Raw genomic sequence first — 72,089 nt, forward strand, 5'->3', positions numbered from 1 at the left:
TTAGATGGATCATTTTGATGCACACAGGTGCATGTGCGTGTGTGTGTGTGTGTGTGTGTAGGAAAACACTCTAAGGAAAACTGCGTGTAAAATCCTAAACTGTCCGTACAGCCGTCAAGGAGAGCAGATGATGTGGTTGGAAAGGGGCTTCCTTCCAAGTTCCCCGTCCATAAAAATGAATGAAGCTCAGACACAGGATACAAAATGCATGAACTTCAAAAACTGTATGCTCAGTGAGAGAAGCCAGGCAGAAAAGAGCACATCGTGTGTGATTCTTTTTATATGAAATGTCCAGAACCAGCAAGCCCATAGAGACAGAAAGCATATTGGTCGTTGCCAGGGGTTGGGGGGAAGGGGAGGGGGGAGGTTATGTGTTGAACTGTGCCCCCCCCGCAACAAAATCATAGTTTGGAGTCCTAACTTGCAATACCTCAGACAGTGACTTGTGTTGGGAACGAGGTCACTGTAGATGGGATTAGTTCAGACAAGGCTGCAGTAGAGCCAGGTGGGATGTAATCCAAAATGACTCACCTCCTTATACTAAGGGGGAAAACTGGCCATGACTGTCTCCCCGTGTGACGATAAAGGTAGAGATTGCAGTGATGAATCTATAAGCCAAGGAACATCAAAATGGGCAGCCAGCACAAGAAGCTGAGAGAGAGACTGGAACAGATTCTCCCGTAGACCCTCCAGAAAGGAACCAGCCCTGCCCACACCTTGATCTTGGACTTCTGTTCTCCAGAACTGCAAGAAAACACATTTCTGTCGTTTAAGCTCCCCTCCCCACATCTGTGGTGCTTTGTCACAGCAGCCCCAGGACACTCGTCCAGGGAGTCGCCTGATGAGTTTCCTCTGGGGTTCATAAAAATATCCTGGAACCAGATAGAGGCCGTGGTTGCACAACATGGTGAAACCATCAGACGTGAGACAAACAGGGCTGTTCTTGCTTCGAGGTTGGCCCTTGGCAGCAGACAACGTGGCAGGGAAACCTCCACCGTCCTGCCCTACCTGAGGTTGGGGAAGACCCACATTGTTCAAGGGGTGTCATCGGCCCCATAAAAGTTGGGTGAAAGGAGAAAAAGCAAGGAGAACAAAAAGTGTCTGCTCCAACCTCCCCCAGGCTGACAAGGAGGAAGTGCTGGGTCACAGAGAGGAGGGTCACAGGAAGGATGCCCTGGGGCAGGGGATGGCGCTATGTGTGCTGGGAGACGCAGGGGCTTTGTGAGTAGGCAGATCCCCAATGCCTTTCTTTGGACGCCCGCTGGTGAACAGGGGGCAGTGCTTGGGAGCTCCCAGGGGCAGGAAGGGTGAGAAGTGGCTGGTGGGGACACCTCAGGTTAACTTGTTACACCTGGGGCTTGGGGTGTTTCCAGGAAGGTGGGTCGTGAGGATGGACACGGGCCTGGGGTGACATAAAGAGAGGAGACCGATAGCAGGTGGCCTGTGGCCCCGTGGGACCTGCTTGAGGGCAGAGCTGAGGTCCAATCACATGTGGACAAGTGTGCGTCTGGCTGTACCTGGGCATCTCTTAAGCAGAATGACGGATGCAGGGATTCGTTCTCAGGCATGGGTGTGGGAGAGGCAAGCACTGACCTGGGACAGCAGTTGTTGGAAATCCTTGTGGATGCAAAACGGGTGCAAAATAGCCACTACCTGCTCCACCACGCCTGAACCCTGCAAAACGCAGTTTGAAGTACAGGTATTTTATGTATTCAAGCAGGTGTTACCAACCTTTTTCTGTAAAGGATCTGATAGGACAGAAAAAAATAAAGAAATACTTCCTCCCCTGGGAGGTCCAGGAATTTAGTGGATGATGTAAACTGCATTTCAAATCAGTGGGAAAACATGGATTATTCAATAAATGGTTTGGGAATAATGGGATTATCCCGTGGCGGTTTTTAAAAAACTAAATACCAAGGAATCGCTTCCTCATTCCCTTTACAGAAATGCATTCCTAGGTGATCAAATATTTTAATGTAAAAAAACCCCACAAAAGTGTTAGAAGTATGACAGCAAGCCCAGAAACCATTAACTAACTTCACTGTGCAAAAATAATAAAAATGAATGGGGGGAACATATCACTTCAGAGATAAAAGATGAAGGATAGAGTGAAAAAGAGTATTTGCTACTTACTTCACAGTCATATCTTTAATATGCAAAGAGCTCCTACAAATCAATAAGGATAGGACCTATAACACATATAAACATAGGCAAAAGGCACATTCATTTCCCCCAGAAATGGAATGCAAATGGGTCCCCCACACACAGATTCTCAATCTCACTTGTGTTAAGAGAAATGCAATGTAAAAGCAGTTGATTTGCTATCAGTTTTCAACTTAGAGATTGGCACCAATCAGAAAGTTTGCATGGCAGTGAGGAGACAGATCTGACATCGCTGGGCGGTATCATGAATTTGCACAACCTCTATGGGGGATGACTGGGCAGTGTCCATAAAAATTAAATATGCACATGCTTTTTTTCCTCACAAAGCCAACTTCAGGCATTAATGCAACACACACACTTGCAGAGCCACAAAAATGTGCTTACAGAGATATTCATTGCAGCATCTTGACAGCAAAAACTTGGTCACAGCTTAAGTGGGTTAATCAAATCCATTATGACCCAGACTTATAACAAATCCTCCACTGGTATTGTCTCCCTCTGGCCCTTAAATAAAATCTTTATGTCGATTTCAAAGTCTGTTGGACTGTGATTTCTTCATATGGGAGTTCCAAAATGATTTTAAAAAGCAATTGTTGTGCCAAGTATTTAATGATCCAAGCCACATAATTTAAATTCAATTTTTCAAAAGACAGACCTTTGATAAAATCATGTTTATTTTAATGTGAACATGAAATTAAACTGAGTCTACAACAATGTACATTCACCATCCATAAGAAAAGCCTAGATGACATATTTCTTAAATGTATACTTATTTATGAACGAGTCATAATTTCATATCCTTAAAAAAATGCCCATCGTTTCACTCTTCTCTTCTTTAATGAGGCATTTATGCTTATAGTATGATTGCAATGCTTATAAAAATGCCAATGTTATTCAGAGTTACAAAAAGACTTTATGCATTTTTTCTTATTATGAAGCAAGTCAGTGTGCACAATCTGACCTCAAAGGCAACCCATGATGACTCATTGGGGAGAATATGGACGCTCCCTGCGACCTTTGTAACCAGGTGCTCTGAGCCAGTTAGCGAGGGAACCCAAGCATATTGACTAATCTGGCCCTCAGCTCTTGACAACTGGCTGACCCCATCCATTGATGGATGACATTTATTTGTGTTCCATCCTGTAGAATCCAAAATGTCAAGTTCACCACTGTGCACACAGGTCATAGGTATTTGTTGAATGAAGCAATGATGGATATGATAAATAGCCAATCCTTTTTTTTTTTAAGCCATTTCATATACTCAAAAGTTATCATAGTGTCAAAGACAGAACAAGTTGAATAGCCAGATGATGGTCTCCAGCTATACCTTGAGAAAGAAACTCCAAACGCTTTTAGATAATGCAGTGAGGAGAGGTCACAGAAAGGATACGGGCGTGGTGAGGGGTTGAGTCCTCAACCAGCAGGGGCTGGCTCAGATGCCTACCCCTCAATCTACGGGCAGAGTTTCTGAGCTTCAGAAGTGAGAAAGACCCAGAATTCATGACTGATACTTCGTAGCAGCCCTTTCCCAAGTTAGGTGATTTGTGAAGGCAGCCCACGCAGGTGTGCTAACGTCATACCTTTGAACCTGGAGAGGCTGATGTGAAACACACAACAGTTCTTTACACCATCATCCGTGACAAGATTAAGTCTTCCCAGGAAAACGCCACTGCTCTGGATTACCATCCTAAGAGCTTTAGACGAGGCAAGCCTGTGCCACTGGAAACTAATATTTCCATGGAGGGTAGTCTATGGGTGAGGTCCAGCCCATCTGCAACAGCAGGGCTTCTGCACTTCCCGAGATGAACACAAAAATCCAAGCAAAGCCCTTTTGTATAAAAGCAAGCATTCTGGACGCTGTGCGGTGCGTGCGCTGTCCTAAATGGGGGAGATGCTTCTAAAGGTGGAAAAGTCATCGTTTGTTACCAGAAGAGTAGCCATTCTGTTCATTGCAAGATGTTATAAGAGTGAACACTTAGGGTGACCGTCTATCTTACAGCCCCAGAAGAGGGAACAGGGGATCCATCCCACTAGTTTCACAACCTTTTTAAAAAGTCACCCCATGGCAAAACATTAAGTAAAAAGTACTTGGTTTCTAATTTCTTTTTATTAGTTTGGTGTGGAAACAAAAAACAAATCCTAATAAATGGAAGAACTTTTGAGGAAACTCGCTGAAGGCTTACCTCACTCTACAAAAAGGTCAACGTCAGCAGAGGTTCAGACGCATTCAATTTACAGGCAATTTGTAAACAGCCTGGAGTTTCTGTTTGGGGAACTTCAGTGGGGTTGAATGATGGGGACTTGGTCAGTCAGCCTTTCACAGCACACAGTAATTCCCCTCTGGAGGTAAAACTCATCACAAGTCAATCTCACCCACCCAGCACGGTGGTGGTGACGCACCTCAAGGTTAAAACTAGGAATCCCAAGTTGAGCAAAGGCACGGACAAGCCTGGGCTTGTTCCCGGCGGGGCCGCTCCGCTCCGTCCCTGCAGGCGAACTTCGGAGAGGCTCAGCAGGCCAGCTCGGGATTCTGCTATGAATCACTTGGTTGCCGACCTTCTATTTCTCCAGAAGGGTCTGTTGAACTGCAGAGAAGCAAGACACAAGAACAGATTTGAAACAGCATCCCCAGCGGCCCCGACAAGCATGCGGATACCTGCAGGTGGAAAATTCCAGAAGCGGGTGACTCTATTTCTACAAAAGATAGAAGTGTGCTCAAAACTCCCTGCTGACAGAAAGCAAAAACGAAATCTAACTGGTTAGAAAAAAACAATTCAATAAATTTCATACTACGAGGCAACGGTCACTATGAAAAAACGGACACTTCGGGAAAAACAGAAACTAAGAAGAGGCATTCTCTACGAGCGACTTCTCTGAGACGGTAAGAAATGTCTGTAAAGTACAAATTTCAGAATAAATAATTCTGTAAATGAGGGTCCACGGCGTTGGTTCATTTACAACAATGCAGGGCTGAGATTTTCGGATCAGTTCATTTCTGCTTTGGAGGTCTCCTTCGCAAAAAAGGAGAGCTCATGTTATACATCTTTCCCTTATTTGAAAGAGCAATGAGCTAGACACATTCTAAAAGTCCGTATTTTTAGAATTAAAATTATGTTAGCTTTTCACTAAAAACTAATCTCGGGACTTCCCCGGTGGTCCAGTGGTTAAGACTCTGCCTTACAATACAGAAGGCATAGGTTCAATCCCTGGTTGGGGAACTAAGATCCCACATGCCGTGGGGTGTGGCCAAAAACTTAAAAAACAAACAAACCCCAAAACTTAGGTCAATTCCACAGGCATCCTGTGCAATACATGTTGCCTTGCTTGGGCAAAGGAGTGGGTCTCCACATATATACACAAATAAAAGAAAGAAACACACACAGGTGTATAGACACATAATTTGTGTTTTCCTGCCATTTTCAGAAGTGGTTCTAATCACTGAACGTCCCACCTCTGGCCCTGAGAAGTTTCCATAATTTGCACCACCTCCTCTTGGTCCAATTCTCCACCAGGTTGGGAGGATTCTGTAAAAGTGACCACAGCACGTGAAAATGCTGCAAAAGGTGCATCTCAGAAGATGCACGCCGGCCAGCTGCTGACTCCGGCCATGCGGCAATGGGGCGACACATGGAAAATTCTCGTAGCCAACATTTAAAGAGAACTTGAAGCAGACTTAGGTCTCATCAGAAGCCTCAAGCCCCGGAAAGTCTATGTAGCATCTCCCCAGAGAACCCCCTTGAAAACTTCGAGACACAAAGGATCCCATCCAAGAATCTGAGCAGGACAGTGGTGAGAGCAGGTAAAACAGACCCGCGGGGGGCCGGGAGGGGGCCACTCGGGTCACTTCTTACCCGGTGGCTCGGCGTTGGTGCCCTGATGGTTCTCCATGTTGACTTCGGCTTGGTCAGCTGCAAGCAAGAACAGAACGCCCCAGGAGGGTGAATACCGAGACAACGCACCCTGATGGTCACTCTCAAGCTGAATTGGCGTCCCACCTCCTATCCCCATCTGCTGCCCCCAAGCAGAGGACCGCCCTGGTCATCAGGGCATGAAAGGCACCTCGTGGGGTCTGGTTTGTTCTCTCCCATGCTTTTCCAGTCTATCATTTTATTTCCCAACTTCTACTCCAAAAGTTTTCGAACACACATACATCAACGCAGAAAGGACCATGCCGCACCCCGCCGGCCCCCAGAAACGACCTCCCAGCATACGGTGTGAGGCAACAGAATTCAAAATGCACAAACATCGCAACCCACCCCTCGCTGGTTCTCAAAGCAAGACCTAGACAGAGCCTTCCAGAGATGCACAAACATAAACTGTGCTCAAAACAGTAGAACTCACTGACGTCAGGACGAATCCTAAGTAACTTAGCATTTGAGTACAAAGTCCCAAAATGCCCAATGATGGAATTCCGATCTCTGGGCTGGTAACGGTGGCATTCGGCGGTCCATGTAAATAACAATGAATGAATCGAAGAGCTAACATTTCTTCAACACTCACTCTCTGTCCGGCAACCTGTCAAGACTTTCACACGTGACCTTATTGACCTTCACACATGACCTTGCTGACCTTCACAGAAATCCTAACGCGCAGACTATCATCTGTCCTCATTATGGGAACGCCCGCTCCCCCACATGGAATGGTTAGTAACTTGCACAAGCTCACACGGCTAAACGCAGGAGACGCTGGGATCAAAGCCACAAAGTCAGATCCCAGTCTTCTAGCGACTTCAGGACCCCCATCGGCCGCCTTCCACGTGTTTCATGCCAACCTGAGTTCTACTTTTTAGTTTTTTTAAAAGAAAGCACGGTTTTCAAAGTAGCAAGGCCCCATGGAAAGGACGCGGTGGTGAATGCCTTACCATTCTCTCTGAAGCACAGCTTCTTCTTCTGGTAGGCGATGAAGCTGGAGATGGCTCCGGCCACGGCGACCGCGACGGCACCGACGATCCCAGGCACCACCCCCGGGGAGTCGGCTGTGGGAGGAAGCACAGGGCACCATGACAGGCAAACTCATAACCCTCGCGGACGCACCACGGGGCCGGGGGCTGGCGGCCCTGCCCGGAGGAAGAGGATGGGGCTGAGGCCTGAGAGGCGGGGCCCCAGGTAACCACGGAGGGACCGTCACTCCAGAGCCACGTCGGAATTCATTTTACTACGCGAGCTGTTTCTAATCCAAGAACTGGCTCCCAGTGGGATGTCAAACCCCACCTCTTCCCCACCCCTAGGACCAGCTCAGCTGTCCTCCCAGCTCAGTGAGGAAGCTCTCAGATGGGTGACAAATCCACAGTGGAAGGGGGCCGAGCGGGGACCATTCAGAGGCCGTGTGACCTCAAGCAGCCAGATGCCCGGCTCTTCATGTACCTTCTGAAAAATCAAAGTCACCGACCTCTTCGTTACTCTCATGTGCTCTACGGTGATGGGGTTTCCAGCCACCATCAAGAATTCTAAAACTACCTGCATCCGTCCCACATCTACAGCTGTTTCCTGACACGGCAGGTGCACAAGACATCCTCCCCCATGAATAAAAAGAAGGATGGTGTGATGGATGGTTCATCGTATGTGTCAGGTGGACTGGCCAGGGCCTGCCTAGGCAGCTGGGAACACTTTATTTCTGGATGTGTCCATGTGGCCGTCTCCAGAAAAAAATAACATTCGAACCCGTTAGCCTGGGTAAAGCAACTTGCCCTCACTAACATGGACAGGCATCGTTCAATCCATTGAGGGTCTGATTAGATCAAAAAGGGACAATTTGCTCTCTGCCTGAGCTGGAACATCTATCTTCTCCCGCCCTTGGACATTGGTGCTCCTGCTTCTTGGGATTTTGGACTGAGACTGGGACCTACGCCATTCGCTGTCCTGGTTCTCGGTGTTTTGCATTGGGACTGACTGGCCACTTCCCTGAGTGTCCGGCGTGCAGACAGCAGATCGAGGCCCTTCTCAGCCTCTGTAACTATGTGGGCCAACTCCTTATAATACGTGTCTTTCTACTCATCTCTATGCGTCCTAGTGGTCCCATTTCTCTGGAGGACCCTGGGTAATATGGATGGCGTTCCTTCTTAGGGCACTTTGGGAGGGCGACTGAACTTAAAATACAGATCCCGTCGGTACCAGGTAGACCTCATGCTAGTGCACTTCACGGATACTGTGTGGTTTTTTTCTTTTTTCCGGTACGTGGGCCTCCCACTGTTGTGGCCTCTCCCGTTGCGGAGCACAGGCTGCGGACACGCAGGCTCAGCGGCCATGGCTCACGGGCCCAGCCGCTCCACGGCATGTGGGATCTTCCCAGACCGGGGCACAAACCCGCGTCCCCTGCATCGGCAGGTGGACCCTCAACCACTGCGCCACCAGGGGAGCCCTGTTTTTTTTTTTTTTTTTAACAAATTGAAGGTCTGTGGCCACCCTATGCCAGGCAAGTCTATCGGTGCCATTTTTCCAACAGCATTTGCCCACCTCATGTCTTTGTATCATATTTTGGAAATTCTTCTAATATTTCAAGTTTTTCATTATGATTCTATTTGTGACGGTATCCGTGATCTCTGATGTTACTCCTATGACTCGCTGAAGGCTCAGAGGATGGTGAGCATTTATTAGCAATAGAAAGTTTTATAAATGTAGGCCTGTACATGGTGTTTTTTTCTTAGCCATAATGCCACTGCACACTGAACAGACTACAGTGTAGTGTACACATCACTTTTAGATGCGCTGGGGAACCATACAATTCGTGTGACTTGCTGTATTGCGATATCCGCTTGATTGCGGTGGCCTGGACCTGCATCCCCAGCATCTCCGGGGTCTGCCTGTGTGTCCACTGAGCCCGCTTGGAACGTGTGTCCAGAGAACCATTCTCCACTGCAGTATATTTCAGATGACGCTGCAAATACTAAAGGTGAGGCTAGGACCACTGACTCCTGCTTTCCTCAACAGTACACGTGAGGAACCCAGGACATCAGGAACCAGGGGAACGTACCCTGCTCCGTCTCGCCATGCTTCTGGTTTCCATCACCACCGCCTCCTGCAAGAGAGGAACAAGGCTTGGTGACAAACGGTGCTGGGAACACATTCGGTAACCGAAAAGTCGTACCAAGGACCAGCTCCTCTGACCTTGGGTTGTGAAGTTTCCTTAAGAGAAATGACCATGGGACTGATGAGGCCATTAGTATCAGGGTGTCCCTTTCCACAGCTGGGAGGGGCTGTCCTCGTTCTGCGGGCAGTGTCACCTGTCTGGCTCCCGTGTCCCTGAAATCCAGGCTTGGCACCTGACTCAACCCCCTGGCCCCATGGTGGGCTCTAGGGGAGACCCACCGAGTCCTCAAAGTCCCCCAGGGATTCGGGGAGAAACCCAGCAAGGGCCTCAGAGCCCACCTGAGACCCTTGCGTGGCTATAGGGTCATCCCAGGCACCCTCCTGTTGACTCTCAGGCCCCCCGGTCTCACTAGGGGTGGATGTCGGCCATGTGCTATCCATGGACCCACCACCTCTGGGTATGGTCTTCATTCGTGCTTTCTCCGGGGCTAAGGGATACCACTTCACCACCCCCTCTACTTTTTCCACATTTAATGCCAATGGATACTCGATGTTTTTGTTGTTGTTTGTCTCATTTTGTTTTTTCTTTTTGCCCATACTATGCAGCTTGTGAATCTTAGTTCCCCGACTAGGGACTGAACCTGCACCCTTGGCAGTGAAAGCAAACAGTCCTAACCACTGGACCGTCAGGCAATTCCTGATACTCAGTGTTAAGCTGATGCTTGTACAATGATTAGTGCACAAACCAGGAACCCACCCAGTGGACTGTACACTTGTGAGAGTGCCTTTAGCTTTGTTTAATGTCAGCCAGTCACTCCCAGTGTGTCTTTACAGTATAGTCACACAGGCACTGCATGTTACATGGCTATGGAGCAACACTGCCTGCTACAAAGGAGGGGCTGCATGTTACACAGCTACAGAGCCAACGTACAGCCTGTTACATTCAGTGGGTAAGAGCACGTTACACGGGTATCAAACTAGAATCCAGCCTGTTACACTCCTCAAAGTGGGGCGATCTTGTACAGCACCTAGAGATGTAAATTTAAACGGAAAACCAATTTAGAAGGTAGACAGCTAGCCACTGTAGACATGACTTTGGGGACCAGGGTAGAAGGGGTTTACTCTGAAAGGTACGTGAGCTCAAGAGGGGAAGTAGGGGCATTCCCGGTAGAAGGCAAATGAGATGACAAAAAAGCATGTCACCGTTAGGGCGTGACTGACATAAACAGACTTATAATCCTTTGGGGGCTGGTTCATCCATTGATGTCAATCAGTGGCACTCCATCAAGCAAGGATTCAAAGCAAAAATGTTTCCGGTGACATTTAAGGCAGGCCAGTGAGAAACGAACCCAGCCATCTCTTACATGGTCCTGTTACCAGTGGGACCATCAACGATCCCAGCCATTCTCGAAAGCCATTTAGCAGCCCATGAAGGGTTGTAAAAGTGGGAACTCCTTTCAGAAACCCTACTTCTTAGAAACCACCTTAAGGGAACCATAGGGAGGACATCCAATATCAAAGCATAAAGATACGTACGAGAAACGGGTGCAGAATCTAAAAAGCACAACAAACTAGTGAAAATAACAAAAAAGAAGCAGCCTCACAGATATAGAGAACAAACTAGTGGTTCCCAGTGGGGAGAGGGAAGGGGGAGGGGCAAGATAGGGGGAGGGGATTAAGAGGTACAAACTACTATATATAAAAGCAATAAGCTACAAGGATAGATTGCACAACACAGGGAATAGAGCCAATATCTTATAATAACTGTAAGTGGAGTACAACCTAGAAAAATACTGGATCACGACATCATACACCTGAAACTTATACACTACTGTACATCAACAATACCTCAAAAAAAAGTACTAAGGAGTATCAGGCAGTTAACTAATAAAAATGTCATTTTTCTATTTTAAAAAAAAGAAACTGGTATAACCTAAATGCTTAAAAAGAGAAGGGAGAATGAACAGATTTTACATGCAGGGGGAAGAGCACGGGTCAGGGTGGGTATGGGGGGAGCCATCAGAGCATGAAAGTCCCTCCCCAAGGATGTCAGAGCCATGGGTCTCCTCCTGGGAAATCTTCACATCATCTTATTATTATTATTCACCATTTATGCTCAATTCTCCAAGAAATAAACAAGAACCAGAGCTCGACGGCAGAGTTAGAAATAAAAGATTTCCCAAATTGGGGGCTGGAGCCAGGGTTTTCTACCTGGCGGGGAAGCTGGAGTTAACTGCCATGGAAGGAGCTTCCCTGCAGGTGGAGGTCCCGAGGCTCTGCGTTTGTAGCCCTACTAGGAGGCTGTGGGCCAAGAGTGACACCCAAATTCAAGGCTGACGCCCAAGCTTTCCCCACCTCCTGAGGGTGACCCAAAGGAATCCTGGTGGAGGAGATCTTTACCTTGTGTCTGGCTATGCGTTATATATTACATACACATATACTAGACCTAATACTTATTTTAGATTACATAAGCATAATAGATGAATATAGTAAAAATATATTTATATGTAACATACGTATACACTATCATTTACACATACATAAATACATAAAAATGACTATATATTTCATAAGTTATAACTATTCTAAGCATATATTAATTTTATACTTATTTATTTATTATATTTAAATACTGCTTTGGCCTCCACATTGACCTAAGAGTTTAAAGACAGAGGCGGAAAAAGGACCTACTGTAGAGCACAGGGAACTCTGCTCAATATTCTATAATAACCTGTACAGGAAAAGAATTTGAAAAAGAATAGACACATGTCTATGTAAAACTGAGTCACTTTGCTGTACACCCGAAACTAACACAACATTGTTAGTCAGCTATACTCCAATATAAAATAAAAAACTGAGGGACTTCGCTGGCGGTCCAGTGGTTAGCACTCTGCCCTTCCACTGCAGGAGGGCGCGGGTTCAATCCCCGGTCAGGGAACTAAGATCCCACATGCCGCACGGCGCAGCCAAAAGATTAAAAAAAAAAGAAAGAAAGAAAGACAAAACAAGAAGGGGAACCCTACCTCCACCTGAAGTCGCATCAGTAAGGTCCAAATCCGAAAAGTCATCTAGAAGGAAAAAGACAGCAACATCTGTCATGTCAGAACTGTCGGGAGTGTCTTGATGTCTTGGGGTGAAGGGAAACACATCAGAATCAAAAGCAGACCTGGGGGGTGGGGAACCCCATAAAGGTACTACTCTATGGAAGGAATCTTTCAAAGATACAATTACTGGACATGCCCAGTAGCGCAGTGGTTAAGAATCTGCCTGCCAATGCAGGCGACATGGGTTTGATCCCTGGTCTGGGAAGATGCCGCATACCGCAGAGCAACTAAGCCCGTGCACCACGACTACCGAGCCTGCGCACCTAAAGCCCGTGAGCCACAACTACTGAGCCCACATGCCACAACTACTGAAGCCCGCGTGCCTAGAGCCCATGCTCCGCAACAAGAGAAGCCACCGCAAAGAGAAGCACGTGCACTGCAACGAAGAGTAGCCCCCGCTCTCTGCAACTAGAGAAAGCCTGTGCCCAGCAACAAAGACCCAACGCAGCCAAAAGTAAATAAATGAATTAAATAATTTATTTATTAAAAAAAGAAAAAAGAAATAAAACCGTAAGAAAGCATATGAAGATGGCTTCAATTTGCTTTGCAACTAATACTTTTAAATAGCAGAGAAACATAACATTTTCTAAATTAGGGATTAGTTATGATAGTATATAACTGCCAAGAAAAGTCATATGATAAAAGTTATTAAATGACATAAGAAAATGCTTATGGAATACTAATAAGCAAAAAATAATGTGATGACACAGTGTGAATAAAAGATTGACAGTTTTACTTAACAGCTGTTTCATTTAAATTGATATAAAATACTAGGGAGAATAACCATCTTCACTGTGGTAGAGGACGGACAGTATTTCTATTTTTCTGCATTAATAATTAAACAAATATATAAACAAACGAAAAAGCCAACTCAAAATCTGAAGTTTCAACAGCCAGCCATTCAACTCAGAATGCTGATGTCAGTCAAATACTCAGAGAATACTATGATGTGTCAGAAAAAAGGCGGCAAAAACCTTTAAAAAAAAAAACAAGCCAAGAGCTTCTCTAAAGGGAAAGAACAAGCTGGTATTTTTCTCCATATTGATTCTCTATGTTTAAAATCTTACATTTAATTTTTTAAAGTTTCCATTAAAACCTTGGAAGTTAAATCAGCAAACTAAAAATCAAATCCGAACCAAAAATATCTTTTTGAAAACTGTTTTCCAGGACCGGAAAATTGGCATTACCTTGCACAGAGAGTTCACAGTAAGATCATGCTAAATCTGAAATTACCTCCTTTCAGCTGACATGGAAATCACTGTACTCTGAAAAACACACAAGGACCCACAGGGGTGAGAAGGTCTTACCAGAAGAGCCGGGCTGGTTGGGGTTTGGATTAGGTTTTGGCTTGGGTGGTTTGGGTGACACTGGGTCATCTGTAAAAGAGGAGAGTTGCAATTATGAGCACTTTGCAGTCAAGAAAACAAAACGTGCATTTGCACACAGATGGTTTACTAAACAGTTAGAAATGGAAGCATGTCCTTTTTCATGGCGGGGCAAGTCCTTTGTCATGATGGGGATACCCATACACACAGGCACCTGTGGATTTCTTTGCATCATCATCCACCTGCAATACTTAAATTCATGTATTTCCAATAGAAAATAAAGCAGATGGCTGGACCAGCTACAGAATTTGTGGAGCCCAGGGCAAAATGAGAATGCAGAGTCCCTTGCTTAAACTGTACTAAGAAATTCAATATGGCGGCCACAGAGCAGTCAACCAAGGAAGGAAGTCCTTCTGAGTGTGGAGCCCTGTGTGACCCTACGCGCCCATGAGGCCAGCCCTGGCAAGGATATTCAGTTTGTCTTATATCACCCCAAAGACTGTAAGAGCTTTAAAATAAAAGTAGGCATACGGATAAAAGCCAAAAATTCAGCCACAACAAACAATACATCTGTTCCTTAGGTTTTCGTGGTAAAAACTAATTTGACTTATTTAAAAGAGATAGCCTCTTTGCAATGATAAATAAGCAAGTCAGACACATAGGAGATTTAGGAGGTACTACTTACGGCTCCCTCCACCAAGGGCATCTTCTAAATTGAAGTTATCATCTAAAGGAGAAAAACAGATAGTTAATACTGAAGCTCTGGGTGAAACGAGGAACAGAAATGACTTCCTAAATAGATGGAGGAAACACTGCATCTCCACATCTCAAAACACTTTCCTGGATATCAGTCTGACCAACGTCTCAGCAGAAAAACCAAATTCCTGACCGTATTCATCTCATCCTTCTCTCCAAGGAGAGGAATAAAAGGCAAAACCAAACCAAAACAATGAAAGTAATTTATAAATCAATTACGCCCCATGGACCGAGTTGAAATTCCAACTTCCACCTGCAGACGATTCTTCCTCGGGGACCGTTCATCCTAGCGTCATCCCCTACCAAGTTGCCAACAACTTCCGCAAGGTAGATGCTACGAGGTAAGGGGGGAAGTCTGTGGCCAGATCTGGGCTTGTGCCCACCAAGAAAATGATTCACCTGACCCAGGTGTACTTGACAAAATGATGTGACCATTCCTGATGGCTTCCGAGGTTGCCTTCTTAGTTTTAAGGACTCTTTGCAAGTCCCAGCAACATCTAGGTGAGCTTGTGTATCCACCCAACACGATGTACTGACCCATCAAGAGTCACGACTGGGAAACAGCGTCGCTGCCCCAGGGAGCGCGTGACGGTACAAAGTCCATTGTTCAATAATGACTTGTCCAGCATCCTCCACGTGCCTGCACAGGTCAAGGACCTGGCTCTGAACAAGGCTATCTTTTTCCTCATAAGATGCCATTCTAGATGAGAAGCCCAACATTTGAAGAGAGTTATCACATTTTTTAAAAAATCAGTGATAAGAGCTCTGTAACTTTGGGCATCGATTTTACTGTGGGTGACTAACCACCAATGAATCTGACCCTTGGTCAATTCCATGATCGGTCTGATTGCTGACTTGTATTGGAAAGGGTTAGTGACAACTAGTATGCTCCTCCTAGAGGCTGAGATCGAAGTTTGCTCATGGGTTATATGAGGGTCCCGGATCCTAAAACTGTTCTTCCCAAGAAATGAGTATCCAAAACCAGGGACAGACACTCAGAATAAAAGCATCCAGAGATGCCTTCCAGGGGACCCAAAGGCATCTCGCCAAATTCAAGTATTAACCAGGCTGGATCCAGAGCCGGTGGATAGCTGACTACGTCTCACCCAGCTCCTGGGAAAACTGGGGCGCACGACAATGATGTCTCAGCTGTGTTTGCATGCTGGGCACCTTTGCTTCTTACCGGTGGCTTTTTTTGGTGGGGCCGGAGTGGGTTTCTTGTCATCGTCTGAAGAGAAAAGACATTTCTGTCAGTAAAACTTGCAGCTGGGAAACAGAATCAACTCCCGACACTGTTCTGTTTCCCTAAAAAGACTCAGAAAACGTTTGAAGCATCATTTTTTCCACCACGGCTGCCACCGAGACCAAGGACCCCTCCCACCTCATGATGCCAAGTGGGGGACTGTGAGTGAAAGAGGAACCCGGCAGAACACAGGACCCAAGGGAGAGCCCGGGACCTGTGTGGGAGAAGGAGGGACACGGGACCCTTTGCTCCAAGGCTGTGCACGTTCACTACCCGCAGCACACCTTTTGCTCCTTGGGACCCCCAGGCAGCCAAGGCAATGTGGGCTGAGGCCATTAGGACCACAGACACCTCCCCGGCATCTCTCCCCACCAGCCAATGAGGGTTCCATCGTCAAGAATAAGACTTACCCCCCGCTGGCTTTTGGGAACATTACTGCCCTCACGGTTTTGACTCACACCTCTGCATTGGACCCCAGGAGTTAAAAAGATACCTTGGGGCCTTGACATACATACAGTACTATGTATAAACTAGATAACTAACGAGGACCTACTGTAGAGCACAGGGAGCTCTACTCAGTGCTCTGTGGTGACCTAAGTGGGAAGGAAATCTGAACAAGAGGAGATAGATGTATACATATAGCTGATTCACTTTGCTGTACGGCGGAAACTAACACAACATTGTAAAGCAACTGTACTCCAATTAAAAAAAAAAAAAAAAGATGTCTTGGGTTGAATACTGGGCTCCCAAATTCACATCCACCGGGAACCTCAGAACGTGACCTTATTTGGAAACAGTGTCTTTGCAGATAACACTGGTTAAGATGTGGTCACAGTGGATTAGCACAGACCCTTATAGACGAGTGCCTTTATCAGAAGGAAATTGGAAAACATAGAGGCACTGATGCACAGCAAGGTGGCCGCGTGAAGGCAGAGGCAGAGATTGGGGTGATGCAGCTACCAGCCAAGGGATGGAATCAGTGAGCACACGGGGGACCAGCCCACAGGGGGCCAGCCCACGGGGGACCAGCCACCTCCCCAAGCACATGGCAGCCCTGCGTGGCATTCATTCACTACCAGAGTGTGGCAATTATTCCACCAAAAGAGATTTATTTACCCTGACAAGGGCACCTTGATTTTCTTCGTCCTATGTGAGTCTAGTTATCACAGTAAGACATATTTCAAGATTTACTAGAGTCCAATAACATATTCCCTGTAGTTTACAAAATGTTTTAATACTACTCACCGTCAAGGGCATGCGATAAATCAAAATCTTGGCCTAAAAGAAAAAGAGTCCAATTAGAAATAAGTCAAATAGAAGTAAATTGGGAAATTAAGAAGACAATTAAAAAAGGGCATGATTTTGGATTTTGAGATGTCTGGCAGCTTTGAAAATGCATCACATGTTGCGATTTCTCATTTGAAATATTCCCTCTCATGCGTAAATGTAAGAATATGTCAGCTTATGTTCTACATTATGGACAACCTTAGAGTTTAGCAGCAATTAAATTAGTGAGAAACCATGGTAATTCTGCATGTGCGTTATTCTAAAAAAGCAGGTGTTTTGAAATAGGTGAGTAACAATTTCCAACACATGATGGAGAAAAAACATGGGGAGAAAAACCCCTTGGATTAGCAACATCTCTATAATTACACAACCAAAATGTACTTCTTGTAGAAACACCAGACAACCCAGAAAAAGGTAAATTTTCTTTTATGTTTCCTGTGATCCCAGAGAAGGGGGGAAACTGCCTTTAATTCCACTGTTCTTCTATCGTGTTGCTACCGCTTTACTGAAGCAATTTCAATACTATTTCTGTTTCTATCCAATTAATGATGAATTGAAGGAAAGCAAAGTAAGGGAATCTGGGAACAGTCCACTTGGACCATCCGGTCAGCGGAAAGGAGAGTGAGAGCGGGTCGGGGGATCATCCTGCAGTGGCAGAAGCCAAGGGCACACGTGTCCCCTGTCAGGAAGCGCTGGGCGTGTAACAAGCCGCCTCCAGAAGGTTGCAAAGTGTTCAGTCCCCCTGACTGTCTCACAGACCAGACAGGTGTCAGCCTGTAACTCACTCTCTCTCTCTCTCTCTCTCTCTCGTGTGTGTGGGTGTGTGTGCAGCTGTGTGTGAGCGATTGGGTGTGTGTGTGTGTGTCCATTTACTGAGTTGTTTGGGATCCATGGGGTTTTGTGTGTAGGTATGTGGGTGGTTTGTATGTGTGTAGTTGTGTAGGTGTGTGCACTTTGTGTGCTTTGTGTGTGTGCACATGTGTGTGTCTAAGTGCAGATGGCATGTGTGTATTTGTGGTGTGTGTAGTGTATGTGTATATGTGGGGTTTTGTATGTGCATGTGTGTAGTTTGGGCGTGTGCCCATGTGTAAGTGCGTCTACGTGTAGTTTGGGAAGTGTATTTGTGTGTGTGTGATTTTCCACGTGTGTATTAAGAACAGGCAGGCAGGTAAAAAAGAATGAAATAATGCCATCTGCAGCACCATGGATGGACCTAGAGATGATCATACTAAGGGAAGAAAGACAGACAGGGAAAGACAAATACCCTATGATGTCACTTACACGTGGAATCTAAACTACGACACAAATGAATCTATATACAAAGCAGAAACAGAGTCACAGACATAGAAAACAATCTTATGGTTACCAAAGGGGAAAGGGAGCGGGGACAGATAAGTTAGGAGTTTGGGATTAACAGATACACGTGACTATATATACAATAGATAAACAACAAGGACCTACTGTAGAGCACACAGAACTCTATTCAATATCTTGTAATAACTTATATGGGAAAAGAACCTGATATATATATATATATATATATGTGTATATATATATATATATATATATATATATATATAAATAACTGAATCACTTTGCTGTACACCTGAAACTAATATTGTCAATCAACTCTACTTCGATAAAAAATACGATATGAACAATGAGCTGTGCCCCCAAATTAAAAACAAACAAACAAAACAACAGGCAGCAGAAGCAGCAGCATCTGGGAAGGCCCTGCGTTGGACGGACCCCAGCCCTCACGGGGGGGTGGGGCGCAGGTTTCTGCATCTCAGAGCCCGGGAGGGACGGGTGTGGTTTCAGCTCTTCCTGAAGCATGTGGCAGATGTTCACGAGGTAGCCAGGGCGGCTGGGGAGGGTGGGATTTGTTCAGCCCCCCTGGGCAAGTGCAGAGCCTACACATACATGCGCGTCTCTGGTCCTGTACGTCTGCCTAGAGACCCACAACCGTTATCGCACCCTCTACGCTCCCTCTGCCGAAGCGATGGCGCTGGGACCTTCCTGAGATGTTCAGCGTCCCTGCCATCGGGACGCCTCCAGCCCTGACGGTGGGGGGGCAAGTAGCCCCAAACAGAGCGATTCAAGGAGTGGACGTGCTGCGCTCCGGACGGGGATTTGGAAAGAACAAGCAGACAGGCTCTTTGGAACGTTGAAACCAACAGCAACCCACTTGAACGTAAGATGTTTCTACACGTGATGCGTGCGCGTGCACGCTCCTGTGTGGGTGTGTCTGTGTACGGATGTGCACGTGAGTATACTCGTGTGCGTGTGTCTATGAGCACGTGCGCCCACGGGCGTGCACACTGCATGTGGATGAACTGCACGCGTGCCCACGTGTACCTGTGCGCATGCATGTCCACGTGCACTGGCGCATGTGTGGTGCAGGTATGTGCTCATGGGCGCGCATGCATGTGCGCGCGCAAATATGCATCGAGCGTGAGTGTTGTGTATGTATGCGTGTGAGCATGCGTGCACGTGTGTGTGCACGTGTCTGTCTGTCTGCCTGGTAGCTCCGTGTCCAGGGCCTGGAGCCTCCCCAGCCCACCTGGGCCCCGTGCCCCCGCCCTGCTCCCCGCGCATCTGTGCTCCTGAGCACCGGGGACGTGGCCCCGTTTAGGGGAGAGGTCACGGCTCAACTCAGAGCCCTCTGCTGAGCCCCCAGGGTCCCGCACGAAAACCCAGGAACAGCAGACCCAGTGGGGCTGGGGGAGGGGCCGGGCATCCAAGCGGGACACCCAGGCATTTCTCTTCCTGCTGCCGTTGCCCAGCCCATCGGAGGCAGCCTGCACCGCCTCTGCGGCTTCCAGGCGGCCCCTCCAGGCTCCAGATGTGGAGGGGGACACCTCCAGACGTGAGGCAGCCCCGCCAGACACAGGGCCTGAGTCATCCCCACAGCACACACACACCCTGTCATGAGCCCTCCCCCACGCCGTGCACCCTCCTCCCCCAGCCGTGCACCCTCCCCCCAGCCGTGTATGCTCCCCACTCAGCCATGCACGCTCCCCCCAGCCATCTGTTCGGTTTCCTCCTCCCGAGACCCAGGACAAGCCCCAGGACGTCCCCAAGGCCACCCTGGGCGTGGGCTCCTCCTGGGGAGCCTGGGAAGCTGCACGTGCCTCACAAACCCACTGAACCGCGAATCTGAGGTTCCACAACCATGAACTGTGCAAGTGACAAGCGCACAGCACGAGGCCCGAATCCGGTTTCCCTTAAATTCCATCAGGGTGGAGCACTGACGTAGACATCACAATGAGGATAGAAATACTACTGATAATAATTTATAGAGATGATCAGTTACACAATTTATACACGGAGCTTATAAATTATACAAATGGAAATAGAAGTGAAATAAATACTGGAAACAAAACTAGAACAGAAACAAAATATAGATCGGGGCTTCCCTGGTGGTGCAGTGGTTAAGAATCCGCCTGCCAATGCAGGCGACATGGGTTCGAGGCCTGGTCCTGGAAGATCCCACATGCCACGGAGCAGCTAAGTCCGTGTGCCACAACTACTGAGCCTGCCCTCTAAAGCCCATGAGCCACAACTACTGAGCCCGTGAGCCACAACTACTGAAGCCTGCGAGCCTAGAGCCCATGCTCCGCAACAAGAAAAACCACCGCAATGAGAAGCCCGCGCACCACAACGAAGAGTAGCCCCCACTCGCTGCAACTAGAGAAAGCCTGCATGCAGCAACGAAGACCTAACGCAGCCAAAAATGATAAATAAATAAAAAATTAAGAAAAAACAAAGCTAGAACAGAAAGAAAATATAGTTGCAATATTACAGAAATTACAAACTATAGAATTTATCATTTATGTACAGAACTTATAAATTATATAAATGTAAAAAGTAAGTAGAAATAAGCTTTAGAAACAAAATTAGAAGAGAAATTAAATATAAATATAATTATAGAAGTTACAAATTATGTCATTTATACTTTAGACACAGAATTTATAAGCTATATAAATAAATAAATACAAATAGAAATAAATTATAGAAACAAAATTAGAAAAGAAATAAGATAAAGTTGCGTAATAATAAATTACAAATTATACAAATTATAATTTATACACAGAACCTATCATTATGTAAATGAATATATGTTTAAATATAATAGAGATAAATTCTAGAAATAAAATTAGAATAGAAAATAAATTTTTATAATTATAAATTAAATAAATTATAAATTATGTAATTTATAATTTATACACAGCACCTATCAATTATGTAAATGAACACCTGTATACATATAATAGAAATAAATTCTACAAGTAAAATTAGAATAGAAAATATAAATTTTATAATAATGAACTATAAATTATGTAATTTATAATTTATGCACAGAACCTATGAATTATATCAATGGATATATGTATACATGAAACAAACTCTAGAAAGAAAATAAGGGTAGAGATAAAATTTAAATTTTTAAAATAATAAATTCTAGAAATTATGAATTATACATAAATTTTATCATTTATACACAGAACCTACGGGCACAAATACGGGCACAAGTAAAATAGAAATAAATTCTAGAAATAAAGTTGGAATCAAATTAAAAATTAGGCACTTAAAAGATTCCTTGGGCTTTCAGATTTTCCTACTAATGAGGTAAGGATCACGTAAAACTAACAGTAGCCACGGATGAATTTTCTGGACGGCCTGCATGCTCCTGGAGCTGTCTAGATAATACCGTCGACCTGCAAGGCTCTCTTTTAGGGAGGAAGAAACGGAGACCCCAGAACTCGCCCCCAGTACCCTGCAATGTCAACGGCAACACCAGAGTCCCCCCGGCCCCGGCCCCGTGCAGGCTGGTCACTGCTGTTCAGGGCTGGTCCAGGGCCAGAGGTAATGGTGAATGCTGTTTGATCTTATTTTATTTTTAAATATTAGAGATGCCCCTATTTTTCTGTAGCTAGGAAGGAATTGCTCCAGACATAGTTTTGCCATTTCTCGAGCCACGTAATTGAACATTCTGCCTTACAGATTTTGTGACAAGGAGGGGAAAGGTTCTTCTCTTGTACCATAACCCTGGGGGTGCCACTCTGGGCTGTGTCAAGCTTTGGAAGAATCCAGAGCATCTGGGGACGCTGTGGGTTGGGCTTCGGGTGGACCCGTGAGTTTTAGAATTTGGGGAGCCCAGATTCCTGGGCCCTGATCCCAAAGACACTGACTCAGTGGGTGGGAGTCGGGCCTGTGAATCTGCATTTCTAACAATCTGCTGATCCTGCTGGGTGGGCTGGGATGGCAGGAGTGGCCCAGGACCCTCATCCCGGCTGTAGGGGGGTAGTTCTAGGACCCCGGTAAATTCAGTCTCCCTGAGCTAGGAAACCAAGTCATTGTCCCCCTGAAAGATAATCTCCAGGATCTGACTCAAAGCCCCAAATCCATTTCCTATTTTATCACCCTTCACCCTGGGTCACCACCCTGCCCCTCCGCACTGGCCGTAAATGACTCTTCAGAAGGCCCCAAACTTGATCAGTTCACGGAGGCTTTGCATCTCCAGAAACTGGCCCAAGGCCCCTAAGCTAGACCTGACAGTTCTATTTATTAATCACAGTCGAGGCACATCCTCCGTAGTGGTTTTGTTCTTACAGTCGCCGGAAATGCTGAATGAGCTAATATTCAATCATAGCTCCTGGGGAACTCCAGGGTTAAGTTCCTGCACCCTCAGGTCACACCGCCATGAGCTAATCGCAGATAACCTTGTTTCATGCATGTTTCTGTGGAATTTAATCTTATTTAACCTAGAGTGTTGATGCTCAAAGCACTCTTTCTCCTACCTAAAGGAAGCTCATCTCACACATGTATTTCAGGCACGCGGCCACCTTCTTGTGCTTACAAGCAAAATCGCAAGCATAAAGCACAAAAATGCAAAAATGTGGCACTACACAGGTACTTGTTTACAGTCTAAGACCGGAGAGGTGACTCTGTTTTTTTGCAGCTGGGCACAAATCCCCGAACTCAGTGTCAATTTGGGAGTTACAAATAAATTGTAGCAAGTAGGCAGATTTGCAAATACGGAGTCTGTGAATGCTGAGGATGGATGGTACAATCACTACTATGATTGGCCAAAAAGTTCACTCGGGTTTTTCTGTAAGATGTTATGGAAATACAATAGATGTCACTCTATGTCCCTGGAAAATTTACAATCCCCCCAGCATGCTGTGAATGATTTCAGGGGTCACACAGTTTGGGCACCTTGTCCGTCCTTGGGGCTTCCCTCGAATCCTCTACTTGGCCATAAATGCCAATCTCTTCTGTCCATACCAAGAAAACTCCTATTCAGTTCTCAAAGACCCGATAAGATGCTGCCCTCCTACAGGAAGCCCTCAGCATCCCTCCGAGACAGACTAACGCATTTCCGTGGGTGATTCCTATGCACGTTACAGTTTCAGAAGCTCGAGTACAGATCTTGGTTCTCAACTCTGGCTGCACATCCAAGGAGACCTCATAAGTCCCGAGGCCCAGGCTGTGCCCCAGGCCAATTAAAGAAAAAACGTTGGGGGCTGGTTCGCAAGCCACTAGTATAGATTTTTATTGCCTTACTACTCCTTAACACAGCTGGTCCCTTCTCTCTCATTTCTGCTGTCTTGTTCCAGGCTCTGCCAACACCCTCGGCTAAGGCCAGCAACGTCTTGCCCCGCACACTGGGTAGCTGGTTTAATATAATCGGTTTCCCTGGCAGTCCTAGGTATTTTATTTTATGCATTAAAAAGAAATGTTCTTCTGAGAGGGGGTCCCCAAGCTTTCTCAAAATACCTGAGCATCCAGGGAAGAAACTGGTTAAGGGCTTCTTGTATTCTTCCTGGAAGGATGTCGGGGGAGGCGGGGGGGGGGAAGGGGGGAGCCTTAAAAATGAAAGCAGAAATGGAGACAGGAGCACAGGTGGAGAAAGATTTAGAAAATGAAATCAGCAGGATTCGCTAACATCGGATATGGGAGAAGGAGCCGGCAGGAATGCAAGGTGACTTTTCATTTTGAGAATCTGGGCAAACGGTCCTATCACGAGAAGCAGGAGTAAAGGAGGAGATGCCGGCCGGGGAGAACATCATGAGTAGCCGGGGATATGGAGCCCTGTAGACTCCGTGGGTGCATCCGGACGGACCAGATCTATCAGCAGGTACGGAGGTTAGCCTAGGTGGAGAGAGATCTGGGGGCGGGACTGCAGGGGAACCAGCATCAGCCTTCCAAGAGGTGGACACGAAAGCTTTCTCTGTGGTAGCCGTATGCAGTCCACACCCAGCTGAGACTCATCTGCTGCTCTGTCCTTCCCATGCCCTGATTCCTTCCCCAACTCTGAGTCAGCTCCTTATCTTGTAGGAATGCAGAGATTATAACCCACTGGCTGGTGATGTGCTTACGGTGAGTCTAGGTGCTGGTGGTTTCAGAGCAGTGAGATAATGGCCCCCTCCCACTGGAAACCACTTGAGATAGGTACTGCAGCTATCTATCTATCTATCTATCTATCTATCCATCTATCTATCTATCATCTTTTATCCATCCATTCATCCATCCATCCTCTATCCTTTGACATCTCTCCATCTATCCTGTGTCTATCTATCATCTACCCATTATCTATCTTCCACCATCTGTCTATCCATCCATCAACTATAAACCTACGATCTATCTATCTATCATCCATGCACCAATCAATCATCAATCACACCTATCCAGCGCTACCTCACTCCAGCCAGGCCACTAGTCTTGAATTAACTCCTCAGCATGGAGTCGAGTCAGGGCGGGGGGAGGGGGAGGGGAGGCTGCCCTCGTCTGTCCAGCAGCACCGCATCTGGACCTCTGAGGGACAGCCTTTCACGTGCACCTCCCGCTCCCTCTGAGACCCAGCCACACCCTTTCCTCTTCCTGTCCCACGGTGTTACTCTGTGTCAAACACGTAAGAATTCTCCTTCCTGAGTCTCCTTCATCTGGTGGGGCACATTCTGGGCCAACGACGTGGCAAACAGCACCCCTTTAACTTCCATGGAGAACTGACCCCAGACCCTTTCCTAAAAGAAAACAGCCAAGGACAGCAGAAGCTGACCGGCCATATCTGAGGTCTTGCCAGGGGGACAAGGTCTATATGACGCCTTGTCTGTGTCTTGCCCCCAAGACAACGTCATCGATTTACTCTTTGTGCATCAGTAGCTCGGGTCCAGTGAACAAGCGGACGCATTGCCAGAGCGCGATCGCACTGGGCGGTGCGGGGAGGGGGAGGGGAGGGGAGGGGGAGGGTGGAACGCCCTGCGGATGCACAAACAGAAACAGCCGGAATTCGCTGGCTGCATTGTCTGCGGATGACGAATGCCTTCCACGTCCCGGAATACAACAGGTCTGGCTCTTTGCCGTCTCACGAAGGGAAGTGAACAGGCAGGAATGAAAATGAGTTCTCGCTCTCTCTCTCTCTTTTCTTTTTCTCAAAAGCACCCTTGGGAGTCATTACTTGGCTCTTTGAAAAGTTGCTGATGCCCTGCAGCTTTATGGCCCCTCTCGAAAACAGAGGGATTCTATCAAAAACGTCCAAGTGCGGAAGGCAAGAGAGATGGAAAAGGGGTTCAGATGTGCAACGGATTTCAAACGCCCCTGCCTGCCTTCTGCGGAAATAAAGACATTTTACGACACGGCCCAGTCCACCCAGACAGATGAACTGGCGCCAAAGCCACACCGATGCTTACTTAGCAAAGCGTGGGTAAAGTATGCTGGTGTTTTCTACTCGAATCTATTTGATCTTTTTCGTTTCAATGCTGCTGGACGTGCACTAAATTCCCAGCCTGTCCAAGGGTCCCTAACCGCCACTGGAAAAACACCGCTTAGAGGGCTTGTATCTAACTCTAGGGGGAGGAAAAAAAAAAAGGAAGTTTCTGGTTTTCTGTTTACGGGGTTTTTTTGGTTTGTTTGTTTGTTTTAAATTTTTTTTAATTAATTTATTTATTTATGGCTGTGTTGGGTCTTCGTTTCTGTGCGAGGGCTTTCTCTAGTTGTGGCAAGTGGGGGCCACTCTTCATCGCGGTGCGCGGGCCTCTCACTATCGCGGCCTCTCTTGTTGCGGAGCACAGGCTCCAGACACGCAGGCTCAGTAGTTGTGGCTCACGGGCCCAGCCGCTCCGCGGCATGTGGGATCTTCCCAGACCAGGGCGCAAACCCGCGTCCCCTGCATTGGCAGGCAGACTCTCAACCACTGCGCCACCAGGGAAACCCTGTTTACGGGGTTTTTAAAAAATAATATGAGTAGCGAGACGGTGGCCACACTGAGTCATTCAAGACAAAGCTGAAACTAACACAGCCGTGCACCAACTCCCCAAAGTGCCATAAGAATTAGGCGAAGAGGGGCTTCCCTGGTGGTGCAGTGGTTAAGAATCCGCCTGCCAATGCAGGGGACGCGGGTTCGAGCCCTGGTCTGGGAAATCCCACATGCCACGGAGTAACTAAGCCCGTGCACCACAACTACTGAGCCTGCGCTCTAGAGCCCGCGAGCCACAACTACTGAGCCCGCGTGCCACAACTACTGAAGTCCACGGGCCTAGAGTCCATGCTCGGCAACAAGAGAAGCCACCGCAATGAGAAGCCCGCGCACCGCAACGAAGAGTAGCCCCCGCTCGCCACAACTAGAGAGAACCCGCGTGCAGCAACAAAGACCCAACGCAACCATAAATAAATAAATGAATAAATAAATTAAGAAAAAAAGAATTAGGCGAAGAATACAAACAGCAGATTCCAAAAAGCAAGAAAAAAAAAGGAACTCCTGTGTCCCTATGTGGACAGATACAGATGCAGATGTAAAAGACACAGGCAGACCTCATTTTATTGCGTTTAGCTTTACTGTGTTTTTTACAAACTGAGGGTTTGGGGGCAACCCTGTTTCGACCAAATTTACTGGTACTTTTCCAACAACTTTTGTTCACTTCGTGTCTCTGTGTCTCATTTTGGTAATTCTCGCAATCGTTCAAACTTTTTCATTATGATATGTGTGTGACGGTGACCTTTGATCGGTGATCTTTGATGTTACTACTACAAGTCTCTGAAGCCTCACAGGATGGTGAGCATTTTTTAGAAATAAAGTATTTTTCAATTAAGCCACGTTCATTGTTTGTTTGTTTGTTTTTGTTTTTTTTGTGTGTGTGTGTGGTACGCAGGCCTCTCACTGTTGTGGTCTCTCCCGTTGCGGAGCACAGGCTCCGGATGCTCAGGCTCAGCGGCCATGGCTCGCGGGCCCAGCCGCTCTGCGGCATGTGGGATCTTCCCGGACCGGGGCATGAACCCACGTCCCCTGAATCAGCAGGCCGACTCCCAACCACTACGCCACCAGGGAAGCCCCATTGTTTTTTATTAAAGACATAATGTCACTGCACATCCGACAGACTAGATTCTAATGTAAACATGACTTTTATATACACTGGGAAACCAAAAAATTCCTGTGACTTGCTTTTACTGGGGTGGTCTGGAACCGAACCCACAATCTCTCTGAGGTGTGCCTGTCCTATTAATTAGGTAAATACCCATAGGAATTCTGGTTAGTTAACCTCTTTCACCCAAGAGATTAGGCACAAACAAAAAAAGGACGTCTAGTGTTGGGTGGTCAACCAGAACTCCCTGGGAGGATAAAGCCAAAATCAGAAGCAATATGGTAGCATCTCATAAGACCAACCATTTGTGTATCCTACACAACCTGGCCATTCTCCCAGAAGGACACAAATATAACAAAATAGTCACGGTTGTTGACTGTGGTTGAAGTGTGTGTGTGTGTTTGTATGTGTGTGTGTGATGTGGGTCTTTGTCCTGTAAGGTTGGAAGGGTGACTGTAAATTAAAAATAAAAGCCCTGGTGGAAACAAAGGAAGAGACTTCTCTTCCCTCGCCCTTTGCTTCCAGATCTTTCTCTGTCCTTTTCCAAGGTGGGTAAATATGTTTAACGGCTAAAGGAGCCTGTTCTGACAACCTGTAGAGAATGGGTGACATTTACTTAGCTACTTTTAAAAGTGCGTCTTTGCAGCCTTAGTGGGTCACCTGTGATGCATGTCACATCCTGGGATCATACTCACTCGATCATAAAATGGGTTTCTTTCCCTTCTACCTTGGCGGAGAGGCTTTCTGGGTTGACGTTGGGTTGAATTCTAATTCTCCAACACCTTCCCTGTTCCACCAAAGACGCTCTGGTAAATAGTACTGCCACGAAGGGGCTGCCGTGACTTATATCGTGAAACCCATGTTGATAACAATGCCTGTGGGTAGTTCATTTTCAAGTATGTGTCATCCTCTGAGGGTTAGAAAACACCCCTCTGTCTGCAGAAAACACATCCAAAACCACTGTATCCCTGCAAAAGGACTTTCGGAGATCTGTAAACACACACTCCATCGTTAACCCTAAGAACTGGCAAAGGAGATCAAAGAGCAATCTCCACTGATTTACCGGGTGTCAGAACAAACCACACGGGGACTCAGCGAGATGTCCTGTGCCAGATGTGTCTCCCCAGCTGCCACCAGGGCTGGGCGTCCTCAAACAGCTGGGTGTCTGAAGGATTCTGCGGAAAGCCAGGACGCTGAATGAGTTGGCACCTCACCCCAAGACAACCTCCGTCTTCTTTTTAACCCTGTCTGTAAGTCATACACAGCATGGGATTCTTTTCTCTCTAAAAGAAGCCACGGTGATTGGAAAATCTCAATAGGAACAAATACATGGGCTTCATGTGTGTGGTAGTCAGTCTCCTTTGGGAGGAAAACCTCAGCTGGAAAAAATTCCAGACTTCATCCGTGAAATCCCTGCATCCTACACGTTGGATGGATTTAACTACTCGACCACCTGCATTCTTTTTCTGAACAATTAGCATATCATCCAGATGAAGAAAAGTGCATCCCCCCCCATGAAGAACCCCCCCAAATCAAGTATTTTAATATCTCTAGATGCAAAAAAAAAGGGGGAGTTGAAACATCATAAACTGAGAATGAAGAAAGAGCCAAAGCCCTGAAGGAAATAACACGCAATTAACTTTTTATCAGAGCCAAACATGCAGGCAGGACAATGAAACTCACTTTCTCTGCCTGGCAAGCAGAAACAGGAATAGCTGGATGGGGAGCTGGAGAAGCCACACCTGCTTGGGTGGAGATGATGAGGGAATCCCCGGAAACCTGTCAGTTGCCCAGGAAATGTCGCTTTCCCTAGGCGTTTCTGGATTTTCAAACAGCACTGGCTACTGTGCAAAGGCTGGGATGGAGCGTGGGGTCCTGGATTCAGCACCTTCCTGGACCTATTTCCCACCCGGTCCGCACTTAGGTGGCCCAGGTACCAGGAGTTCTAAAGCCCGGGATGTGAGTGTCCTACCTGGAGGAAGACTACTGAATCCAAACCCCCAGCTACCAACAACCTGGAATCTGTGACACAAATTCCAGGGTTTCTCAACCTCAGCACGACTGACATTGGGGCTGGAGGACTCTCTGATGAGGGGCGTGCTGGGCCTTGTGGGCTGTGCAGCAGCATCCCTGGTCTCCACCCACCGGATGCCAGGAGCACTCCCTCCCCGCAGTGTGACAACCAAAAACGTCCCCAGACATTGTCCTGTGCCCCCCTGGGGGACCAAGTCATCCCAGATTGCAAACCACAGCCATAGGTAGATAAATGGATGGATGGATGGATGGATAGATAGATAGATGATTTATATTAAGTCTCCATGCTCGGTCAGGGTTTCTCAGCCTCAGCACGACTGACATTGGGGCTGGAAGACTCTCTGATGAGGGGCGTCCTGGGCACTGCGGGCTGTGGACCAGCATCCCTGGTCTCCACCCACCACATGCCAGGAGCACGCCCCCTACGGTTGAGACAACCACAAACATTTCCAGACATGGCCAAGTGTCCCTCGTGGCGGGAGGAAGCACTGCTCTATCGAAAGCCAAAGTTGCCTCTTTCCTTGTAGGGCCCCTGCGTCTCTCCACTCCACTCTGTCCCACGGGGATTTCCAGAAAAACCTGGGGGCACAAGAGCCCTGGGTCCCAAGGCCTCAGGAAGCAGGCCAGTGCTATCTGCACCCCGATGAAGATCTACCCCTGACTCAATGGACGTCTGTAGCCAGAATGGAAACGAAGCCAAACCCCGATTTCTATAGGGAAGTGTGTTCTGAACTTCAGCAACTCGAAAGCAAACTTTCCTGATAAAACCCCATTTGTACCTTAGGAACAGTCCGTTCCCTGCCTCGGACCCCAGAAGGATCAGGCAGGGGAGGGGAGGCACCCTCCAAGAGATCAGCATGTATGAAGGCCCTGTCCCCTCTCTGCTCTTTCGGGGTGAGGCTGGCTCTTCACCCCCCCACCCCGCTGCTCTGTGCCCCCCCATCCCCCTGCCATTAAATCCACAACATCCGCTGGCTGAAAGCATCAACCAACCCGGAGTAGCTGGGAACAACCTGCATAGAAATCAGGCAATTCTAGCGTAACGGTGCTCTGGGTTTTTTCTAAAAATTACACATTTTATATACAGGGTAGACTATAACCTGTATGTGAAACCTGTTAAAAAACAAACAAACAAAACACAACTGTCACCAGAGACAGCTTCCAACTCAGCCAGACCCTCACACTGGCCAAGACTGTGTTCTCCACCCCTGAGTTCTTGAACTGTGGGGCTACCATTCCTTGGCCCTGCGTCCTATCTGCCTGATGAGATGTTTCCCTTCCCCCAGCAGATGGCACCTTCTTGGGCGACCAGAACCCCTTGTCATCCATCTCCCTGGAGCGAGGCGCACAGTTAAGGGCTCAGAGGGCAATTAACTCATGAAACGTGAATGAAGGTGTAGCCAGGGGGATGCCCGAAAAGTTCTCATGAGCAGGTGTGACTCAACCACACAGCAGGAAAAAAAAAAAAAAAAAAAACTAATGAAGAACTCTGTGGTGAGGCAGCTAGTTGGGATATTAGGGCAGGAAACAGAGAAACAGGAAACCCATCCCAGGCCCTCCCCACCAAGCTGTAAACTATTCCAAGAGTTCCCCATGGATCAGGCTGAATTTTTTTCTAAAGCCTGCAACGAACACACAACTTCTAGAATACATGGCACACATTTTAAAAAATGCAGACATCGATTAGCAAATCCTCCCTAAAATAAAAATCAGGCGGGGGACCAGGGCTCAACCTTCAGCCTCTAGCGCTGAGCTGGAAATTTCCAGGTAAACACCGGGCCTTCTCTGTCCTGTGTCTGGTTCCTGAAATGTGTCCTCCACCGATCAGACCACTCCTGAAAGACACTGCCCTAGTGGCTGTCCACTTAAAAATAACCACATAAAGGACACAAAACAACCGTTAGTCGGAGAAACCTGTTTTGTATGCCACACCCAGCAGGATCCCCACTTTCCTTTTAAAAGAAGAGAGAGAGAGAGAGAGAGACAGGAAAACAGGATCTCAACTTCCATTTTAAAAGGATAAAGACAGGAAAACGCAGGCAAGAACGAGAAACGGGCCAGATTGGCTGGGGAGTGTGGGCGTCCCGGGAGTCCTGTCCTCCTGACACTTTTTTGGGTGCGGTTTTCCGAATTATCTACTCGGACACACGGACGATCGGCTGAGAACACGTGTCCCTTGGCGGCGGCGTTCTGTACCCGACCGCGCGCTCGCCAGAAGTCCCCGCGGCCCGGACACCCCAAGAGCGGCTGGGCGTTTCTAGAGCTCCGAGTTTTTCCTGCCTTCCTCCCCCTTTCCCGGGTTTCAGGGTCCCCGGCCGAGTCCAGATTTAGTCACGGGCCGCAGGGCGTGGCGCCCGGAGGCGGCCACCGAGCGCCTGAACAAAGACGCGGTCCCCGGGCCCTGCCAGCGCTCTGGCCGGGGCGCGGGGCGGCCGCAGGGGCGCACACCCGCGCCCGGGAACTGAAGGGAACCCCGGGGGGAGGGGGGGAGGGGGGACTCGGGGGCCACTGCCCCACCCAGGGGCCTCCCAACTTTTAAGAGTCTGTGAATGTGAAAACAAACGCTGACATTCGCCTGCGGAGTGAGTCCAAAGGCGCCCGGGAAGAAAGCGAGGAGGAAGGGGTAAGGCCGCCTGCTTGGGGCGTTGGCCACCCGTTGGCACAGCGGGTCCCTCTAGGCGGGAAGGAGGGCTCGGGGGTCCCCGGCGCGTCCCCTTCCACGGCCCCCCACACACAGTGCGCCCCCCAAAATACGTCCCTCGCCATGCGTCCCGCAAAGTGTGTAAGCCCCGCACAGCGCGCCCCCGAGGTGCATGGTCCCCCAGTACGCCCCCCAAACTTTGTGTCCTACGCACGATGTCCCCCGAAGTATGTCCACCCCATACGGAGCGTCCGTCCCCCAAGGTTCGACCCCCTCCCGCGGCCCTTCCCTGGGGCCCCGACGCTGGTCCCCAAGCCAGGCCCGCGCCCCCGTGAGCCCCACCGGCCGCCGCTCACTCACCCCGGGTGGGCACCTGGGTGCCAAGCAGGCCGAGCAGCAGCAGCGCGAGGGCCGCCCGGCGCGCCATGGTGCGCCCCACGACGCAAAGGGTCTGTCCGGGGAGTGGCGCGCGGACGGCGGCGGCGGGAGGGACACCCCCGGGGCGGGGCCGGGTCAGGGTGCAGCGGTCGCCCCGCCCCGGCCTCAGCCCTCCCCGCTGGCGGCCGCCCCACCCCCGGGCCCCCGGGGAGCCGCAGGGGCAGGCCACGCGCGCGGGAGGCGGGGCGAGGCCAGTCCCTCCTGCTCCCAAAGTGTAGGGCCGCGTCTCCACCCTCCCAGCCCTCTTTAACGGGGGGCCCCCCGGGCGGCCTCTCTAGACAACGGAGTGAAGCCCCCCCTCCGGGGTTTGCTAAGAGTGGACGCCCTGCCTCGGGTGCAACAGCCCGCGGTCCCCAAAGTCCAGTCTGGAGTAGCAGAGCGCAGAGCACGGGTAGGGGTTTGGGGGCGCAGGGCCGCCCTTACTTCCCAGCCTGACCATGGACCTCCTTTGCAGGAGCCTCCTGGGGAGGGGTGGGACAGGTCTCCCCTCCCCCATCCGAGGCAGCTGGCGCCCAGGTTGGGGGGGGGAGGGGCATCTCCGGCGACAGTCACAAGCCACAGCTGCAATGTGGGTGCCCTTCCCTGTCCCGGGCTTACAATATTTTTTAAATTAAGATATTAGCTTAAAATTCTATCCGTGTTCCTTCAGGACACTGGAACGAAGGTGTCAGACTCAGAAATAGCCCTGAGTCACATTCCGGGATTCTACCCTCCCGACCCTACTCATCCAGGGCCAGGTCCTACCCATCACACCCCTCCGGCTCCCGGGATGACTCAGGGCCCCTCCTCCCTGCCCTCCTGACACCTGTCCTTCCGCCGCCATACACAACGGACACGTGTACCCCCTGGGTCAGACACACATCTGGCCAGAGGTGCCTGGACCCACACCCCAGGGCCCCCAGACTACTTATCTTACACGGCCAGCAGTCTGAACAAACACACCTGGACCCAGGGAGAAGGTGGTTCTTTTTCTCGGCCAACTGAAACCCCAACACATGATTGTAGTCTACAGGCAGGAAGGTAATGTAATCATTTTCGGGGGGAAAACAAAAACCAAAAACCCTGTCTTTGAAGTGTCCCTTCTTGTAGCTAACCTGGTTGACCACTCAGCCAGAGAGCCCCATACCTCCATGCAAATTTCTCTATATATTTTTTCTACCCCTCGCTTTTCAGCCTTGACTCTGCCAATTACCACTTCCCTTTCCCAGACCACAGTCTTGGGGCAAATAGAGGATATATGGACCCTGGTCAGCTGTAAACAAGAGGACGTCCAGGGCACTTCTGAGGGAGGAAGGGGATGCTGGAGCTGCTGCAGCCATTTTGGCACCTTGAGGTAAGTCAGCCTCTGAATGAAGCATAGATAAAAGAAACCATGTGCTTCCTGCCAAGGTCAAATTCCAAAGACCCTTCCCTGGGAACTTTTCAGTTCACCCCAATTACCTTCAAAAGAAAGGTCCTACCTGGCAAATCTCCAACCTCTGACAATTGAGCTGTACCACGGCTGACACTTTTCTCTTTTTAGAAGCTTCTGGAGGCTGTGTGCATTTGGTCACCGAGGGGCTGAGTCCCCATCATCAGCCATAACTTTAGGCACCATTGCTCTCTGAATGCCAGGGCTGGAGGTTTTATATTTATGTCCCTACAGAGAGGCATTCTGAAGACTTCTGTAATTTATCAAGATGACTTTTGGCTACTTCTCTTTTTTTTTTAAGTGCTGCCTTCCTTAGTTCAAAATAAAAATTTCCATAACATCATGCAGATGCTTTGGCTTCAAAAAGCTCTAACTTCCAGAATGAAAATTAAATTACTTGAAAAAGCTTCCTCACTTGCATCTAAACACCATAGAACCCATGTGAAGTCCATAAGCTGGGCTGGGAGCTGGATGGAATGCATTTGGGAACAGGACTCTTGCTCCGAGTGGGGAACCCAGGGGAGTCATCAGTTAGATGCATTAAACTGTAACGTGCTTAATACATAATGAACTTGGAGCCTGCCTTCACTGATCACTTTAATTGTTGCTACCAAAAAACCCCCCAGAAAACAAAAAGCCTCACATGCTCCCCAAGCATCAGAGTGCCTAAACAGTAAGATGTTTGCCTGAGTTATTTTTCAGGAACTTGGGTTCAGCTGTGTTCAGTTTGAGCTCAAGCCGGGTAAGACTGGTCAAGACTACAGACCCTCAAACTGGGCATTTATGAGAGTCCACTTGATGACATTTTCACATCTCAGGGCCAAAAACTCAACCCCCAGAACAAGTTAATGCCAACATTTTCTGAACAATGGTCCCATGAAAAAGCCTGGACCTTAGTTGCACCTTCGCAGAGTGACGGTCAACTCACTTCTTTCTTTTTTTAAAAAATTTTTTTATTGAAGTATAGTTGATTTACAGTGTTGTGCCAGTCTCTGCTGAACAGCAAAGTGACTTAGTTATACACACACACACACACACACACACACACACACATACACACACACATTCTTTTTTTAATATTCTTTTCCATTATGGTTTATCATAGGACAGTGAATACAGTTCCCTGTGCTCTACAGTAGGACCCTGTTTATCCATCCTGTACCTACTAGTTTGCATCTGCTAACCCCAAACTCCCAATGCTTCCCTCCCCCACTCCCCACCCCATTGGCAACTACAAGTCTGTTCTCTATATCTGTGAGTCTGTTTCTGTTTTGTAGCTAAGTTCTTTTGTGTTTTAGAACACAAAATTTTAGATTCCACATATAAGTGACCTCATATGGTACGTGTCTTTCTCTGACTTACTTCATTTGGTATGTTAATCTCTAGGTCCATCTGTGTTGCTGTAAATGGCGTTATTTCATTCTTTTTCATGGCTGAGTAATATTCCATTGTATATATGTATCACATCTTCTTTATCCATCCATCTGTTGATGGACATTTAGGTTGCTTCCATGTCTTGGCTATTGTAAATAGTGCTGCTATGAACATTGGGGTGCATGTATCTTTTGGAATTAGAGTTTTATCTGGATATACACCCAGTAGTGGGATTGCTGGATCATATGGTAATTCTATTTTTAGTTTTTTAAGGAACCTCCGTCCTGTTCTCCACAGTGGCTGTATCAATTTACATTCCCACCAACAGTGTAGGAGGGTTCCCTCTTCTCCACACCCTCTCCAGCATTTATTATTTGTAGACTTTTTAATGATGGCCATTCTGACCAATGTGATCACCACATTTTTTTCTTACCTTCAGTCACCTTTCCACACACTCCCCACACCTCAGCTTTGCCCCATAAATACCCTAAGCCCTTCACCTTCAGGGAGGCCAATGTGAGATTTCTTCTCCTGTCTTCTCACCTGGCTGCCTCATGAATACACCCTTTCTCTCAGCTGCAAACCTCAGCATCACAGCGTTTGGCTTGCTTGGTGTCAGGCAAACAAACCTGCTTCAGGTACACGTGCATTATACTGGTTGAACCACAGGACGTGACCAAGGTTGGACCATTTTTGATGGGTGCAAAGGGCAATTCTGTGTTTCAGTGTTACCCTTGGTGACTCCCCGTCTTAAGCTGGGACCTCGTCTATCTCTTCAGTTTTTAACTGTTAATTCATCTGACTTTGGTCCATTCATAACCTGCTCTCCAAGCCAGATATTCATGCTTATGTATATATTTCCTCTAAAACACACGCTCACACACGGCTTAAACAACAGACATTTATTTCTCACAGTCCTGGAGGCTGGGAGTCTGAGATCACGGCATGGGCATATTAGTTCCTGGCAAAGCTCTCTTCCTGGCTTACAGATGCCACCTTCTTGCTGTGTCCTCACATCATGGAGAGACAGCTCTGGTATCTCTTCCTCTTCTTATAAGGACACTAATCCCATCACAGGGACCCCATCCTCATGACCTCATCTAACCGTAATCACCTCCTAAAAGCCCCTCCTCCTAACACCATCACCTCGGGAATCAGGGCTTCTACATATGAATTTTCGGGAACACACACACACATTCAGTCCATAACAACCTCCATCCATCAAGAATATTCTTTACAACAGCAAAATAGTAAAAACAAACACAACAAAAAACAACTATAGGCACTACAGGAGATCAGTGTGTACTGGGAAACTCGGCAGCCATTTGAAAGCATCGTAGAAGAATGTTTAATGATTTGCAAATACTCGTAGATCTTAAAGGCACAGCCTAAGCCAATGCATGTTCTATAGAAAGTCTCTATAAATAAAGTGAAAGTAAATAGCAGGATACACACTAAACCTTTAGTACGGATTAGTTCTTATATTATAAGGGATGTTTTGGTGTCTGTGTTTTCTAAATTTTCTGCACTGTATTATTTTTGAATAGGAGGTAAATGTGTTTTAACATTGTAAGAGTGGAAATTTGGAGAATGCCCTATAGTGTGACCTAGTTCAGGAAGGAGGTCCTGGAAATATGATGGTAATTTAATAGGATGGAGTCTGACCTCCCCTCTCACCCCTGGACGTGGATGCAGTGAGAACAGACAGATGGACCATGGGAAGCCTGAAGTCCAGAAAATATATGAGCAGAGTGCCCTCCTGGAGTTGGCAGAAAATATCAAGTACTGCCGATGAGAAAGAAGAGGCTCAAGTTGCATTCCCAGAAGCAGAACCTGAGATGGGCATTCTTGTGCCAATGGGTTATGGAGAGAGAGCTCCTGGGAGGAGAAAGTTAGGGAGGCTGGCCAGGAAAGGGGCAAGAGCTGAGCAAGGAGGTAGTGTCAGCTGGGGCTGAGGCTTACCCTGACCCTGCTGGGCACTCTGGGGCACGGAATGTATCTCCTAGAGGCCAGAGGGGCTTCTGTGCACCGCAGTCATCAGTCGTTGGCCAGGCACTGCCTTCAACCCTAGGAAGGGAGTATATGGGCATAACCTGTAGGGTAAGGTGTCTCGTCTTCAGGCCAGGACCGTTCTGTGAAGAAGGCGCAGTTAATAGCCAACACTCATAGCTGTTGGCAGTCAGGTGTCCAGGCTTGGGGAGCATCAGCAATGTCCACTACATCACCCCCCGCAATAAAATCAACGCTCCATACTGTGGAAGAAGGGCTAAAGGATATGGGACGGTCAACTGAAGTCTCACACGTACACAAAATGGATGGCAGGAAGAAAGGGAGACAGCAAGGAGGGAAGGATAGATGGATGGATGGATGGATGGATGGATGGATGGATGGATGTGTGAGTGGGTAACAGGTGGATGGATGGAAGGATGGATGGATGGATGGATGGATGAGTGGGGAGTAGGTGGATGGATGGATGGATGGATGAGTGGGGAGTAGGTGGATGGATGGATGGATGGGTGAGTGGGTAACAGGTGGATGGATGGAAAGGTGGAAGGATGGATGGATGGATGGATGGGTGGATGAGTGGGTAGTAGGTGGATGGATGGATGAGTGAGTGGGGAGTAGGTGGATGGATGGATCGATCGGTGAGCAGATGGATGGAAGGGTGGGAGGATGGAGGGAAGGAAGGTCAGATGGATGGAGGGATGGATGGATGAATGATATTAGCACCTGGCCACACCGAATCATGTTCACCAGACTTTCTCCTGATGTTTAAATTATTCTTGGGTAGTCAGCCAAAACTGACAAATTTGCAATCTGGTGTATATTCAGCCAGTCCGCTACCCTGAATCAGATGAGCTCTAGTGCCCTTTCAAGCTTAAGGCTTTAATCTTCAAGCCTGGGCAGCACCTGACCCGTTGGCCTTTGGCAGTCACCAGGGCCAAGCCCACAAGCATTTCCCTCCTCCAAGCCCCCACCTACACAGCTATCTGCCCCCTAGAACTCTATTTCTTATTGTCAGCATTTCTCATTGGTAGGAATCATTTTTTTCCCTCATCTATCTGTCATTGAGCTGATGTTAGAAAATTGAGACTAAAAAAATGTATATAGGAGTGTTTGAAATAGTCTTTAATTATATCTGAAATATTGGTGCTTCCTAATGTAAAGAGAGTGTATCAAGGAAAAGAAAAAAAAAAAAGCACAAGTAGAACACTAGTATAGCCAAAAGTCACAGGAAATATTTCACAGTCAAAATCGTAATTTTTTCCTGTTTAAATGCCACTGACTGGAAATGATCATGGGGAAGAAATACTTCATTTTTGGTGGTACACACAAAAAACAGATGCCAGCAAGCAAGTCCATGTGGCTTTAGTTTTACATCTGAGGCCATGTCAGGACTATAAAGTTGTTGGCTAAGACTCTTCCAGAAAGCTGGAAACCAAAAGAATGAGGTCAAACCCCATGTAGACGGGACTCATCCAACCCACTGAGTGCTAGAATGGAGAAACAAGATGGTGGAAGGAGGAATTTGCTCCCGCTCTGCTTAAGCAAAGACATCCATCTTCTCAGTGTTCTCAGGCCTTTGGACTTGGACTGACACCACCACCAGCTCTCCTGGGTGTCCAGCTTGCAGACAGCAGACCATGGGACTTCTCAACCTCCATAACCATGAGCCAATATCTTTCTTTTTTTTTTAAATGATTTTATTTATTTATTTATTTATTTATTTATTTATTATTTATTTACCTCCTTCGGGTCTTAGTTGTGGCACGTGAGATCTTCATTGAGGCATGTGGGATCTTTCTTTGTGATGCAAAGGCTCTTCATTGGGGCACGTGGACTTCTCTCTAGTTGTGACATGTGGGTTTTCTCTTCTCTAGTTGTGGCATGTGGGCTCCAAAGCGCATGGGCTCTGCAGTTGTGGTGCACGGGTTCCAGAGCGTGTGGGCTCTGTAGTTTGCAGCATGCGGGCTCTCTAGTTGAGGTGCTCGAGCTCAGTAGTTGTGGTGCACGGGCTTAGTTGCCCTGTGGCCTGTGGGATCTTAGTTCCTCAACCAGGGATAGAACCTGCATTCCCTGCATTGGAAGGCGAATTCTTTACCACGGGACCACCACTAATTTGTATAATAAATCTTCTCTTATACATACGTCCACATATCCTATTTTTTCTGTCTCTCTGGAGAACGCTGACAAATACAGAGGGTGATGGATAGAGAGGGTGATGAGGATGGAGGATGATTGGCAGGAGGTGGTCCAAGAAGACCTATTTGAAGACACAGGTGGCCTCTGAGGCCACATGAATGAAGTGGAGGCTGCAGCGTGGAACAGATTCTCCCCCCAGAACCTCCAGAAGGAATCAGCCTCACTGACCTGTTGATTCCAGATTTCTGGTCTCCTGAACTATGAGCAAATAAATTCCTGTTGTTTGTCAGACACCTAGTTTGAGGTAATTTGTTATGGCAGCCCCTGGAAACGCATGCAAAGATCACACCCGTGCTGACAGTCTTTCCCGTAAAACAATGATGAGCCCATGCTCTTAACGATATCCTCTCTGCACTCACCTGCCTTTCTTCACTTCATCGTTTTTTTGTGCGTGTGTGAGGGAGGGTTGAGAGACACAGGACAGTCAGAGGCAGAAATAATTAAGGGACACAAGTGTCGTTTTGAGTCATTCTGCTGCACTGTTTATCTGTCCTCTATTAAGTTTTTTAGGTGCAAGCAAAAGAATAGACTTCTGAATGATGTTGCAAAAAAAAAAAAAAAGGAATTTGGATATTTGCAGAATTGCTAAAAGAGCCGGTGGGTGCCCAGATATGAAATGTTTATATGTTTGTAATCTTGTATAATCCCCTTGCCTTGGGTGTGGGTGGGATCTGAGATGTGCTTCTAACCCAGAGAATATGGCAAAAAGGAGGGGATGTCCCTGCCATGATTACACACGATGTAGCTTTCTTAGCAAGAAAAGCTCTATTCTCATTCTCTCTCTCTCTCTCTCTCTCTCTCTCTCTTTCCTCTAGTCACTGGCTTTGGCAAACCAAGCTGCCATGAGGTAAATGACCAAGATAGAGGAACTCACATGATACAGAAGGATCAGTGACCTGAGAGCTGCTTCCAGCAAGATACTGAAGCATCAGCCCTGCATGCAGCTGCTGGGAGATGAATTCCACCAACAGCCTCAAACTCCACAAGAAGTGGACCTGACCCCAGCTGAGCATCTGATGAGAATACAGCCCAGCTTATCCCAGGATGGCTGCCTGCTCAGACTCTGAAGCAGGAACCCAGCTAAGCCAGGCTTGGACTCCTGGCCCAACAGAAACCATGAGATAACAAATGTGTGTTGATTTAAGATGCTAAATTTGCACTAGTTGGTTATGCACGATCAGAAAATGACTTCAGCTGGAGAACCAGCCTTGGGACCCTGCAGCCAAGAAAATGCCCCCAAACCAAACTCCAAAATTGGCCTGTGAGGATATTTCTCTGGGCACCACAGCCCCGGGAACTCAGCCTTGTTGTCCCATCTCTGCCTCTGGAGAGACTGACTACCAGCTGTGTCTCGAGCCCCCCATGAGAAGCCTGGGAACATATGCATCTGGTCACAGACCCCAGGATTCAGGTCCCCTCCTTCAGCTGCAAGGGAAGCTGGGAAATGTCTTCTGAGGTTGCTTCTGTGCTGGAGTTCACGGGGAGGGGAGTGGCCCAGACGTGGGAAGGTTGTCACCATTCTGTTCAGCCCACCATGAGCAATGGGCTTCACGAACCACTTCTTAATGGCCCTACATTCGCTAGGATGTGTCAAGGCATCACTGAGCCAAACTCCACTCAGCAAATTCCTTCCGTCACCCCTGTGAGTGCTCCATATAATCTGTTTTTCAATGTTTCATTTAAAATAGGAGGTTCTTTTCTTCAAAGGTAAAAAAGAATAGTACACGCTTGTAAACTCAGCCAGTCTTGTTTCATCTATTCCTCATCTCACCCTGGATTATTTACAAACAAATCCCAGACATCATAAAACTTCATCTGCAAATATTTGAGTAACTGTCTCTGAAAGTGAAATTTCGTATTTAAAAACTATTACACCCTAAAAATGACCAATAAATATTTGAGTATCTCTGAAAGTGAAATTTCATATTTAAAAATTACTACACCTTAAAAATGATCAATAATTCACAATTTCATCAAATATCAAGGCAGGGAATATCTTTACCCTTTGTCTTAAAATACTTGGATTACAGTTGGATTGCTTAAATTGGGATACAAAGAAATCCCATAAATTGTGAAAAACTAAACTAAACTAAAATAAAACAAAATAAATAAGAACAGTAGAATAGAATAGAATAAAATAAGTGTGACTAAGAATAAAATAAGAATAAATAAGGTAAAATAAATAGAATAAAGTAAGAATAAAGTAGAATAGAAGAGAATAAGATAAAACAAATAAAAATAGAGGTACTTCCCCGGTGGCACAGTGGTTGAGAATCCTCCTGCCACTGCAGGGGACACGGGTTTGAGCCCTGGTCCGGGAAGATCCCACATGCCGTGGAGCAACGAAGCCCCTGCACCACAACTACTGAGCCCGTGAGCCACAACTACTTAGCCCACGTGCTGCAACTACTGAAGCTCATGTGCCTAGAGCCCGTGCTCCACAGCAAGAGAAGCCACTGCAATGCAAAACCCGCACACCGCAACAAAGAGTAGCCCCCGCTCGCCGCAACTAGAAAAAGCCCGTGCGCAGCAACGAAGACCCAACACAGCCAAGAAAAAAAAAATAGAAGAGAACAAAATAAAATAAATAAAATGATAAGGTTCCTCATCTCCCGGGGCGTGTGAATCTGCTCTGTTAATGTTTTCAACACACAGCCCGTCAGGAACCGTTCATTAATAATCACACCTGGAGGGCACTCCAGCTGCCATGCTTATTTGCCTTGAAATTCCATTTCCCATCTCAACAGTCCCTCGGCTTAGACTATTTCAGGGTCTCCCACGTGTCTTTGAAGGGTCCCCAAGTTTCAACCCATTAATGGCCCTAAAAATCAGTGTGAGCAAAGGTGACTTTTACTCAATGAAAATGAAAAGGACACCTATATACTTTTTCATTTTCTAATGACGGATTAGACTTTTTAAAAAATGGGTCATCCAGCATCTGGAAGACATTTGGTATCACCAGCCACGTAAAAATCATATGTCCCTCGTCCTCTGGAGCTGGCTTGTCTGGCAGCCAATGTGCTCCGGTCAGGGTGACCCCAGGCCACGACACGCCCCGAGAGAAAACACTTGCAAAGTCAAGGAGGTGGGTCTGTGTATGGCGGGGGTGGGGGGCTTCCAGATTTGATTTCTCTATAGTGACAGTGAAGGCAGCCAAACACCACAAGCTCCTTTCTTTCTGTTTGCAGTTACAGGCAGACCTCATTTTATTGCACTTCTAAGATAGAGCAGTTGTTTTGTTTCGTTTTGTTTTTGTTTTTTGTAACAAACGAAAGCTTTGAGGCGACCCTGCATGTTTTTCCCAAGAGCATTTGCTCACTTCATGTTTCTGGGTCACACGTTGGTCATTCTCACAATATTTCAAACGTTTTCATTATGTATAAAATAGATAAACAGCCAGGACTTACTGTAGAGCACAGGGAACTCTACTCAATATCTTGTAACAACCTATAAAGCAAAACGATCTTAAAAAGTGTATACATACACATACATATATATATACACATATGTATATATAAAACTGAATTACTTTCCTGTATACCTGAAACTAACACGGCATTGTAAGTCAACTATACCTCAAAAGAAGTATTTTTTTTTTAAAAAGAAAAACACTGGTAATACTTTGCACTTTTCCTTATCCAGGATAATAAACGAGTTCCAATTTTTTAAAAATTCAGCTGAGTAGATTGTAAAGGTCTTTTTGGCTTGATTTAATGAGTCATGGATCGGGCAACCTCCCATCCAGCAGATAGAAAGGTACAGCTCTCCGAGGAGCTGTACACAATGAAAGACTTTTGCAGGTAGAAGAGAGCAGGACAAGGACGTTATACCAGAAAAACAGCGGATTCGGTGTGACAAGGACACTTTCCTTCAGGGGACAGCAGGGGCCTATCAGGCAGATTCCCTCTGTAGGGCTGACCAGGTGATTCTTTTTTTTTTTTTAATGTTTTTTTTATTGAGGCAAAAGTCACAAAATATAAAACATACTATTTTAGCCATATTTAACTGCACAGCTCAGTGGCCCAAAGTACATGCCCACTGTTGTCTAACCCTCACCATCCTCCACCTCCGGAATTTTTCAACTTCCTAAACCGAAACTCTGTCCCCATTAAACCCTGACTCCTCCCCCCGACCAAGGTGCCTTAGTCATGACAGTGACCAGACAGCTGGCGCAGCCTGAAATATGTACCCATTATCCCTTAGCTGGGTTGGCCCGTCCTTGACCTGCTACCCACAGACATGGGTGGAAGGCAATAGAATGAACCTTTCCAATGAAAAGAAAGGCTCACTCAGAGAAGTTGCAAGCCTTTCAGCTTCTCCCTTGTCAAACCAGGAGAGCAACTTGTGGGGCACGCAATTGCCTGCCTGGGAATTTGTGATCTAGCATAAGAGCTAGATATTTGGTCTTTGTCCACAATCTCGGCCCAGAGCACCTAAGATCCTTGGAATTTCCTAAGGGACGCGAGAGATCAAGGCGTCTTTGCTTACGTGAATGAGGTGACTTTTAGAAAGGACCTAAGGATGGGGCTGGTCGCCAGGGCAACCAACGTGTGATTAGAGCGTTAGAACCTTCGGTCCTACCCCTGACCTTCTGGGAGGGGCTGGGAAGAGGGGCTGGAAGTTGAATCCATCACCAATGGCCGATGACTTAATCAATCGTGTCTAGGTGACAAAGTCTCCATAAAACCCCAAAAGGATGGGGCTGGGAGAGTTTCCAGGTTGGTGAACCCGTGGAGATCTGGGGAGAAGTGCAGCCTGGAGAGGGTGTCGGGGTCCCCTGCCCCCTCCCCACATCTCACCCTCTGCATTGGTCCCATCTGGCTGTTCCTGAGTTAGCTCTTCTTACAATAAAACGGAGATCTAGTGAGTAAATGTTTCCTGAGTTCTGTGAGCCATTCTAGCAGATTAATCAAACCAAAGAGGGCTCCTGGGAACCTTGAAATTATAGCCGGTCGGTCAGAAGTCCTGGTGCCCGCCCGGACTTGCCACTGGAGTCTGAAGCTCGGGGCCGCCTTGTAGGACTGAGCCCTTCATCCGGTGGGGTCTGTCCACCCAGCTGACCATCGAGTTGCCTCATCCAGCTCCCCTGGGATCCTTTTCGTTTTTTTGAGCTCCATCTTCCCGGCCTGCAGGTGCTTTACCCACTGGACCAGTGACTCTCCCCAGAGGCTGGCGTTATTGGAACACTGCGTCCCCTGGGTGGCGAGCTGGACATGCCTGGGGATCTTGTGACCTTCTGTCACCAGGGCCCTGAGCTGCTGGCCACCTGGGGCTGCCATGGGTGTGTCTGGTGACCTCTGAGGACTGACTCCTCCTCCAGAGCTCCCTGAGGGCCAGTCCTGAACCCCCAGGGCGTCCTCTCGGGAAAGCAAATCTCAGGGTCTGCTTCTGGGGAACCGGACCCAAGATACTCCCTTTCTTCCTTGCTTGGAGAAACCTGATTTTATGGGTGATGGCGGGGAGGTGCTCACAGCCCTGCTCCACCCCAGAGGGACTAGTGTGCATTCCAAGCAAGGCACAGCCACCCCATGTCCTTTATCTCACAGGGGGCAGGGTGGCGTTGATGAATAAGCGTGTACCCCATGCTGAGAGCACAGCGTCTTCAATCTCAAATCCCCTTATCCTTCGAAATGCCCACCTACATAATTCTTGAGACACAAAAGTCCATTCTCAAACTGTAAATTAATATACAGTGGAATACGGCTCAGCCAGAGAAAGGAATGAAAGTTTGCCATTTGCAGCAACATGGATGGACTTGGAGGGCATTATATTAGTGAAATAAGTCAGACAGAGAAAGACAAATATTATATGACATCATTTACATGTGGAATCTAAAAAATGCAACAAACTAGTGAACATAACTAAACAGAAGCAGACTCACAGATACAGAGAACTAGCTAGTGGCTCCTAGTGGGGAGAGGGAAGGGGGAGGGGCAAGATAGGGGGAGAGGAGTAAGAGGTACAGACTATTACGTATAAAATAAATACGCTGCAAGGATATTTAGTACAACACAGAAAACATAGCCAATATTTTATAATAACTATAAATGGAGTATAACTTTTAAAAATGGTGAATCACCATGTCATACCCCTGAAACTTATATATAATATTGTATATCAATTATACCTCAATAAAATTTTTTTTAAGGATGGAGGGATAAGTTAGGAGTTTGGGATTGATATATACACACTACTATATATAAAATAGATAATCAACAAGGACCTACTGTATAGCACAGGGAACTCTACTCAATACTGTGTAATAACCTAAATGGGAAAAGAATCTAAAAAGGAATGAATATATGTACAACTGACTCACTTTGCTGTACACCTGAAACTAACACAATATTGCAAACCAAGTCTACTCCAATATAAAATGAGTTAAATTAAAAATTAAAAAAAAATTTTAAATCATAAATTAAGTAAATGTGTCTCAGGGAAAACCCTAGGTCCGTTTTTTCCCTCCGACCATGGTGTTAAAATAAGATATTTATTCGTCTAGAAGGAGCACCCTTTTCTTGGGGTCAGGACAAATGAAGGTACTTCTGCGGGGCTTTGTTTGTTTGCTTCACTACCAAGTGGAATACAAACAAACTATACAAAAGCAGAAGAGGCCCGCTGCACCCAGGTGCCTGCCCACAGCCCCTCCCTGGCTGCTGCTGGGTCTCCGCGTGGCTCAGCTCAGGCTTCCCGCTGACTCTTCTTGCTTCTGTTTTGTTTTCACCTTCTCCATGGAGATGTTGTGCAGCTCTAAATCCGGCTTTGTTTAACCACAAAGAATGAAGGGCTGAAGATTAGTAAGATTTCCTGTTCTGGTGCAGGTTTTGTTTTCAGGAACTGAAAATGTTAGATTGGGTAGCAGATTGATGTTTTAAAAGCTTCTGGCCATTGCCATGGATTCTTTTTTTTTTTTTTTGAGTTTTTTTCTTTAAGCAACTTTATAGTAAGCATTGATATTTCAAATCTTATTCCTTCTTAGGAATCTTCCAAAGAACAAAAAAAAATTTATTCTTTTATGATCAGAATAAAATTCACTCTATCGTGCAGTTTCTATATGTATCTATTTGAATCCTTTACAAATTGAAGATACATTATGGTGATCTCTATAAACTGAAGATATTTTATGGTATCTTAGGGACTTTAGTTTTTCCTATATTTTGAGTATTTTGTTATTTTATCAGCCACAGATATTTTTAAAAACACAGCACAGACCCAGAGGCAAAAAATAGCATGTGTGTCTCACCGGAGACTGCCCCAGTGGTGGGCAATTCTGTCTCTCTTCATCACCCCCATCTTTACCCCTCTGCCCAGCGCATAAGAATAAATCATCCTATTCCTAAGTGCACATTCCCCAAATAGATGAGACGTGCTTCAGACCTGAAGACCTGAACCTTCACGCGCTCATCTCAAACCTGAAGAAAGTTGGACACAGTCTAGGACCGTCTGCACTGGAGCGTCGACAACCACGTCACTGACGAGTGGAGTGCGTCTTCTCCTTTGCACAGAAGAGATGGTGCCCGTGATGCTTTCTTTCAAGATGCAGGAGGAGAATATTGCTTTATTCTTCCCCTTCCTGGCCCTCCATAGGACTCCAGGTACAAGGAGACCAGAATACCTTTGTCTCGTGGAGACTGGCACGGCCACCATCACACATATGGTACCCAGTGGGCATCTCCATCCAAGCCAGATCCCATATGACACTCCAAGTCTTGTAATTCACACGAGGGCAATAGATGTAGGCAACCTCTTCCTTCCTCCAAGGAGGAAATCTTTTTTTTTTTTTGTCACACCACAAGGCATGTGGGATCTTAGTTCTCCGACCAGTGATCGAACCTGTGCCCCCTTCAGTGGAAGCTCAGAGTCCTAACCACTGGACCGCCAGGGAAGTCCCACGGAGGAACTCTTTCCTTCCCTCTCACACCTCAGCAAATGCCCCCTGCCATCTCTCTCTCCTCCCCACTAAATCACCCTAAATCTCTCTCTCACACACACACACAGGCTTGGTGGGGGCACGGTGAGGCTTGGTGCTTATCCCCCAGAAAAATTTATGAATGAGTTGACAAAGGTGACCCTTGGTTATCTTGCATAGCCTTCCATGAACTCGTCACCGTTGGGTTCCTTGTCACCTTCACACTCTTGTCTGCCCATCATCCAGACCCCCTGGCCTTCAGGACACATCGTTGCAATTCTGATCTGGTCCTCCTTAAATCCATCCTTTGCTCCCAGAGCAAAGGTTCTGAAATGAAAATTCACCCCTTTCTTGCTGACTGCATCCCATAAGGTGACGCTCACTGACGTCATTCACGAGGATTTGTCTCATATGCCCTCCCTGGGTGGCCCCAGCCATCCCTTTCTCCTGTGTCTCCACCTCTGGGCTGGTTCTCTGAGACAGGTTAGGTCGGTAGCTATCTGTGCAACGTTTGATTGGATGAATGAGTCGCCAAAGCCAGCCCTCCAAAGAGGAAACAGAAATGAGCTGCCTGAGACTCTTTGGAATCTTCCCGGGTGGGCTGGACCCAGGCCCTGAGCCTCACTCTCTCCTCAATGCTTGCTTGTTCCAGGGTCTTCTTCCCTCTGGGGCTATGCACCGCGACCAATGTCGATAGGCGGAAGGGATTATTCATCATAAACGTTTACAGTAGACGCCCTTGATTGCCTTCCCATCACTCCACACTCTGATTCTGTGCAGACGTCCATGCCTCTTCCCCTGACACAGGAGGTAAGACCCCTGCTTCTCACTTTGGCTGAGAAATGGGAATCACCCACAGAGCTCTCCACCCTCAGGATGTCAGCTAAAATTCAGGCACGATTAAAATGACAACAACAGGCTTCCCTGGTGGGGCAGTGGTCAAGAGTCTGCCTGCCAGTGCAGGGGTTCCAGCCCTGGTCTGGGAAGATCCCACATGCCGCGCAGCAACTAAGCCCATGTGCCACAACTACTGAGCCTGCGCTCTAGAGACCACATGCCACAACTACTGAAGCCCGCGCACCTAGAGCCCGTGCTCCACAACAAGAGAAGCCACCAAAATGAGTAGCCCGCGCACGGCAACAAAGAGTGGCCCCTGCAACAAAGAGTGGCCCCTGCTCGCTGCAACTAGAGAAAGCCTGCGCGCAGCAACAGAGACCCAATGCAGCCAAAAATAAATAAATTAAATAAATAAATTTTAAAAATATGACAACCACAATCACTCTCCTCTTGGGGAGATCACAGCTGTTAATGGTGCCCTTGCTAAACAGGTGATAACCAGCCTCCGTCTGTGGGCAAAACGGAGCTTGAACATCTACCTTTGAAGCCACAGTGATTGACCGTGGTCTGGAGGAAAATGGACCATCCTCAGAATACGGAACATTTTCATCTCCATCACACATTCACCACACTAAAGATAAACCTTTGGGGAGAATCACAGATGCCCACATTCACAACACGGAAGATTTCTGGTCACACAGAAGTGAACTCAGTCACGCATTCATGACCTCCTCGTCATCACTGCATTTGTACAGAAGGTGGAAATGCAACTCTGAATAGAAAGACAACTGAAAGTGTTGAGGTAGGGTTAATGCAGTTCCTGTTTTCTGGTTAGAACTGTATTTCCAAATCCCAAGGAATCGACATTTCTTAACAATTGTGGGTCTCTTATGTAAAGCAGAGCTTGGGATGCTCTGATGTCTAATTTCCACTTGAGAACATCTCCATATTTGTTCTAGGGTAAGGTAGCTCTTCAAAAAGCAATTCAGGTTTTAATGTATTTTAAACAGCACTAAAATTCAGGCTGGCATGTCCCCTGTTGGGTCCAGTGGGGATGGTTCTAGGTCAGCTCAAATTTTGGGTTAGGGAAGAGTATTGTTCTGAAAGGCAAAACAGCCCACTAGCTCCTCTTAGAAATTGATATACGAATAAAGCAGAGGTATGGGAATTGCAGAAGAAGCACACTCTATTTCCATTTCTCTTCCACTTTAGATGAATATGGAAAAGAATTGCAAATTTTCACACGTGCCCACACAAGTGTACACTAGATACCACCAAGGCTATACAGTTTTGCCTCAACATAAGATCCATCTGCTGTTAGAAATCAACGTAGCATTTTAAAACCTATTCTACAGTCAAGATCTTCAAATGTGTGTCATCTTAAAATCGGGCAGCAAATCCTACTAGATTGACTCCCAAGTCTAAAATCCTATTACATAGGGGACTTTAAAAAATCCTGAATGATCTTTCCCAGCTGTCAAACATGCTTCAATTCACCTGGGCAACTGATAAATCATGGTTTCATTTGCTGTCAGGTAAACCCTGTCATGCATTTAGAGATCCATTAAATTAAGGGATCTATAGACATGATAACCATGATAATTTTGCTGTGGTGATGAGTATAAAGGATGATACTTTAAGTTATTTGAAAGTCCACTGCAGTGATATGAAAATACCTGTGATTATGATTGGTGACAAATCCACAGGCAACTCGAATACTGTTGCGGTCTGTTGCCTGTGTCCATAATGGGCACCATGGGGGAAAAGAATACACACACTGACTGAAAAAGCTGGGTCTCCTGGTCCATGTTCTGTCTTTCTTAGCGCACAGTGGGGTGATACCCCAGACACAGGCTAGAGGCAAAGACATCCCATTGCCCACTTGGGATGGAAAAAGAGCTGGAAGACTCCAGAACTAGGACAAGAAAATGCAATTTACTGGGGCAGGGAAATGGCATCCCAGCCCCCCAACTCTCCCAGGGCCTCATTTCATTGGTTGGTCACTCAGCTGCCCCGCCAGCCACTCGCAAACTCAGCTGGTGTGGCCCTGAGTGCCACATGCCTGGCTTCTAGGAGAAACCAAACACTCTGACCCCACTTTCAAACCCTCGGAGACTCTGTCTCTGGCCACCCCGTGGGCAGTATAGACAACCCTCCCTACCTCGCCTTGGTTTGGCAGTGAAAGGGCAAGGAGTCATGTGCCCAGTGAGGAGGAAGACATGTTCAAATGTGTTTGCAGACAGGATGTAAACGACCAGGAATTTGAATGACTTTTGCAAAAATGTCCTGCAGTGGGCTGTGCCCCGCGGGGTTCCCACTCAGGCGGCGGCACCTTGTCAGCAAGCTCTGAACAAGGATCCCTGTGTCAGGAAGTGGCTGATGCCAGCAGGGGTGGCTCACTAGCAGGAAGCAGAGGATGGAATGGGTGAGGGAAGGCATCTGTGCATTTGTGGGGTGGGGACTCCCACAGACAGCCCCGGAAGAGAAACCCAAGCAGCCCATTCTAGAGTTTCAAGTGTGTTCCAAAGAGATAGGAGGTCGTGGGCAGGAAGGGGTTCCCAGAGAGGCTCAGGCTGCCCCCCTCCCCGGACTCTGAGGAGCCACATGTCACAGAGAAGGAGAACCCCGGAGACTTCCACTTGACCAAGGAGGTGAGGGAGACCCAGGAGAGTTCAAGGATCTGGGGAAGATCACCCCACAGAAGAGACAGCTGAGCTCACCGCCCAGGGCTGCTCTACATCTGCGCTGGGTTTTCTCTGGACACCGGGAGGCTGGGAGGAGGACCCCACCCTGACAAAATGAGCCTCAGGGCTCACAGCGGAGAGTGGCTGCAGCCTGATGGCTGCTAGACGGCAGGTAGTCTTTCCTTCCTGAGTTCCCTCAGGGCTCACCCTCTCACCTGGCTGCCATCACTGATGACTGTGACATCCTTTGTTTACTGATAGGGTCGGCAATATTCCATGTCCCGCACCCATGGTGATGGTCCAGCTTAGAAAACCACCAGACGCACAGGGTCTGCCCAGATCAGCCAGACGTCCACCTTCCTGCTGCTTAGAATCCAATAGAGAAGGAGGCTGGGAACCAAATCTTCAACAGAGTATGAAGCACCTCTGTGCAAACAGCAGTGATGAGGGGTCTGGGGCTCTGCATGCTTCCAAAGGGGACCCCAGGGGGTCTGGCAGGGGCCCAGATGGGGATCAGAGGGGTTCGCGAGAGGGGAAGCAATCGCTGCGCTGACCGTTGACGAAGAAGCAGGAGTTGTGACTCCAAGGGGAGCCGGAAGGGAGTTTTGGGTGGCGGCATCCCACGTGGCGGCAGAGGATGCTGGTGAGGCTACGTGGGGAGAAGAAAAGAGGAAGTGTGGGCTAGGGTGGGGCAAAGTGAGCAGAGTGAGATCGGGGCGGGGGCGGGGGGGGGCAGCCCAATCCTGAAAACGTCCCTTTGACTCTTCCCCGGGGCCACCCTTGCTTCCCACGCTCATGGGGTCCCCCCATCCCAGCCTGCTCCCCGAGAGCCCCCTCCTGCCCCACAGCTGCCCTTGGCTTGGGCTCTTAAGCTGCTTCTACTGGTGTTGCATCGCTAACATCCTTCCCTCAAGCATCAAAGTGCAGCGTTTACTTTCCCATCTTGAAAGCAGTCTGCTCATTACAGACAACCAGGAAAACCAAAAGAATCCAGGTAATGGAGGAAAAAAAAACACACACACTCACATTTGCCCTTGAAGGACACCACTGATATTGGTTGCACCCATCTTCTTGAGGTTGAACTTCTCCATTCATGTAAATTGCTTAGATACAATCCTATTGTCATACAGGGATCTGCATATGAAGGGTTCCCTTTGTATGTAGGTGGCTCCCTGTCTCAGCTGGAGGCTCCCAGTGTCTCTCCGTCGCCCCCCTGCATGGACCCCTTCATTCTGCTAAGCCGGTGCCCTCAGGAGTCACCACCTTCCTGGACCACCTGCTCCAGCAACTTGGTTGTCAAGGACCCAGCCCCACAGCGACCCAGCGCTCCCTCCTTACCAGGCTCCTGGATCCCAAGAATTGTACAGACCCCACGTGGTGGGCTGGAGAGTGGTCCCCAAAGACGCCCATATCCTAATCCTTGGAGGCTGTGAAGGTGTTAGCGTCCCTGAAAAAGGGTGATTCTGCAGATGGGATTAAGTGAAGGATATTGAGATGGGGAGACGGTCCTGGATTTTCCACACAATCCCAATGGAATCACAAAGGTCCTCATAAGAGAGAGATTTAACCACAGAAACAAATGTGCTGATGAAAGCAGAGGTCCGAGCGATGGTCTCTGAAGATGGAGAAAGGGGCCACCGGCCAAGGATGCAGGTGGCCTCTGGAAACTGGACAAGAAAAGGAATGGATTCATTGGAAGCGATTCCAGAGAGTCTGTGACCTTGCCAACACCTCCGTCGTAACCCAGCGATGCCCATCCCAGACTTCGGACTTCCAGAAACGTCAGATGATATGTTTGTGTTATTTTAAGTGTTGGTAATTGTGACAACGGTGGCAGGAAATGAAGGCACCCCACTGCCCCCTTTCATCCTCCTGCATCTGCCCTCTCGTGCCAAGGTGTCATCCACTCCCAAACGCGTGAGCCCCACGGACCAGGCACCTAGAGTCAGGGGCTGAATCATAAGAGTTGTTCGGACCCTGTTCTTAGCCAATAGTGATTTGTTGATTTCCTAATTTTTATTGGAATATAGTTGATGTACAATATTGTGTTAGTTTCAGGTGTACAGCAAAGGGATTTGGCAATACATACACATATATATCCATTCTTTTTCAAATTCTTTTCCATTATAGGTTATTACAGAATACTGAGTTCCCTGTGCTCTATAGTAGGTCCTTGTTGCTTATCTATTTTATATACAGTAGCGTGTATCTGTTAATCCCAGTCTCCTAATTTATCACTTCCCCCCAACGTTTCCCATTTGGTAACCATAAGTTTGATTTAAAAGTCTATGAGTCTGTTTCTGTTTTGTGAATAAGTTCATGGATACTATTTTTAGATTCCTCGTATACTCGATAGCATGTGATATTTGTCTTTCTCTGTCTGACTTGCTTCCCTTAGTATGATCATCTCTAGGTCCATCCATGTTGCTGCAAACGGCATTATTTTGTTCTTTTTTATGGCTGAGTAGTATTCCATTGCATATATGTACCACATCTTCTTTATCCATTCATCTGTTGACGGACACTTAGGTTGCTTCCATGTCTTGGCTATTGTAAATAGTGCTGCAATGAACATTGGGGTGCATGTGTCTTTTCAAATTATGGTTTTCTCTGGATATATGCCCAGGAGTGGGATTGGTAGATATTTAATCCTTACTTTCCTGCATGACCATTCAGCCCAAATGCCAGTTGGCTTAGGACACTGAATAAAGAGTTTCATTCCCAAGTTTCACACCTCCCAGCCCTGGGTATTTGATGGAGAGGCTGCCCCCAAGACCCCAAATGCATCAGAATCTCAGGGCAGGGGAGTGGCTCCTGGCTTTGGTGTTCTTTAAGGTCCCTGGATCACACAGGCAGGGCTGGGAGTGACCATGGCCAAGGTGATGTAAGTCTGCAAAATCACTCTCAGGTTTGCAAGATTAATGGAAGCAGCAGAGCCTGCGGGTGCCTTGCAAACACCCCTGTTGCTTCCCAGTTGTGTGTGTCATTTGCTTCTTAGGGAAGCAGAAGATTCCCCGGGTGCAGCACCTGGGGTGGGGTTTCCTTGGGAACCAGCTGTCACTTCTGGTGAGCATCACTCTGGCCTCAGGAAACTCAAAGCAGCTGCAGAAGCAGCTGGGAGGAAGCGTGATTCATGTGAAATCGGCTGTTCCCTGCGGTTTTATGTCACAACGAAGGGGTCCACATCCGAGTTCTCGTAGCCTTGCTCATTCCAAAAAGAAGTGGGTGTCCTTTACAAAGTACAAAAAATGCTTAAACAGGTAAACAGAGCAAAAACATATTTCGTGTCCAAAAATGGACACTTCGTGAGCTGTACGTTCAAATCCAGACCTGGGTTATACAATTTCCATTACTCTCAAGTTCTGTGTGTGTGTGTGTGTGTGTGTGTGTGTGTGTGTTTGTTTGTTAAACCCTATTCCAAGGATATGAAACATCTGGCAGTAGAACTTTGTGAATTAACACGGGCTAACACACTTGTGCTTTCTGTTGGCACAGGATGGGGGGAAGGAAAGAAGAATTTATAAAAGGCTCTTGTTTTAATTCTGTCACGATGGAAGGGAGTATGCATGAAGGCTAAACAATTTTATACATGTTTCAGAAAGTTGTCTCCACCCAGGAAAAAACAAAAACAAAAACAGGAACTAGGCAAGCATTTAAAGTTTGAACTCACTCAAGAATATATCTGACTCATATTTTAGGCGCTGGCCAAAGAAGAAAAAGCTTAATAATGTATAAGCTATTCCATGCATCTGCGGATGGACACTTGGGCTGTTTCCACATTTATGCCCATTATAAATAGCGCTGCTATGAGCACCATGCATACAAGTGCACACGTGTTCGTGCGGACATTTGTTTTCACAGCTCTTGTGTGTCTACACCCAGGAGAAAAACACCTGGGTCTCATGGTAAGTCTACAGCTAATCTGTTGAGGAACCCCTAGGCTGTTGCATATCTGCATCCTTTCCGTTTCAGTTTAAATGGACTTAAATCCAACTCCTACACTCTGCCCCACTGGGAAATGTAATCCTGCCAATTACTCTGGTTCCCTCCCCTCCCCTCCCGAGCGTCTCACAAGAATTTGGGTCATGCTCCATTTTCAGACAACTTGAAAACTGGTCCATCACAGATGCACTCAGAGCTTCACTCCCCCTTCACCCTCTCCACCTGCGACCAGCATCCCTTGATATCCTGAGGATGCAGGAATCTGTACCAAGACTGGGAACCGAGGAACCCAGAGGCCAGTCTCCCCGGACATGAGAGGCACCAGAACTCCCGCAGCTTTTCCTGGTGCCCAGACATCCAGACATCGGCACTGGGAGCTGGTCACCTGGTCAGGGGTCCTCAGTCAGTCACAGAGGCATCCCTGCCATCCAGCAGCCCCTGCAGTGGACGATTAGGGAAGTGAGAAATAAACATTTATTTTACACGTCTTTTTTTTTTGGCTGCACTGCAGCAGCTTGCGGAATCTTACTTCCCCAACCTGGGATCAAACCTGGGCCCCAGGACTTCCCTGGTGGTGCAGTGGTTAAGAATCCGCCTGCCAATGCAGGGGATATGGGTTCAAGCCCCGGTCCGGGAAGATCCCACATGCCGCGGAGCAACTAAGCCCGTGTGCCACAACTACTGAGCCCGTGTGCCACAACTACTGAAGCCCACGCACCTAGAGCCCGTGCTGCACAACAAGGGAAGCCACTGCAATGAAAAGCCCGCGCACCGTAACAGAGACTAGTTCCCGCTCGCCACAACTAGAGAAAGCCTGCCTGCAGCAACGAAGACCGAACGCAGCCATAAAACACAAAAAAACAAACAAAAAAAACACCTGGGCGCCCAGCAGTGAAAGCCCATAATCCTAACCGCTGGACTGCCAGGGAATTCCTAGAAATAAACATTTAACATTTAATGTGTTAAGCCACTGAAATTCCAGGGCTTATGTGTTCCATAGTGATTTCACTGTATACAGTAGATGGCTTAAAACACTCCAGTGACGCTACTCTTCTCATTCTGGGGGAGAAGAGTACATCACCCATGATCGAGCACCTCCTCTCCTGCGCATATTTCCAGAGACAAATGAAAACTCGAATTCGAAAAGATACATGCACCCCAATAGTCACAGCAGCACTATTCACAATAGCCAAGGAATGGATAAAGAAGATGTGGTCCATATATACAATGGAATATTACTCAGCCATCAAAAAGAATGAAATAATGCCATTTGCAGCAACATGGATGGACCTAGAGATTATTATGCTTAATGAAATGTCAAACACAAGTACTGCATGATATCACTTATGTGTGGAATCTAAAAAAATAAACGAAATGAACGTCTATGCAAAACAGAAGCGGACTCACAGAGATAGAGAACAAACTAATAGTTCCCAGTGGGGAGAGGGAAGCGGGGAGGGGCATAATGGCGTAGGGGATTAAGAGGCACAAACTATTACGTATTAAATAAGCTACAAGGATATATTGTACAAGACGAGGAATGTAGCCAACATTTTATAATAAAGGGAAGTGGAGTATAACCTGTACAAACATTGAACCACTATGTTGTACACCTGAAACTTATATAATATTGTAAATCAATCATGGCTCAGGAAATGGACAATCGTCCTCAGCTTCTCTCTCCCTCCCCCTTTCCCCAACCCCTCCACTTCCTCCCTAGAACCCAGCACCCCATCACCAAAAAGTTTCCATTATTAAAGAAACTTAGATGGGGTGAGCAACCTCAAAAATCCCTAACAAAATGGGCACTCTCTGTGCCCTGCTCTGCGCTCTTCCCAGACCCGACGGACGGCAGGTGACACCGTGCACAGCACCCCAGGGGCGGCCGGGCAGGTGGACCCAGGGCGGCACCAGGCTTCCGACAGACACACGGGCAACGGCAGCTGCGCCTGGAAAAGACCAGGCGGGCAGCGCGCGCCCTGCAGGGCCGGTAGGTGGCGCCATCAGATCGCGGTAAAGGGAATCCGAGCTGCGCCTGTGCCTGCGTCCCGGGAAGCAACCCCCGAATCACAGCTGGAGTCTGCGGGGCAGCCTGACCCCGCAGGCTGTGCCAGGTCCTCACACACGTGTGATGACCCCGCACAATCATCCCGCCAGGACCCTCCCCATCCTCGAAGGAAACCCAGCCAGGGTGTCACACACAGCCCAGCCCCACCCAAACCCTGGGAGGCGCGAGATGCACGAGGTCAGAGGGCGATTAAAGAATAAATACCGTAAACACACTCCCAGACATAGAACACTTAACGCAGGGTTACCAGAGGGGAAAGGTGAGAGGGAGGGATAAATTAGGAGCTTGGGATGAACAGATACGTATTACTGTACCTAAAATAAACAACAAGGTCCTCCTGTAGAGCACAGGGAACTCTATTCAATATCCTGGGATCACCTATAATGGAAAAGAATCTGAAAAAGAATAGATATTTATAGAAGTATAACTGAAGCACTTCGTTGTACACTTGAAACTAACGCAACATTGTAAACCAACCATACTCCAATTTAAAAAGAGGGTAAATATCAGACAACGTAGAGCATAGGAGACACTTTGCCATCATGAGTTTTCTGATGCTCCAAATGGGCACCCAAGTCTGGCTTTATACTTGGAAATTTGGAATTTGTGTTAAAGGCAGGGGGAGATTTAAAAATCGCACTTCTGTTTAACCCCTACCTTACACCTTTTTAGAAACAAAACATAATTATCTATTGACACTGAATGACCTCTACCATTGTCCCCGCAAGGAAGAGTGGAGTTCCAACCCCATAGAGTTGGTCTGGCTCCCCCAGCTCTCTCCTTTGAAAGGGGCACAATCCTTCCTACCTCAAAGGGATGGGCTTTATGTAAAATATTTCCAGACACAGGAAACACCATGAAAGGGGAATCGATGAACCCATATTGTCTGTTTGTTCCCCTCTAGTCCCCCAGTCCCATATTTTTCCCTACTAGGGCATTCCTATAGGTTATTACAAGATACTGAATATAGTTCCCTGTGCTCTACGGTAGGTCCTTGTTAGTCATCTTACATTCAGCCTGATGGTTAAGGATGTAGAGCACATGGGCATTCCTGCCTTAAAGGATATGACTTTTTTCAAAGAACACAGAACTGCTTGTTAAATATCCCATTGACAGAACCAGGAGGTCCCCTGGACACCTGAGTTTCCCCCGTCTCTTTGGGAGGGTGGGTGGTGTTGAGCTTGTCACAAAAGTGGGCATTTTCCTACAAGCCATCAATGCTCTATCTTGGCAGGATTTCCCCTGATTTTCACAGACCATCCATCTTTATCAAGCACCCACTCCGTGGGAAGCAAGGACCCCCCACACTCCCCATAAAAGGGCATAAATACGTATTGAAGTCAGCTCTTGTGATCTCCTAATGGAGGAGCGTTTCAAATGTTAATTGAAGCCACAGACCTGCCTGCAAATTATAAAAGATTCCACACTCGGTCGACAGTACCCTGATGCATGAAATACAGATGGTTATCCCATCCACTTGATAAACATTTTTTAAAAGCAGACGACAAACCCAACCATTCAAAAGTAAAACCCTTTCCTACGGTTCCTATAGTTGGTCACCGACCCAGAGCTGCTGCAATAAAGTTTTTTTTAAAGTGCTGAAGTCTGAACTTGCCATGAGCGATGCCTTTGTTACTCTATTACTTGATGACTACCTTTCCAATGCACTGAGTTTAATGCACCCGTCTTTTGGAACAAAGCAGTTATCCCAAGAACGTGAGGAATGTTTCCTTGTAAAGCGACCCCATTCTAAGAGGCAGATGGGCTACACCTGCTTCCCTTTACAGGGATGTCTTTCTCCTATAGCAGCTTCTGTTCACAGACGCAAATGCGGTACATCTCAATTTTTAGTTTCAGTGTATTAAGCGCATCTACGTAAAGCCTTAGCTATTATCCACTGGGCTGACCCGTATGAACTTTGAAAGGACTTGGACAAATTATAAAAAGGCATATCCCACAGATAAGAAAGCTGAGAGAGTAAAGGAAAGCAGAAAGCACACACTAAAAAGATGAAATGTCATCCCAGCCTTAGGGTGACATCTTGCTACTATGGAAACATCCCGTTTTAGTTCATTGGCTCTGTTGGTTTTTTACCATTTGCTTTGTTTTTTGGCCTCAATTAGCAAGTCTGTTTTCGCCTAAGCCAACATGTAGGCGAAAACCTATAATCATAAAAACCTATCAAGAAGGAAAAGAACGCTAATTTCAATACCGCCACTCTCATCCCAACACACATGCACCAGCCACAGAGCCAGAGAGAAAACTGACAGTTTACAAATCGAGTTTTATGAGTGGGAATTCTGGAATCCAGGAACGGGACACCCGACCAGGCTTCATGGGTGCTGAATACTGGTGACTCGATGTGGAAATCCAGGAGACGGGGTCCCCAGATCCGTAATCCTCCATGGGAGATGGACATGGGGGGCCGTTTGGGCAAGCTTCCTATGATAAAAACACACATGTGGGTGCTCCAAGTGATGCCGAGGGAGAAGCAATTATTATTGGATTAATTCAGGCAACAGAGTCAAGCCACAGAAAGACACTGTCCAAAAACTCTCAGGAGAGGTGTTCAGTCTTCTATATAAAAGGCTGGGCCGCCCCCAGCTTGCTCTATGGTTACCCCACAGACCTGTAGTCTGTTCAGGAAAATACACACATCTCTTCCACAAGCCCACCTAGACAGAGTGGCTCGCCAAGGGTCCACAGCTTCTCTGGTTGGACGACGGCCAGTGCTTGCTCAGACAGACATCAAGCCAGACAATCAGACAGGAGGGGACTGGATTCCTGATCCTCCTAGTCATGCAGGAGCCCTGGGTCATTGGGGGACCTTCCCTGCTCTTGTCTGCCTGCCCCAAATCCATGGGGTGCCCTTGCCCCTGAGTTCCCAAATGCTACCGCCAGCTGAAATGAAGACCAATCCAGGGGACTCATCTGTGGCTTACAGATGTCCACTCATGGCTTTGCTTATCAGGAATATCTGGAGGGAAAGATTGGGAGTTTGGGGTTAGCAGATGCAAACCCGTAGATGTAGGATGGATCAACAACAAGGCCCTACTGTAGAGCACAGGGAACTACATTCAATATCCTGGGATAAACCATCATGGAAAAGAATACGGAAAAGAATGTATGTGTATGTATAACTGAATCCCTTTGCTGTACAGCAGAAGTTAACACACGATTGCAAATCAACTCTACGTCAATAACATTTAAAAAAAATTTTGTTCCTAACCTTCCATCCAAACTCTACCATCGTAGTTTCTGCATCTTTCAAGTCTCTGCCCACAGGGTGGCTACCCTCTAGCACCTTTGACAGACAGTATCCATTAACAGCCAGCACATGTGTGTGTGCGTGCATGGGCACGGAGACAGACAGACAGACAGACACACACACCCAGAGCTTCCTGACACAGCACTGATGCTTCCTGCAGGTGGCGCCTTCTGCTGTTACAATCCACCGGCTTTTAACAATTCCCATTGCACCCACCCAAATCCATCTCAGACCCCTCTCACTGATCGTAACCTGCAGTCTGAAAAACAGTGCACCACAGCCAGAATGAAGGCGTGTTGATTCATCCACGATTTCTTTCTAAAGTTCAAGTTCCCCTGTAGGGACAGTCTGGCCTGGATTCTCAGGTTGCTTTATACACTCAGGAACAAGGAAAGGTTTTAGACAAACGTACACACGTTGGGAAAAAAAGGAAGCCCTGATGGCTAAGAGTGGACCACCAGAGTGCATCATTGTCCAGAGGCCTGCGGTTCAACCACTGTACCTAGGAAGAGGTCTTAGCAGCTCCTGAATTTTGATCTCGGAACCAACCATGTATCTGATTCCAAAACAATTCACTCCAGGAAGATCACAGGCACTGAAAGTTGTGTTCCTGCAGGACTTGGAAGAGGAAAACCCATGGCAGGAGTAAATAGAAATAAAAAGTAACAAGGACAATTCTGCCCATGGAGGGAGGACGGACAGGAGCCTCCGTGTGAGCGCAGCTCTCAGATAAAGCCAGGAGTGCGGGGAACAGGGGCTGAGAACGAAAGTTAAGTAACCCAGGGCTTCCCTGGTGGCGCAGTGGCTGAGAGTCCGCCTGCTGATGCAGGGGACGCGGGTTCGTGCCCCGGTCCGGGAAGATTCCACATGCCGCGGACCGGCTGGGCCCGTGAGCCATGGCTGCTGAGCCTGCATGTCCGGAGCCTGTGCTCCACAACGGGAGAGGCCACAACAGTGAGAGGCCCGCGTACCGCAAAAAAACATTTAAGTAACCCAGACGAAGGTGCAAAGGGCAGGCTGGCTCTGAGAGTGCACAGAGCCTGGACACATTATGAGTTTTACGGTGCTGGGCGAGGGCATGCTTCTCGGCAGAGTGACTCTTCTCTCACCATCCACAGGACTAGCTTCCATGTCAAGGCTCCTCCGGGAATCCGATGAAGTTACACACACACGCTAGATGTTAACAGACGGGGACCAACCAGAACGCACCAAAGCTCCCAAGAGCAATGTAGAAAATGGTCCCTGAACTGAGTTCATTTTCTCACGGTCAACATCCAAGTCCATTTGGTGAGCAAAGAATCGTGCCATATGTCCTCGGATACCTCCGATGCCTTCACACCAGGGCGGCTCTGGCTCTGGGCGTCGGAGAGGTTCTGCAGACCAAGTTAAGTTTAATGAAGAACATCAGAGATGGGCTCCCCTCCATAGCGGACCCCCAAGAAACAGGAACTGCGTGTGTGAGTGAGCTGGGAGCACTGGAAGCGGAGATATTCAGTTACCCTTCTTGTTTTGGCCAGGGAACAGCTCGAGGCTGGGAAGACAGGTGCCTTTCAGAATGAGAAGCTGCAGCCCTGGAAAAAGGTGCACAGTATTACTGCTCCTCAGTTACTTCCTGGGGGATACCAACAGTTTGCTGTGTGTGTGTGCAGATACCAGGCATCCCCCCCCTCCAGGTGACCTTGAGAAGCCCCTGACTGCAAATCCTGCTGGGCTGGGTCACCTCACCTGCAGGGACATTCCTTCAGCCCTTACTCCTTTCACAGACCGCAGACCCGTCCTGGCTGCCCGGAGCCGGGGATGTGGCCTCCTTCTTTGGCCCCAGCGTGGGTGGGTACCCTCCGTTCTTCCTTGGCTGCACCGGGGGGAGAGCACAGTCCCCGGGATGGACTGCAGGAAGCGGTCCAGGGCCACTCGGGAATCCACTCCTGATTCTTTCCTCCCCTGTGTCCACGCCGGACCAGACCATCCCCCTACGATCACCGTGCACGTCCTGCCTGCATCCTCACTCATCTGCCGTCAGAGGGGATGCTGTTTCCGGTGGGGTCAGGTCCTGTGTCCGGTGTGCCAGGCTCTGAAGGTCACCTGGAGTGAGTACAGGAGAAGAGCCCCTGGGCGACCCCCGGCCCCGAGGCACCCGGGACTCAGGGATGGGGGGCTCCCTGCAGATGCGTTCCTCCCGTTCACAGCCCCACACCCTGCACACATGAGGCCTTCTGACCACCCGGCCCCTGGCGTTGAGGGCCTCACGTGGTGGAGACTGGAATCAGAGCTCCTGGGGCCTGAACTCCCTATCCTCTGGGACAGGGGTGGCTCTGGTTTTTGCATATCCCGAAGTTCTAGTCTAGGCCCTGGTACCCCTGTCCTGCACCACATCCCTGAAGTGCTGGGCTGGGGGGATTCTACCTCCGTTCCCTGTCCCTGCCGGAAGGGCCAGCGGGCATCAGCCCTAAGCGCAGCCCAGCCCGCAGGAAAGGTGTGTGTTTGTGTGTGTGTGTGTGTGTGCGCGTGTGTGAGTGAGTGTGTAGGCGGTGGGGGACAAGGTCTGGTTTGTCATCCACAAGGCCCAGCCCAGGAGGGTGGGAGACGCACGTATGGGAAGGCGGCGCGGGTGTGCGAGGCTTCTCGTCCGTCAGGGCACAAGCCCGCCTCTCCATTCCGGGAGGTCCAGCTCCCCGGGCTCTTCATCCATTTCCCCCAGAACGGGGCGCCCCCTTACGTAAGGGCACTCTGGTCTGAACCTGGCCCCTGCCTCTGGCCCATCGCGTCTGCACCCCGTCCTGCCCGGGTCAGCAGTGAGTTGGATGCAACCCGCAGCCCCTCCCGAGTCCAGCCAGCGGCGCTCCGGGAGACAGAGGGCAGGAAGGGGCTGCCCGTCTCCGCCGCTGCCTCCTGCCCGCCTTCCCCGGTCCTCCGTAATTACAGCTCAGCGCCCCGGCCGCGGGCTGAGGGGCGGGCGCCCGGGACACGGGGAGCGAGGGGGGCGCGCGGACGGGGAGCGGGCGGACCGCCGAGGCTGAGACGGAGGCCGAGGGCCGGGGCGCCGGGGCGGGAGGGGCGCGCGCGGGACGCGGGTGGGGACGCGGCTTCCCGCCCCCCCCGCCGCGCCGCAGCCCCTCCCCGCGCGCGGCCCCGCGCCTCCCCGCCGCGCCACCGCCGCCCGGCAGCCCCGCGCCCCACGCCGCCCGCGGACGGCCGCGCGCCGCGCCCCGCGGGGCCGGGCTTCCACCTGTCCCCGCGCGCCCGCCTTCTCGCCGCCGCCCAAGTTTGCGGGGACCTGCCGGGCGCGCCGCCTCGTCGCCTCCGTCCGCGTCCGCGTCCTCGCCCATGGCCGCCGCGCCCCCCGCGCCGCCCGCCCAGCCCCGCGGCCGCCGGGCCCGGTGAGCGCAGGAGCGCGGGCCCCGGAGCGGCGCCGGGCGGTCGGACCCCGCGCGCAGCCGCCCCGAGCAGCCGCGGCCGAGCGGCGGGCGCCCGTCCCCGGCACGGAGCACTGCGGATGAGGCGCGGGGCCGGCGCGGGGCTCCGGGCGCGCTCGGGGGTCGTGAGCGCCGCGCCCCGCGCCCCGCGCGCCCCGCCGGGGCCATGCAGTCGCTCATCTCGCCGGTGACCAAGGCGATCCTGGTGGCCCTCTTCATCTTCGCCATCCTCCTCATCCTGTACGTGATCCTCTGGTACATCTGCCGCGATGTGGACTGCGACCACGGCATCTGAGCGCCGCGGCCCCCGGGGCCCGCCGCGCTGAGGGCGCCCCCGCGGCGCCGGGCATGGGGGCGGGGCGGCCCGCCGGCGCCCCCCGCCCCGGGCCCCGCCGCGCGCCCGCCGCAGCCACCTGGCCTTGACCTTCAGGGACGGAGCGGGCAGAGCGGGTGAGTGCACTCCGGCGGCCGCCCTGCGGGGCGAGGCGGGGGCGAGCCACAACTTCGCGGAGGGCGCGGGATGCCGGCGCGGGACCGGCCCCGGGTGGGCGCCGCGCCCCGGCCTCGCCGCCCGGGGGGAGTCGGCGGCGGGAGGGCGTGCGGAGGGTCGGGCGCCCCCCGATCCAGCCCGGCGCCCTGGGTCCGAGGAGCCGGGCGCTCCCGCCTTGGGTCGCCACCTGCGCAGCGGCCCGGGGCGGAGCGGGACCGAGCTGCCGGGCGCCCGGTTGGTGCCGCGCGCTGCCGGGTCCCCCAGCCGTCGGCCCGCGGGCGCGGGGACGCCGCGCGGAGGATCCCGGGCAGCCCCGCCGGGCCGTGCGGAGAGAGCGCGGCGCAGGGGGGCCGAGCGCCCTCCACCGCAAAGGGACGCCTCCCGCCAGCAGTAGAAAACGGGTCGAAAGCCCGGGGCGCCCTCCTCACGCCCCAGGCACCCCCAAGGGGCGCAGACCCGCAGGGAGGGGAATTCCTCCCCGGTGCCCTAGCCCCCTACCCCAGAGGAGAGGGAAAGCGGGAAAGCTTTGCCCTCTACCAGGTGTGCAGAGCAAGTTTGCGACTTAAATATCTTGTTATCCAGAAAAAAATACCTCTCTCTGAACGTCTCTGTGCAGAAGCAACGCGTGAGGAAAAACACTCATCTCAGACAGGCTGCCAGTTTATGCACCTTCAGATGGCTAGGCCGTCTTCCTGGGGTAATCAGGGCAGAGGGGGATGTCTGGGTCCCGGCGGTCATGTGGGAGCCGCCCCAGCTCTCAGCAGCCCTGCTTTGTGCAATTCATGTTCCTGTATTCCTCTCCCGCTAACCGTTTCCAGCCCCCGGAGGGTTAAGGAAACTGAAAGCGCAGACACTCCTCGTCCCCAGGAATCTTTGGAAAACCCAAGGGGAGCGAGCCTGTCTGATGTGGGGCGATCAGGGTTTGTGCGCGTTGCGTGGGTTTTCTCCTGCGGTTAAAATTGGTACGGAGTCGGTGAGTGGCCCTGCAGTCACCAGCGCACGTCTCCAAGATCCAGTGTCTGAGGACCAGGAGGGAGGGGATGGGAGACCCATTTTCAAGATAACAAGCGCTGTTTGAGGGACTAGAGATCCGAGGACACCCCCCAGACACTGCCCCGAATGCAAATGCATTCTGAAGGCGTTCTGTGGAGCTGGCTGGGGAAACGCTCTCCTGTCACATGCATCTCTGGAGGGCCTGCCCCAGCTCCGCAAACCGGTCCCCTTCCCCTGTCCACGCCCCCCCCCACCCGACCCCCAGCTCAAGAGCCAGAGCGTAAGATTTGCTCAGCTCGGTTCGAAACAGACCAGGCAAATACTTATGGTAAATTTCTGGATTGCTGTGCCTTAGGTATCAGGTGCATTAGCTGAGCGAAAGGAGGTTAGAAGATGCGTGATCACGTCCCCAGATATGATACCTTGAAAACTGTCCATCCTCCACCAGCGAAAGTACCTCACAAGTCTGCATCCCACGCACGGCACGTGAATTAGGATCCAAAATTACAACAAACACATACACTGCGGGAGAGTGGATTAGGAAGGGGGAAGCCACCAATAGGAGGTGCCTGAATCTCTCGGGTAGGCCTGGGGGAGGACGTTGTGACTGGGGGTTGGTCACTAGCAGGGCCCATCTGGCAGGGGTAGGAAAACACCTTTACAAGGAAAAGAGCCCAGCATTACATAACTGAGACCATCCAGGGTGTTTTCCTGCGGCCGGAGTGTCGGTCCCCCACGGCTGATGGTGCTGGCCACACACAAACACACACACACACGCACACACGCGGGAGCGGGACCCCATTCCCATCCAGTGACATGTCAGGTCGGTACATGCTGGGCCTCCCTTGGGTTATTTTCCTCACATGCCATTTCAATCCTGACAGATCAGCATTGATTCCATTTCCCAGAGAATGCCTCCCCATCAATTAGAAACCAGCCATCTGCATATTATTTCTATGACCCATGAAACGCGTCTCCTTCGTAATCATTACCGTGTCTGCGGAGAGGGTCATCGCAGAATCAGGACAAAAACGCAGGGTCCCAGAATTCAAATTGCCAGGCGTGTGTGAAGTCGGCCTCTCTTAATGAACCCGTGAGTTAATGCTCTTGCTGTGACACAGAAATGCTCACGGTATATACCCTCGCCCCCTCCCACCCCGACCTAGACCAGGGTAGACCCACGACCCTTTTAGACAAAATGAAATCACGGTCCCTCACGTTCACGGTAGCCTCTGTGATCTACAGAAGACCTTCCCAAATGGTCTTCTGGATCGACGCCAGTATCCCCATTTCAGGTACAAAACCAAGGTAGTTTCTTGCCCAAGGTCACGGAGCCAGAAGTGCCAAGGCATCACTGGTAAAGGAGAGAGTCACACTCGGGGAGCTTCTGGCCAGAGAGGGGCCGCTCAGGAGACCTTCCTCTGCTTCTGTGAAAGAAGCACCCTGTTCCCTCTTATGTCCATGACTGCATGTTTCCACCCATCACCTCTCCAAGGGAGCCCCGAGATCCTGGGGACCCTGTGGGTATTTACTGCCTAAAGAAAAGAGACCGCTCATCTGCCTCAAGACAGCAGCCTCCACCAAGAATCATCCTCTGGGGCCCAGAAAGATCACTCCTGAATCCGGGGGGGAGGCTGATCTCAAAAGGCTGGAAGGAGTGTGACAAGGTACAAATATCTGTCCTGTCACCTTCTGAATTTTCTACGGGCAAGCAACAAATGCAGAGTGCCTGCCAAAAGGAAAAAACAAAATGTGGCTTCCTATAAATAACAATTACATCTGATATTTACAGAGTGTGTTACAAAGTACCAGACAGAGTTAAAAGGATATTATTTACATCGCATTGTATCCTTCTGACAGCAACCCGAATCTCATGATTAGCCCAATTATACAGAACAGAAAAAAAGAGGCTAAAAGAAAAAGGTTATGTAATTTTCCTAAGATTGCAAGGAAACAAAATCAGTCACCAAGAGTCTCCAAGCTCTTACTCCGGACCTGCATGCATGCTCAGGTGTATCTGTAAGTAAAACCTCACCTCCATTGCTTTCCCATTCCAAAAATTTGTAATTGTGTTTCTATCTTCACCTCTCCTTTAGGGCTTAGGAATAATATTCTTCTTTTAAGTTGTTTTTGATAGATTACAAAATAACTGCTTAATATATATTTACAGGCATTGTCCACATAGGTTTCAATTTTAAAAAAGCTTTTGACTTATTTCTTTATAAGTATTGATAATCAGCCATACAAATTTGAAAAAGTGAATTCAAGAGTGTGCCTAATATATAAAATAGATAACCAACGAGGACCTACTGTTTAGCCCAGAGAACTATGCTCAATACTTTGTAATAACCTATATGGGAAAATAATCTGGAAAAGAATGTATATATATGTATACACACACACACACACACACACACACACATATATATATATAACTGAATCACTCCTGTACACCTGAAACTAACACAGCATTGTAAATCAACTATAGTTCAATTAAAATTTTAAAAAGAGTGTGTCTATATTTTTATATTTTGGAAGTTATCAGTTAATGTTCCTAGGGCAAGGAAAGCTTTTGTTTTTGTTTGTTTGTTTGTTTGTTGTTGTTGGCTGCACCGCGTGGCTTGTGGGATCTTAGTTCCCCGACCAGGGATTGAACGCTTGAACCCAGGCCTTCAGCAGTGAAAGCGCCGAGTCCTAACCACTGGACCGCCAGGGAATTCCCGGACAGCACTTTTTTAATAACAGTGTCCTAATATACTTTGTTTTGAGAACACTTTTGTGTCCTACAAGGATTGCGCTTTGCATCCTGTATTGTGTAAAGATGCCCCCAAAGCTCCCTCCTGTGCCCCCCGCCCCTTTCTTCCCCAAACTGAAGGTTTCTCCAAAGAGGCAAAGAGTGGCTGCTGGGAAACCTCGGTTTCTTTCAAAGGTTAGTTGATGGAAGTGAGCACCTTGGGTCTGCACAGAAGCATGAGGGGAAACAGGGAAACAGAGCATCCAGAACCCAGCATGAGGGAAAACTGATGACACTTAGAAGGAGGCTGTCTGTCAATCACATAAGAAAGAACTTTGTAAAAGTTAAACTTGAGCAGGACAGGAGCAGGCTGCCCCAGAAGTGGCCGGGGGTGTTTGCTTGCTGGGCAGTTGATTTTTGCTCAGGATGTGTGAGCTGGCGGGCGGGGCTGGAGAAGTATAGTCCTGGGGTTTCATACTCTGTGAGTTGATGTACCTATCCCCCAGCTCCCGCATCCCTGAAAAGCAAGATTCTTTGGCAGAAGCAAACATGTTACAATTCAAGACAAGTGACTTTGGGGGGAAAGAATTGAGTACAGAATCTGATTCTTGCTTCTGAAGCTATTTTCAGCTTCAGAAAGAGAAAAAAAAAGGCAGAGAATGTTTGTGAAGCCATCACAATGCCTCATACAATAGCCTTTGTTCCTACTTTGTTCAAGCTCCACTCCACAGATGTTCATCCTTAAAGTGGTCTGCATTGCAGATGTTTCTAAAACACGTGGGCACTCAGATCACAGAGATCCAAGGTGTTGGCAGGTAAGGAAGACCAAGCGTCTCACCCCTTCGTTTCAAGATGCGGTATTCTCCGTGTGTCAAGCTAAATCACAGTTGCAGAGTGAAATGGGAAAGAAGTGGATTTGAAGCTGGGAGGGGGCGGGATGGAGCCCTGACTTGGAGCTGGGGCTGCCGGGCACGTGGCTGGCGGGGATGCAGGAGGCTGCATCTGAAACCCATACGCCGCCGGGCTGGGATGCTGGGCTGTGCGTACAGGAATAAAGCAGCTCAGCCAAAGAGGAAAACGGCCCCGTGGAATGTCCTAAGCCCCTTCTGTGCCTCTGAGTGACTCCATCTCTAAAAGACCATGTTTCCATAAGTCACTCCCCACCCTCCGACACAGATGGAGTCTGTGCGACATGTAAATAAAAAGGAAACACAAATGGAATATGAAGCATGACCTTCCGGCCACGTGCGGTCCACGCGGAGCTCCCGGTTTCTTCCAGGGAGGGCGTCTGTCCCCCACGGGGGGTCCGGCATGTGCATCCCCACCGTGATGTGACACATGTGGACCTGCCACCGTCTTTCAAGTAGCACTCCCCCCCCCCAGTTGGATTTCTGGGGCCTGGGAGCAGGGACCGTGCATTTATTAAGCACCTCCTGTGGGTTTAAGATTGTTTCACGTGACCCTTACAAAACCCTGGGATGTGCTGTTGGGTTTTCCTCTGCGTGGATGAAAAGTGGGCCCAGCTACGTGGTCAACAGGGATATGAAAGGTAGGCTGCCGGGGTCAGCAGCGGCTGATGTGAGTCCTCTTGCTTTCTGTCTCCATTGGACCGGACCAAGCCTTCCGTTCACCTGCATCCGCCTCACTGTGGTTCCTTAGACATCTGAGCACAGCAGGCACTGCTGGTGTCTGTGTGCACCCAGTGGTTGAAGCTGTTGGTCGACCAGTCACCCGGGGTGATCATGGGAGGATCACCAGGGAAATGGGCTCACCCCACTTGTGAAACATCAAACGCATGCTTGCGTCTCCCAGTGCACGACAGTCCGACCACCATGCAGTGTCACATGACTCTTTATTAAAATGTTTATTGAAATATAGTTGATTTACGATGTTGTGTTAGTTGCAGGTGTACAGCCAAGTGATTCAGTTATACATAGATATGTATAAACGTATGTATTCTTTTTTACATTTTCTTCCATGATAGGTTATTACAAGATATTGAGTATAGTTCCCTGTGCTATACAGTAGGTCCTTGTACTCTTTTGACTTTTTTTTTAATGTAACAGAAATGTCCTTGACAGTCTTCAGGTATGGCTTGATCCAGGGCCTCAAATGATGTCACCAGGACTCAGTGTCTCTCTGTCTCTCATTGCTCTTTCTTCTTTGGTGCATGACTCTTCGTTGCTACGTTCTCACCATGTTTGTGAAGCATGAATACAATTAGGATGAAGACTAAAGTATTCCCCACCCCACCACCATCTCATCTTTTACTGTTTGGATACCAAGGGAGCAGGTCTCATGGAGATGATGACAGCGTAGGTGTTGGATGTTATCAACCACGCACAATTCCAAGACAACCAAAGACACAAAAGGACTGAATAAGATAGTAGAGGGGGATAGAAAGACATGGGAAGAAATGCATCACAAAACAGGGGCTTAAAACAGTGTGTATTGCATCAACTTCTAGAGGAAAAAAAATGTAAACAAGTAAACAGGAGCTTGCAATGAACAGTCATGAGAGAAGCAAAAGTGTCAATTTGTTGAACCGGGGGCCCCCGGATGGTCCATTCTCCTCTTTTCTCGCTTCTTTTGAAAGCACGAGCTTCTTCCGACGCCACTGTTGCAGAGAATTATTTGAGCATCTTTTGGCATGTGTCTTTGCTTGTGTGTGGTTTCATCTTCGAGAAACACTACACGCACCCAGAAAATTACACCCAGCTGAAAGGAGCCCTGTACCACACACACACACACACCCCTGAGACATCCGCCAGTCCCCTTGGTCACACGTGTGGTATCTGAGTCATAGGCACCCAAGTCTGTTATTAGAACTTTCCGAGTGAATTTCCCCTTCACAATTACTCACATGCTGAGACCCTTCCAGGGTCGAATTCCACAAACAATTATAGAACATACCAACAACGAATAACACATATGCATTGTCGTGCGTATGCTGACCATAACCATGCAGAACTTCTAAATCTGTGCTAACGTTTTATTCGATTCCTATCTCTTTTTGTGGTCATTGTTTCTGGTGTGTCTGTGACAGAGTTCTCAAGTGTTAGGACCCTAATCCCATGTTTCTCTGAAACCCTTTGGTTTTTATCTTGGATTTGCCCAGCACCGTGATTTTGAGAAACACGGAATACCACCTCATTGCAGAACTGGCTGTGATTTAACACCTTCTTTGTTTTTATTAACTTACTTTTAAATTTCCTGCAATTTCTTCAGGTAGGTTAGAGACGGCCCAGGTTACTCATGCTCCATGGAAACTAAAATCTCATTGTAAAAAAAAAAAGGAATGAGGATCTTGGGATTTTACTCTGCCTGGCATTCATTTTGTTGTTTGCCATCTTTTGCTCTCTTTTTCCCCTTGAAGTGTTTCTAGGGTGCACAGCTGTTTTTTGTTTTGTTTTGTTTTGTTTTTTACCAAAGGAATTCTACTTAGGAAATAATTATTCTTCTCCTGGAATAAAAACACTCTCCTTGGCCTCTTCTTCAGCACTCAGGGCTTTATTTAGTCCACTGAGCTATAAAGAGAGGCTGCTTCCTGCCAGAGCTGGGTGACCTGTTTCGGGGCCTATATTTCCCCGTCCTCCTTGGCCTGCCAGCCCTTTATCAGCCCACCTCCTCCTTGGGTGAATCAGGCAAAACCAGGGGAGGCCCAGCCTCGGCCTGGAAATCTGGATGTCACCTTCCATCACAAGCGAAAGTCCCAGAATGATGACTGCTGTTTATCCCACTGAACCACTCCTAGAGTAATTTTTAAAAATTTTTACTGGAGTTGAGTTGCTTTACAATGTTGTGTTAGTTTCTGCTGTACAACAAAGTGAATCGGCTCTATGTATACCTATATCCCCTCCTTTTTGGATTCCCTTCCCATTTAGGTCACCACAGAGCAGTGAGTAGAGTTCCCTGTGCTCTACAGTAGGTTCTCATTAGTGATCTATTTTATACATAGTATCAATAGTGTATATATGTCCATCCCAATCTCCCAGTTTGTCCCACCACAACCCCCGCCCCCCCTTGGTAACCGTAAGTTTGTTCTCTACATCTGTGACTCTGTTTCTGCTTTGCCAATAAGTTCATCTGTATCATTTTTCTAGATTCCACATAGAAGCAATATTATACAATATTTGTCTTTCTCTTTCTGACTGACTTCACTCTGTACGACAGTCTCTAGGTCCATCCACATCTCTGCAAATGGCACCATTTCATTCCTTTTTACGGCTGAGTAGTATTCCATTGTATATATGCGCCACATGTTCTTTATCCATTCCTCTGTTGATAGACATTAAGTTGCTTCCATGTCCTGACTATTGTAAATAGAGCTGCAATGAACGTCGGGGTGCGTGCATCCTTTCGAATTACGGTTTTCTCTGGATA

General features: G+C 48.5%; 1 protein-coding gene and 1 long non-coding RNA gene across 3 annotated transcripts; one reads left to right on the forward strand and one right to left on the reverse strand.

Annotated features, from left to right (window-relative positions):
- Positions 1 to 4,251: 4,251 nt before the first annotated feature.
- LOC308608665 (CD99 antigen-like) lies at positions 4,252 to 32,394 on the reverse strand. Its single transcript, XM_081221961.1, has 10 exons — positions 32,303 to 32,394; positions 16,862 to 16,894; positions 15,557 to 15,601; positions 14,303 to 14,344; positions 13,600 to 13,668; positions 12,212 to 12,256; positions 9,133 to 9,177; positions 7,025 to 7,138; positions 6,015 to 6,071; positions 4,252 to 4,748 (listed from the first exon to the last, which is right to left on the reverse strand). Exons 1-10 carry the CDS (start codon positions 32,367 to 32,369, stop codon positions 4,723 to 4,725), a joined length of 543 nt encoding a protein of 180 aa, XP_081078087.1. The 5' UTR covers positions 32,370 to 32,394; the 3' UTR covers positions 4,252 to 4,722.
- Positions 32,395 to 32,678: 284 nt separating this feature from the next.
- LOC308608726 lies at positions 32,679 to 41,237 on the forward strand. 2 transcript variants are annotated; one of them, XR_014014222.1, is made up of 3 exons: positions 32,679 to 32,771; positions 33,554 to 33,713; positions 40,184 to 41,237. It is a non-coding gene; the product is annotated as an uncharacterized lncRNA (long non-coding RNA). The 2 variants fall into 2 exon arrangements; XR_014014223.1 differs by having other exon boundaries at positions 33,589 to 33,713.
- Positions 41,238 to 72,089: the final 30,852 nt, after the last annotated feature.

The sequence above is a fragment of the Mesoplodon bidens genome (genome assembly GCF_964165515.1).
Source record: "Mesoplodon bidens genome assembly, chromosome: X".
Classification (NCBI taxonomy): Eukaryota; Metazoa; Chordata; class Mammalia; order Artiodactyla; family Ziphiidae; genus Mesoplodon; species Mesoplodon bidens.

What these genes read in the sequence shown, in the direction of transcription:
- LOC308608665 (XM_081221961.1), bottom strand. Translation starts at nt 32,369, where the DNA reads ATGGCGCGCCGGGCGGCCCTCGCGCTGCTGCTGCTCGGCCTGCTTGGC. An exon ending in CACCCAGGTGCCCACCCGGG is followed by an intron (nt 16,895 to 32,302) that starts GTGAGTGAGCGG and finishes TTTTTCTTTTAG; the next exon opens with GCCAAGATTTTGATTTATCG. An exon ending in GCATGGCGAGACGGAGCAGG is followed by an intron (nt 7,139 to 9,132) that starts GTACGTTCCCCT and finishes TTCCTCCCACAG; the next exon opens with CCGACTCCCCGGGGGTGGTG.